The 72,089-nt window shown below is 32.7% G+C and overlaps 4 protein-coding genes across 4 annotated transcripts; all 4 read left to right on the top strand.

Moving 5' to 3' along the window:
• The first annotated feature begins 3,405 nt into the window (after nt 1–3,405).
• LOC131950616 (uncharacterized) lies at nt 3,406–5,235 on the top strand. The gene is made up of 4 exons (XM_059312820.1): nt 3,406–3,524; nt 4,437–4,565; nt 4,791–4,946; nt 5,145–5,235. The coding sequence occupies exons 1-4, from the start codon at nt 3,511–3,513 to the stop codon at nt 5,233–5,235; spliced, it is 390 nt and encodes a 129-aa protein (XP_059168803.1). The 5' UTR covers nt 3,406–3,510.
• Nucleotides 5,236–5,921: 686 nt separating this feature from the next.
• Nucleotides 5,922–9,146, top strand: LOC131950614 (salivary glue protein Sgs-3-like). Its single transcript, XM_059312819.1, has 6 exons — nt 5,922–6,008; nt 6,186–6,308; nt 7,438–7,560; nt 8,303–8,415; nt 8,676–8,885; nt 9,110–9,146. The coding sequence occupies exons 1-6, from the start codon at nt 5,922–5,924 to the stop codon at nt 9,138–9,140; spliced, it is 687 nt and encodes a 228-aa protein (XP_059168802.1). The 3' UTR covers nt 9,141–9,146.
• A 14,414-nt stretch (nt 9,147–23,560) lies between these two features.
• LOC131950613 (tenascin-like) lies at nt 23,561–33,012 on the top strand. The gene is made up of 5 exons (XM_059312818.1): nt 23,561–23,672; nt 26,200–26,705; nt 28,218–28,334; nt 29,247–29,366; nt 32,635–33,012. The coding sequence occupies exons 1-5, from the start codon at nt 23,618–23,620 to the stop codon at nt 33,010–33,012; spliced, it is 1,176 nt and encodes a 391-aa protein (XP_059168801.1). The 5' UTR covers nt 23,561–23,617.
• Nucleotides 33,013–44,352: 11,340 nt separating this feature from the next.
• Nucleotides 44,353–63,102, top strand: LOC131950612 (mucin-2-like). The gene is made up of 4 exons (XM_059312817.1): nt 44,353–44,686; nt 57,164–61,607; nt 62,154–62,443; nt 63,077–63,102. The coding sequence occupies exons 1-4, from the start codon at nt 44,353–44,355 to the stop codon at nt 63,100–63,102; spliced, it is 5,094 nt and encodes a 1,697-aa protein (XP_059168800.1).
• The last annotated feature ends 8,987 nt before the right edge of the window (nt 63,103–72,089 follow it).

Below are 72,089 nucleotides of genomic sequence, written 5' to 3'. Positions count from 1 at the left end.
TACACAAACTAGAATATATATATATATATATATATATTTATATATATATAGATATAAATATACAAAATAAAAAAATAAAAAAATAAATAAATAAATATATATATATATATATATATATATATATATATATATATATATATATATATATATATATATGTATATATATATATACATATATATATACATATATATATACATATATATATATATATATATATATATATATATATATATATATTTATATATATATATATATATATATATATATATATATATATATATATATATATATATATATATATATATATATATATATATATATGTATATATATTCTAGTTTGTGTAAATAAGTTTATATATATATATATATATATATATATATATATATATATATATATATATATATATATATATATATATATATATATATATAATGAATAAATAAAGTCAGTTTTTAACCACATGTATTTTTAAAACATTTACATTGATTGATAGTTGCGATCGATTTGTCTTCTAAAAGATGAAGATCCCTTGGACTCTTTAGATGAATCTTTTGGTCAAATAGGACGGCACAAGAGAGCAGTTACCCAACATAACATTGAGATCTTTTTTGTAGTAGACTACGCTGATTACACTAAGTAAAAACCTATTTTATAATTTTACTAAACTGTCGTTTATTAAGTAGTAAATAACAATGTGGATGAAACTTAGATTTGTTTTATAGTTTCAGCGCACATTAATTTAATCACAATAAAATCAATTAGAATATTTTAAGATTAGTAACTAATTTTTGTTTAATTAAAATAAATGTTAACATTTTAATAATATATATTTTTCAGCTTATGTTTGTGATTTTGTGTATTCTATGGTTGATATTATTTTTTTTTTGATCGTTCGAATGTTTACATATAAACAGAATAAAAACAAGTTTGATTGCCAAAGATATATAAATATTGGTTATTATTTAGTATTCCGTAAAAAAAGGAAAAACATAATTTGATATCAGGTACTTGATTGTGGTTGAGCAATTGCAAGCTAAACCAAGAATTTTTTTTATCAGTAATCCATTAACCCATTTAAGTATTGAATTTAGTATCCGTTTAGTAAACTGCAATATTTGAACGTCAATACCAATCACTGAAATTATAGTCATAAAAATCATAAGACAAATCAATTATACTAAAGCAATTAATGCAAGTTTGATATTCAACGTCGCTAGCCTTTGTTTAAACGACATTTATAGTTACTGATCAGGTTATTTTTGTAACTGCTGGGCTAAACGACAGCTACCAAAAAAACATGAGACAGTATGTCTGTTACCATTGATACTTATGGTTTTGTTGATAAAATAAATAATACGTTACTAACAAAATATTTTTATAAATTGACTTAGTTACATTATGAAATCTAACTAGCATTAATTTCAAACATATTTAATGTAATTTCATTTAACTCTCACGACTCCGTTTGTAAACTCGGAACATTAAACTAATTTGTTTCATGCGACAAAGATTGAAATTTTTAAATTGTATTTATTTGAGCTTGTTAAACATGGACCTGAAATAAAGAAATATGCAAGTATGTTCCAAAAAAAATTCTAAGAAAATAAAAACTCTAACAGTTAAAACCTCACACTTGCAAGAACTATTGGATTCGAACGAAAATTCCGTATATATTTTACACTGACATAGTATTATCACTCCAATCGTTAATCAGTCATAAATAATTATAATTGTATTATATTTTATGTTAAATTTTCATTTTAAATGTAATGTGTTTTTGTCTGCAACCTGTACCTGTTTAATTGTGTAATTTTTTCTGATGTTGTTCTTGAATCCTTAGAACATACATATTCAAATTGTTTCATTATACCTATAGGTGGGTCAGTTATTTCAATCAAAGAGCGTTGGCCAGGATGAGGCTTTGGTATACCTATGTAGCTGAATCTGTGAGTTCGTTGTTGTTTTTTTGTGGGGTTTTTTTCAATGCACAAGTAACGTTCAAATCAAAGAAAATATTCACCACTAATATAAATGTTTAGAAGTTATGTTATAAGTAAATTTTGGTTTAAAAAGGAAACGCTAAAATAAGTCAATTGACTTTCGTGAATTATAATTTTCAATGTAAATTGGAAAAAAAGTATTTCGTTAAATATATTTTTAATATACATTGGAAAACAATTATTTAAAAATATGTTCCAATGTAAATTGGCAAACATAATTTTAGTAAATAATAGTTTTCTTATTTTGCATATGTATATTGCGAAAAGTATTTAATAAATTATAGTTTTCTTATATAAATTGCAAAAAAACTATTTAGTAAATTCTATTTCTTATGTAAATTGGAAAAGTTATTCAATAATATTTTGGCAAAAAGTATTTATTAAATTATATTTCTTCTGAAAATTGAAAAAGCTATTCAATAATATTTTTGGGTAAACTGGCAAAAATTATTCAACTTATTGTAATTGTTATGTATGTCAGTTGTCAAAATTTATTTAGCAAATAATATTTCTGATGTTAATTGGAAATATTATTCAATATGTTTTTGGGCAAATTGTCAAAAATGTTTTAGCAAACTAAATTTATCTTTTGTTCATTGTCGAAAGTTATTTAGTAAAAAATATTCTTCTAATGTAAAATGGTCACAAATTATTTAGAAAAATATTTACCTTATTTAAATTGTAAAAAAATGAGTAAAAAATATTTTTCTAAGGTAAATTGTCACAAACTATAAAGTCAAAAAATATTTTTCTTTTAACCACTTGAACAGATCAGAATCCGATTCCAGTCTATTCAAGACTCGAACATTGCAATCAGCACTTCCGTGATTGGGCTGAAAATTTTAACGGTAAGTGACGTCATAACAGCTGTCGTTTTCGATTTATTTAAAATCTGTAAGTCAAGTATAAAAAAAAGTTTATAGTCGACCAAATGAGATACGCCTAGGTAGTCTAAAGCTTACAAAAATAACATCACTATACTTAAACAACACGAAATCGTTCAGCAAGGGGAAAGCAGACAGTTCAATACACGATATCTGCAAAGTGGTATCCATATACACATGTCAGTATATACATATATATATATATATATATATATATATATATATATATATATATATATATATATATATATATATATATATATTCTCTCATATAGATATGAATATAGTTATGTGTGTATTCAAAGGTATAGCATTATAAATACCTTCAAACGAATATATATATATATATATATATATATATATATATATATATATATATATATATATATATATATATATATGTGTGTGTGTGTGTGTGTGTGTGTGTGTGTTTATATATAGACTTGTATGTATGCATATATATATTGTAATGTATACTAATTTGTCAATGCTTTTAAGCGAGCCAATGATGACAAGTTCCTCAATGATATATCTACCAATAATGTATTTACCGCGAGCAATGGTCTGACGGCCTTTGTTAACTGGTATCAACGACAACGTGGGATAACTGCTAGCGATCACTACATGTTGTTCACTGGGTAAGAGACTATCCTGTGCTCATCTGGGTAGTTTGTATTGAGTTGAATATACGACACGATTCACGTTCAAGTTTACAACATAATTAGTTGATCATAAATGATATTAAAATATCCCAGTTATACTTTAGTAAATATAGACTTTTACATAAATATACACGATTTTTATGTTTTTAAAAAATTACTTTAAACGATTTGGGTTTGCATTGTTTGTTAACTTTGCTTAGTCAAAGTTTTTTTAATACATGACAAAACGTATAAAATATTGCGTTTAATTTTTTTTTAATGCATGATATAATTTTAGTTAACTGAACCTAGTTCATCTTTACTCATACATAATTCAACATCTGAACTTTGATATTCAGTCCATGAATTTATCCAAACATTATATTCAACATGAAACGTAGACAGGCCGAAAACTTAACCCAGTCAATGAACTTCTTTAACATTATATCAAATCCAAATCATAACCCTAGTCAATGTATTTCTCAGAAGTGATATCCAATCCACAACATAACCCCAGGCAATGTATTTCTTAGACACGATATCCAATCCATAACATAACCCCAGGAAATGTATTTCTCAGACACATTATCCAATCCATAACATAACCCCAGGAAATGTATTTCTCAGACACGATATCCAATCCACAACATAACCCCAGGAAATGTATTTCTCAGACACGATATCCAATCCACAACATAACCCCAGGAAATGTATTTCTCAGACACGATATCCAATCCACAACATAACCCCAGGAAATGTATTTCTCAGACACGATATCCAATCCACAACATAACCCCAGGAAATGTATTTCTCAGACACGATATCCAATCCACAACATAACCCCAGGAAATGTATTTCTCAGACACGATATCCAATCCACAACATAACCCTAGTCAATGTATTTCTCAGACACGATATCGCATCAGAAACGGCAGCAGGCAACCCATCAAGGACCTGCACCAAATATGGCGTCTCTATCATAGAAAATCAGTTCAGTGGAATGGTGGGGCTGGATGCTGCAAGACAGTTAGGTCGCAGGTACGATTTCAATCATTCATTAAACAAAGATCAATGAAATAAGTTGTGTGAAACCAATTTATTTTATAATATATAACTTTATTTATAAAATATATATTTTTAACTTTTGATCAATGTGAAGTTTTTAAAAATTTTACATTTTGTTAAAAATTTTAAGATATTAATTAAAATTATGTATGGATATTGTATATACAGAAAATTAAAATACTTCTCCCTTTAATTAAGTCTGTCTGCAGTATATGATAAGGATACAAGCTGTTCTGACGCCAAACAATTTGTAATGTCGTCTGCATTTGTCATCCCTGTGTCTGCTGTTAATGAGGGAAACCCGTGGAAGTTCTCGACTTGCTCAGTCAACAGCTTCAAAAGTTATCTGAGAACGTAAGTTTTAGGTTAGTTGGTGCACTTGCTGTCAGTGGTTTTATTCTTGCTGTCAGTGGTTTTATTCTTGCTGTCAGTGGTTTTATTCTTGCTGTCAGTGGTTTTACTAGCTGTCAGTGGTTTTATTCTTGCTTTCGTTGGTTTATTCTTGCTGTCAGTGGTTTTACTAGCTGTCAGTGGTTTTATTCTTGCTGTCAGTGGTTTTATTCTTGCTGTCAGTGGTTTTATTCTTGCTGTCAGCGGTTTTATTCTTGCTGTCAGCGGTTTTATTCTTGCTGTCAGTGTTTAATAACAGTGGTTTTACTAGCTGACAGTAGTTTTATTCTTGCTGTCAGTGTTTGTTGTCAGTGGTTTTACTAGCTGTCAGTGGCTTTATTCTTGCTGTCAGTATTTGTTGTCAGTGGTTTTACTAGCTGTCAGTGAATAACATGCTTTTGTTGTTAGTGTGTATTCTTGATATTTGTATATGACAGGCATGAGTTATTTGAATGTAATTATTTTTAAACCGCTGATATATACAATGCAAAGATAATACGACATCCACAACGTTTTTGAAAAAGAAATGATCGATTTGGCCACAAAAAGTCAAATCCCGTTTGAAGAAAATACTTTTTGTGATCCTTTAGAAAGTGGGGGGTCTAAGCCATGGTTGCTACACAAAAACATCCCTAGTTTAATCCCCCGGGCACATGAGATTAGATAGCTGGAGACAGCCACTCTTCTAGGAGACAACTCCGAAATCAAACAACTACTGCCTTGTAGTTTGTTCTTGGTTGGACAAAGGCTGTGGAAGCTAATCCAAAAAAGGTAAAGCAGGCTGAAATCGGAGTCAACGGCCTCAATGGCGCATAACAAGTTGACACGTATCCTTAATTGTATTTGAGGGAATCCCTTTTAACACTAAAATTAAGATCGAAGAATAAGAAGACTAGAGTGAAGATGTAGGATATGGTTTGGGATTCGGTTATCACTACGATGGCAGATGATTCGAATGAAGGTCTAGAGGTGGCTACAAATGTGGGTTTAAGATTAGCTAGAAAGTTTAAGATAGCTAGAATTGAGGTTTGAGACAGATAAAATGGCCATGTAATCTAGCAAGTAGTCTGTGATTTGTAAGAAAGCGATGATAAACGTCTAGGTTACCTTGTGTTTGCGTGCATGCCATATCTAGCACAAAGACGTCCCACCTAACTAGCAATCAACACCAAATTTTCCAGCGTTACTTGCACGTTGTCCCAGTCATCATCGAGCTCTTCAGAGTCCCTGTCAATGGAAGACGTGAGCTCAGGGGATGGGGAGATACTGGATTGGGACGAGCAGTGTCAACATTTCTTTGGATCAAGCTCCAGCACCTACTGTAGAGTAAGTCGTTCTAATAGCGCGTTTACACTTGCGACATGTATACTATACATGTCTAGAAAAAAAAACTTCGCAATAAGTGAGTAGGCTCCCCTATTACATTAGGCCCTAAAGCGAAGTTTTTTTTTCTAGACATGTATAGTATACATGTCGCAAGTGTAAACGCGGTATAAGGAATATTCTAAGACAGGGTTAGTTTTTAAATAAGGAAACTGGTCGGCATCGTCGAGTCGGTAAAAGTCTCGAGGTCGAACCCACGGGTAGATTAGGCTTGACAACTGGGGACAGCAACTCATCTAGGAGATAAACCTCCAAAATCAAACAACTGTTGCCTTGTAGTTGTTCTTGGTAGAACAAAGGCTATGGAAGCAAATCCAAAAACAAAATCGGAGTCAATTGCCTCAATGCATAACCAGTGTACACGTACAGGGGCGTAGCGAGGGGGGGGGGGGGCGGGGGGTGCGGACCGCACCGGGTGACACCATTTAGGGGGGTGACACCAAGGCAAAAAATGTCAAAATATAGAGAGAAAAACTTGAGGGGGGGGGGGTGCAAATCGAAAGTTTGAGGGGGGGGGGAGTGCAAATCGAAAACTTGAGGGGGGGGGGGTGCAAATCGAAAGTTTGAGGGAGTGTGTCCCCGGTAAGGGTCGCAACGCCTCTGGGGGGGGGGGGGGTGACACCATTAAGTGCCGCACCGGGTGACACCCGACCTCGCTACGCCACTGTACACGTATACTTAATTGTGTTGGAGTGGATCCCTTCTAACACTAAAATTAAGAATCCAGAAGAAGAAGAAAGAAGATAGCCAATTACAACACTTAAAACCACATAAAAACATCTTCGTTTTACATTTTAAAGTTGTCAGTGTTACTTCAATCTTCATTTTTTTACATAATCAAAAGGTAAAGTTTTAGCAAAAACTTTGGGGTGGGGGGAGGGTGCGGACACGGGTGAAAGTATATATATTTTCTATATAAATAATATTTCGATCCGGGGGCGTAGACGAGTAGACATATATTTTATGCATCAAAATTTCAATGCAAATTGTTTTTATTTTAAGCAAATATTTGTAAAGTTTAGAAGTGTAAAACATGAAGAGTGTAAATTGTAAATTGATTATTGATGAATAGACTCAACAGATATCACAAGGCGGAGAGCAGAATTTATGTGGCGGAATGTTTTGTAAACTTCCTGGAAGTTCGACATGTCAAGCGATGATTCCACAGGAGTTCACTCCCTGTGCTAGTAATAAGGTGAGATTTAGTAACAAACACAAAGGTCGTAGTTTCAATTGTGTCGCTGTGTTATTGCTGGTCTTTCCATTTTTTTTGCTCATTGTTCCGATCATGTTTTAGTTTTGTTGCTGAATATTTCAGATGATGTTTTCATATTGTTGTTCAGTGTTTTCAATGTTAAGCTGTTGGTTATTGTTGTCGGCTTAGATACTGTTGTTTTGGTTTTATTATGTTTGTTTTTTTATGACAAAATCGCTACATTCAAAACAAAAACACCCTGTGTGACTTTTCAGATAACAAAAAAGTGAAGTTCTAGATGTCACAAACATTAAAAACTAAATATCACAAACATAACAAAAAACCAATGTCGCAAACATTATAAACTAGATGTAACAAACATTAAAAACTAGATGTCACAAACATAAAAACTAGATATCAAAAATTAGATGTCACAAACATCACAAACTAGTTGTCACACACATTACAAACTAGATGTTACAAACTAGATGTCACAAACATTCCTACATAGATGTGATATACAATACAAACTAAAAGCTACAAACGTTTCAAATTAAATATCACAATCATAAAAAAAATACTAGTTGTCGCAAACATTACAAACTAGATATCACAAATATTACAAACTAGATAAAACAAAAAGTACAAACTAGATGTCACAAACATTACAAAACCAAGTATATAAACGACAGTCAGTTGGAGCTTCAATTTTTAATTTGGTTATTACTGATCCCACTTGTAGTGGTGTGTGGCTGGAAAATGTGTGGATAAAATTACGAGCAGGCCTACTACACCTCAAGATGATTGCGTCCAGTTTCTGAGAGTAGATATTATAAAATATAGGGCCTGCTTGTTGTAAGTTTCATTTCTATTTTGTGTTTTTTTTTTTAAATCTATGTTTAAATAACTTTCAATATCTATTGTAAATTATCATATTTTGTATATTGACACAAAGTTTAATTTCTATTTTGTGTTTTTTTTTAATCTATGTTTGAATAACTTTCAGGATCTATTGTAAATTATCACATTTTGTATATTGACACAGTTCATGTTTTAAAACAATACAATTAACCATCTGATTCTAATATAAACACAACTTGCTATATGTATTACAGACTAAAACAGACAACCACAGCAACTACCCAGCCAACAACTACAACAACCACCAGACCAACAACTGCAACAACAACTACGACAACCACGCGGCCAACAACTACATCAACAACAAGGTCAACTACGACGACAGCAACCACCAGGACCACTACACCTCTCAATTGCGTGCCATTGCTCAGAGTTAGCATGATTCGGTATATGGCGTGCAGATTGTAAGTAATATTTCCTTTTTCTTATACTTTAACTGCTGTTTTTGTTAGTAAGGTTAATATTTTCATTTACTTGAACTGATGCTAATAACTTTATTGTCTTTTACTTGAGCTGATATTAGTAACTTTAGTTTATTACTTGAGCTGATGCTAGAGACTTTGATTTTTATTTACTTTTTAACATTCATATACTTGCAGTTTAATTTAATTGTTCCTATTTTCCCCAGATTAATGTCAGCGAATAAAAATGTAGCATAAAGCGACGAACCAGCATGTGCCGACATGGAATTCTAAAATGCATTGCATCTTAATGAAAATCTTGTATTAAAAAAGCGGACTCTTTTTACTATATTTTAAAAATAAAAAAACCTACTGTTCAGCGAATTTACTAAATTATATGCAAATGGATTTAAAAAAAACGTTTGGAATATAATAAATTAAAATGTAAATATATTACATTAATAGTCTAATACATATCTCTGTTTACAATTTATTGTGATTCTAAAAATGTGTAGATATTTTTTTTATGAAAAACGTGTTTTAATAGAACATAGCATTGCTTACTGCAGTCTATGAATATTCTTGGGATAAAAATGGAAATGCTTTTAAAATTACTATTGTTGATAACATGAAAAATAAAACGGATATCAAAGTCAACGAAAATTTTGTAAATTTTCTTGTAAGCTTTATCTCAGTACCTTATTAGAGCAGATCGTATACTTTATGTTGACCATTAGTTTGCTTCAGTAGCGTAGCGGGGGGGGGGAGGGGACGGGGGGGACGGGGGGACATATGTCCCCGGGTGCTGACCTTAGGGGGAGCCAAAATGGGTTGGAAAAATAAATTGAAAGGTTGAGGGGGTGCAAATCGAAATCTTGAGGGGGGGGGGGGTGCAAATCGAAAGTTTGAGGAGGGGTGCAAATCGAAAAGTTTGTCCCCGAGCGCCGGGATGGGTCGCTAAGCCTCTGGTTTGCTCTTTCATGAACTTTCGTTTTGTTCGTCTGCTAAAATTACATTTTGTGAAATGTATGTCATAAGAGTTTATGACATTACTTACCATTAATATGTCTAGAACAAAATCGATAATTGATAAGTGTATATATATATATATATATATATATATATATATATATATATATATATATATATATATATATATATATATATATCATAATATATATACGTGTATAGATGTATTTATTTATTTTATTTATTTATTTTCTTATATATTTATATGAATAAGACCTTTTACGCATACTTTGAAATACACAAGCCAATTTCTGAAGAAAATCATTCCATTGTTAGTTTTATTGCACAACGTTGAAAAGTGCAAATCAACGTGCATGGAGATGTGCATGCTTTGTGTAATTTTAATTTCAGTTACTTACTGTACTAAGAAAAATTACAATTATAAAATAATTTTCGTTTCAAATAAAAGCTTTAAAGGTCATCCATTTAATTTATGACGTCCACAAAAATTACGGATTTTAGACCCACCATCCCTACGTCCATACGCGTCCACTTTTGATGACCCCCCCCCCCCCTTCCGCCCGACGCGGACGATCACATAAAGTACACTTTTCAAACCGTTCTGCTAATGATGAATATTAGCATTTATAAGATTAATAAGTCGCAAGGCCTCCTTGGCTTCATACCTCTATTTCTGTTTACTACATAGGTCGCTTACCGAAAAGGTACTATTTTTATTTAGGAGTCTTCCAAAAATGACGTCACACTCAAGAAGGTTAGGAGGAGGTTTCACAAAGTATGACGACACTTTTGCAATAATGTTAGGGTACAAATGAATACCGTGCTTTATTTACACGCTGGGATGTTTAAGAATGTAAGCCCTTCAATGTTAAATGTAACATGTGGACATCCACATAATCCAGAATCCCCTCCCTCAGTCCACATGTGTCAACAAAAGTATATTTTTTCGGACCCGCCTCCCCCCCCCTCCTTCCTCAGTGCGGGCGTCATAAATGGATGACCCCTTATGGTATTTCAAAGATCAAACATTGGTGATAAAAAAAATCCGAAGCACGTCTACCTCCCCCCCCCCACCCCTCACACACACCTACCTCCAAACAAAATAGAAATATATACTTTTACCAGTGTCCGCCTCCCCCACCCACCCTGTCTGAAATTTAATTACATCCACCCTCACTCCAAAAGTTTCATAAGCCAACCCCTTCCTCCGAAAAAAATTTCTAAAAGAAACGAAGTTCGTTTCTGGAAAACCGGGCCTTGTTCAACCACACTGTCTCTATATAAAAACGCGAAAATATGTTTTATAAAATTTTGAACATACTTTTAAGAGCCGAGTATTTTTTGTTTATTATAATTATTATTAACTTTGCATAGAGTTTTTTTTTTATTATCTAATGTGGGTCATGAACATAAATTTACTTTATGTAATAATAAATCTATGTACAGCTAATTTATTATACCTCATATTGGACTCAAATAAAGTCGGTTTTACAAATCATACCTATGTTTGTGGATGTTATAAAATTAGATGTTAACTATAGGCTTGTTAATTCTCTATAATAATTTTTTTTAAATATTATAAATGATTAGGTATAAACTTATCACGAATTAAAATCTATTCATTTTTAATACATTTCTCAAAGCTAGATTATACAAATAGCATGTACAATTCAACTGAAAAAAAAACATAAACAACAATGTATGCTTTATTCCGATAAACAATACAAAAGAAAAACAAAGAACAAAACAAAACTTCTATGAAATCTAATTCGGAAAAAAAGAAAAAAGCCAATAATCACATTTAAATAATAAAAATCTAATCTGAAATAAAACTAGAATTCAAATGATTTTCGTTCTTCAACTAACCAAAATCAGACTTAAATTTAAATTGAAAAATGAATAAAAATTTTCTCTTTAAAATGACATACTAACACTTAAAACAAGTTGTGTGCTAATGATTTTGTAGTAGCTTAAACTAAGTTTCCATATTACTCTCGTATTCGAAGTATAGAGAACGTCTTGTAATCGTGCACAAATCAAAATCGATTTTTTAAAAATCTCAACGTTTTACACCTCCATGAGTCGGAAAAAGTTAATATTTGCAATTTTATCCGTATGTCTGTGTGTCTTGAGTATCGTTTCAGTCATGTTGACGAAATTCTATATATAAGTATTATATCGAATTTGTAGTTCTATATTTTTCTAAAGAAACCTTCCCTGAAGTGTTCTAATCAACTCCCCAAAGTTTTATGGTAATTGAATGAACGCCGTGAAACCGCAATCAACTTTTATTTTTATATACCGTAAATGGAGAAATTCGCACCTACCTATAGCGCCGCCCTTGCAAGGGTGGCGCCACGGGAGGGTGTGATTTTTCTCTATGTACGGTATTTTAAAAAAAGTCGATTTTAATTTGACACCGTTCATCTGATAGGCATTAAACTTTAGGGAATTCATTATAACACTCTTGGAAAGGATTCTGTAAAAAAAATCATTTTTAATTTTGCAAGTGCGGCGCCACAGGAGGGTGCGATTTTTCTCTATGTACGGTAAATAAAAATAATAAAAGTGAATTGCAGTGACACCGTTCACACTATCGCCATGAAACTTCGGGAAGATGGTGAGAATATTTATGGGGAGGTTTTTGCGTAAAAACATTTTCAAATTCGCAGGGGTGGCGCCCCGGCAGCGCGCTATTTGTTTTCACTCAACATAAGGTATGTACAAATATAAGTCGATTGTGGTTTCACACCGTTCATCCGATAGCCATCAAACTTTTGGTAGTTGATTAGAACACTCCAGGGAAGGGTTCTGTAAAAAAATCATTTTTAATTTCGCATGGGCGGCGCCACAGGGTGGTTGGATTTTTCTTTATATACGGTATATAAAAATAAAAGACGATTGCGGTTCGACACATTTTATCCGGGTGCCATGGTCTTTCCCGTGAGAAAAATTGTGATAGACAATGGATAGGATGGAGCGTTAAAAATGCTCACTAAATTGAATCAGGCGTGTCCGTTGGCGCGCTGGTAGAGTGCGATTTGGCTGCAAATAAAATTTCTTTTTCGGCCCCCAAAATCTCACACGGGCCGCTGAGGGTCATATAATACGTTTCATTTTAATAATCAGAAAAATTAACAAAGGTTAGATTATTAACAGGGATGTTTCCTTTTGTTCGTAAAAAAAATCCAAACTGTTTCGTCACTTTGCGAATGATGTAATTAGCATCTGTTTTTATACATCCCAATCAGAAATTGAGATCGAGCATCTAAGAATAGACCATTAGTTACGCTAACATATTGCATCAGTCACAGTGATGTTTAAAACACGTCAAATAATGTGTTTACGTGTTAAAGAAAAAGTCCTGTTCATTTGTGTCACTTTAGGAAATGACGAAATCTGCATCATTGTTAACAGGATGCTATTTGGCACTCTGGGTTATTCTATGAGCACGATGGCGCCCGTTAGTTTTAAGGAGCCAGGGGCCGTACGCTGCGCCTATGCGGTAGTGTCATCGCAGGGGGGGAGGGGCTCCTGAGAGCGCCCTTCTACGATCCCTGACACACGGGTGGTTACCGAAGTGTGTTCTTCCTCATTTTTTCGATGAGTGATTAATGTACACTCAAGGTTTTCATGCTGTAGTGTAGGTAAACCCGTGTCCCGATATTTATGATCCAAGCGCAGGCATTGTTTACATTTAAATAACTTAGAAAACAAGGTCACGAGTCTAAGAATATAGGATTGGTAACGCATGGATGAAATCCTTCTTATATATTTAGTCGGACTTTCTTGTATTCCCGCGGCAACGGGAATATATATATATATATATATATATATATATATATATATATATATATATATATATACTAGCGTACCCGTCCCCGCGCGTTGCCGCGGGAATACAAGAAAGTCCGATTTATTTTAAAACTAAAATAAGCATATTCTTTTGAAATCTTTGCCAAGGGATATAATCACAATATTCTCAAAGCATGTGGATAATTTTAATTGTAGCCTCCCTTTCCATTCTGTAATCTCCAATGAGTAGGTTATACAATGTTTCTTTATTTCTTTTTATGTTTTCCAATTGTTATGCGTGTAAGATCGACTCAATGATAACCAAGTCTACTTGATGTCAGTGGCGTACCTAAGTAGTTAACGGGCGAGTGGGGTATTAGCTATTGGTGCTGACCTTAGGTGTGGGCGCTAAAAAAGATGGAACAAATTTAAAACAAATTCCAAACTGTAGTCTTTAGTAATACACAGTAAAAGTTAAGAATATAAACGGCGACCGGGCTTCACTAGCTGATTTAACTGTTTTCTACCTTATTTGTGTAACGGTACGATTTATACCCCATTATAGTAAGTGTCTGGTGAAAACCGCTCACCAACATTTACCAAGATTGGGTCTACGATCTCTCCAGTCAGTGTTATCGAGAAATGACAATATTCTTTGTAGTTAAAAATTTAGTTACTCTCAACTGCGTCGTGCGATAGAAGCTACATTCTAGGATAGATTGTATTTAAGAGAAATAAATATCAAGATTCTTGTATCGCGATTGGACTATATATCATAGGGTTAGAGTCGGTAGAATGGATACTTTTCAACCGAAATGTAAAGAATTTAAGAGAATTAAAAAAGGGCTCTGTATATTTAAAATTAAATATTACAATTTGTTAGTATAAAATCATACCTAAGTGTTCAGCGATTGACTGCTGGTTTCGTAATAACCTTCGGATACTGGAGCTACAGGCTTGCTGTGCAGAATTTCTGTTTTAAGAGAGCTAGTAAAAGCTATTGAACTGCACAATAGTTTTACACATTGTATTCTGCAAAGGCATGATTGCTAAAACTGACAGAAGTATTCAAATGTGAAGTATTTACGAGATATATAAAAAAGGCCATGAATTCGTAGTACTTCTGCATCATTCTAACGTTAGATGGTTATCACGTGGACATATGTTGAATTGTGTTTTTCAATGCATATGGGAGTAGCCATGTTATTGCTATAGCATCAGCATTGTCGTGCTTATTGCTTAAAAAATCTGAGTTTATTCTCGATGTAGCTTACATGACTCAGAACAGCAAACTTTCCCCTGATAGACGACTGTGTAAGTAAGACTAAAGATGTATGAGTAATAGGAGACAGTTCTGTATCCGTGCAACAGAAGAAAACCACTGCCACACACTTAGAATAGTTTGCAATTTATCTCTTCGGATACTTCACTACAATAGAGTCGGATCCAGTATGGATCAGCTAGCCGTTCACATTTAGTGTTGAGACCACAGATGACAATAAAAAAGTACCGCTATGAAATCATTGAAATTCAGCAGATCCAAGTTAAACAGCAGAAAAACCACACCCTCAAAGATTTTGGTGTCAACAAATAGTGATATACCCTGTCAGTGCTAAGACGCTTTAGATAATTTTTTACCATTTATTTTAACATATCTTTGTGAGCAATCATTTTCATATGAAGATGTGCATTTAAACGAAAAAAAAAAGAAACTAAACTATTGGGAATATGACATGTATAAGGAACTTTCCAAGATGAAGCCGCGCATTTCAACAGCAGAAGTTACAATGATAGCAGTAGAAATTTATTGTTATTTTGGTGTGTCATCATGTATTAAATACATAAGAAATAATCCTATTATTTTCAACTACACGGTTATCCAAAAAGCAAACAACAATGGCGTAAAAATCTTGTCTACATAAACCATCTCACTTGAATTTTATCCCCAAAGTCCTTTCCTTGTAAACAAAATTACTGTAGACCTGCGCAAACAAAATCTCCAAAAGAAACTCTTGTCTGCTTTATTTTTTTCTACATGACCAGACCCATGGCCTGGAGACATTCCCGGAGTTTCAGGTCAACTCGCGGCGAGTCAAACATAGACATTTAAATTAGATAATCACTATGTGACACTAATACAAAACTATACATGTATATATACATCAACAACACCATACGTGTGTACATTGTCATCGGGGGGGGGGGGGGGTTCGGGGCTGATACGCCAAAATCCCGATGTCCCACAGGTAACAATCTAGTTGGTGTAATAGTTCTATTAGTGTTTTTTTAAATTCCTGTGGCCCATAAAAGCGGTGGTGTGATGTGTTTCTATTTCTACTTTTAAACTTTCTAATAGCTTATACTTAGGCAAAGAATTGAGTGATTGCCTGAGACAAAATGCTCACAGAAAATTTCAATCTGATTTGGGAACCCTTGATAAAATTTCCCGGCCACCTTTGACAGATCCAATCCTTCGCTATTTGTCATAAGTTTTCGGTGGTTTATGTTGTGTACTTAACAAATTGTTTGACTGCATTGACTGTATTTTAATAAACTGTGCCAAGTTATTTAATATAAAGTGATATTTACTTTCTAAATACGCGAATAAAATAAATTAATACTTTAGCTTAGTCTAATAAAAAGAGACGTATACTTTAATTCACAAGAACCCAGTCTGACATAATCAACAAAAAGCCGCAGTCAGTGCTGGTAGTTTTAATCTGTCTCACACAGTCTAGACACACGTTTAAAAAAAATAATGGTATAAAATCGTAGTAATCGTGGTCACATTGCTCTCATCGCTTATAATGAGATGAGATGGAAGAAAAGCACGCTAAACAGTAGTCGCCGTCTGTTTCTTGTTAATTATATCTGCTGTATGTCACTCTAGTAAAGTAGAGACAGCTATGTGAGAAATTTTAAAACACATCCTTGATGTGATTACCTCTCGCTAGATTTTAGCCATAAATTCACGCAACTGCTGATATCAGTCTTGAGCTTACTTAAATTTACCAATAGGCTAAACTATTTATTTACACCAGGGGTCTCCAAACTTTTCAGTCCGGGGGCCGCATTAACTATCGAATTTCAGTTCGGGGGCCAGTTTCTTCCAGGCATGTTTTTGATTTATCTGGGCAAACTTCCTCAGCCGTCAACAACAAACGTCTTTTCCGTAGACAAAAAGATCTCCGCGGGCCGGATGAGAGGACTTCGCGGGCCGCATCCGGCTCGCGGGCCGTAGTTTGGAGACCCCTGATTTACACGATGGACTATTTATTTTAGCAATTGGCTCACCTAACTCTGCAACGTAGCCATCTTATCTATTCAGCCTTGGACTCACCTAACTGTTGAGCCATGAGCTTATCTATCTTTTGATTCTTGCATTGGGCTAATCTGTGTTTGATTTTTTTATTGAGATCACAAATAATTATCAACAGTACAACGTAACTGAATATTTCTCTTTACATTATTACAGTTATGTTTGTGATATGATTACTTAACCGTGTTTTAGTTATGGTAAACATTTGATTGAGTAATTATTTCATCTTACTTTTAATCTCATTCGAACGTATAATTGACATTGATTTTATCATCGTGCTTTACTACACATTCGATCTCGCCGTAATAGAGATACACTGTGTAAAGTGAAATATACACTAAATACACAAACACCAATATGATGAAAATATATTTCTATTTATTCAAATATTCAAAGCCTTATTTTTATTTTCTAAAAAAGAATTCATAAAAAAACAAATTTAGAACCCTTGCCCAAAAGACAAAATTTAAAAAAAAAATATATAAACCAACAATTTGCATGCAGACAACTTTTTACAGCATCATCGGTCAAACAGTTATAAAGCCAACGTGTGAACATGTTACGTGCCCCCACTTTGGCTTTCAACCTGAACATCAGTATTAGAACGTGGGAACCTACAATTTACAAACGTGACCCTGTTCTTGATATTTTTTTTTCATATTTCTTACGTGTGAGAAGGTCAAAACGACCTTTACAACTTTATCCAGATTTTCCCCTCAAATACATCTTTAAAGTAGGCCAAGGTAGGTCTGGCAAATGCATTTGAAAATTACAGTAAAAGTGCTGATACAAAGTAACTATGTGAGTTAGTAATGCATACTCTAATAAATAACTATTTTCTACAAAATATTATGTGCTTTTTAGAGAACATAATTTTCTGAATAAATAATGTTAAAACAAGAACGTTTCTAAATTTAAAATATTTAAAGGCGTATAAGGGGAATATTTAGTGATCTCGTGTTAACATTTGAGTCTGCTGAGGCTAATGTCATAGAGTAGACGTGTCACATAAGATGGGTTTGTTAGTCACGTGATGAGGATCTGGAATGTGGACTTGAGTCATACGATCACAGACTTGAAACATGAGGGTTAGGTCTCTGTCTATAATCTCGTTGTAGTGAGTCATGTGACCAACACCTAAAATTTAGGAGTGAATCATGTGACCAGCATGAAGGAGTGAATCATGTGACCAGCATGTAGGAGTGAATCATGTGACTAGCACCTGAGATGTAGGATTGAGTCATGTGACCAGCACCTGAGATGTAGGAGTGAATCATGTGACTAGCACCTGAGATGTAGGAGTGAATCATGTGACCAGCACCTGAGATGTAGGTGAATCATGTGACCAACACATGAGATGTAGGAGTGAGTCATGTGACCAGCATGTAGGAGTGAATCATGTGACTAGCACCTGAGATGTAGGATTGAGTCATGTGACCAGCACCTGAGATGTAGGAGTGAATCATGTGACCAGCACCTGAGATGTAGGAGTGAATCATGTGTCCAGCACCTGAGATGTAGGAGTGAATCATGTGACCAGCACCTGAGATGTAGGAGTGAATCATGTGACCAGTATGTAGGAGTGAATCATGTGACCAGAACCTGAGATGTAGGAGTTAAGCATGTGACCAGCACCTGAGATGTAGGGGTGAATCATGTGACCAGCACCTGAGATGTAGGAGTGAATCATGTGACCAGCACCTGAGATGTAGGAGTGAATCATGTGACCAGCATGTAGGAGTGAATCATGTGACCAGCACCTGAGATGTAGGAGTGAGTCATGTGACCAGCACCTGAGATGTAGGAGTGAATCATGTGACTAGCACCTGAGATGTAGGAGTGAGTCATGTGACCAGCATGTAGGAGTGAATCATGTGACCAGCACCTAAGATGTAGGAGTGAATCATGTGACCAGCACCAGAGATGTAGGAGTGAATCATGTGACCTGCACCTGAGATGTAGGAGTGAGTCATGTGACCAGCACCTGAGATATAGGAGTGAATCATGTGACCAGCATGTAGGAGTGAATCATGTGACCAGCATGTAGGAGTGAATCATGTGACCAGCACCTGAGATGTAGGAGTGAATCATGTGTCTAGCACATGAGATGTTCTATTGATTTCCAATGACAGTGCTGTAGCAATATATTGCCACTGATATGAGTACTCAGTGCTGAAACAGTGGTTACTGAGTATTGAAGCCATGTGTACTGAGTGCTGAAGCTGTGGGTACTCACTGTTGAATCTGTAGGTACTCAGTGTTACTTCAGTCGGTTCTTGGTGTCACTGCTGTGGGTACTGGAGCTTTTGGTAAGCGATAACGTTGATGTGGGTGGGTACTCAGCCTTAGCAGTGGGTACTCAGTATCACTGCTGTGCGTGCTTAGTGCTCAAACTGTGGTTGCAAAGTGTCACGAATGTTGGTACTCAGTGCTGAAGATGTGGGTACTCAATAACACTGCTGTCGGTACTAAATACCAGTATAATGCCACTAATGTGGGTATTCAATAGCACTGCAAAGGGTATGTTTGTCAGTACTCAACCTTACTGTATTTATAGTAGTACCACTACCATGTGAGGATACCACTACCATGTTAGGATACCACTACCATGTTTGGATACCACTATCCTGTGAGGATACCACTACCATGTGAGGATACAACTACCATGTGAGGATACCACTACCATGTGATGATATCACTATCCTGTGAGGATACCACTACCATGTGAGAAGACCACTACTATGTGAGGATACCACTACCATGTGAGGATACAAAGACCATGTGAGGATACCACTACCATGTGAGGATACCACTGCCATGTGAGGATACCACTACCATATTAGGTTACCACGACCAAATGTATCATTATGCCATTACACATCTCAACGATACAGGTGACAATTAAATCGACACAATGCATATGGTGTTTATCTTCCGATCTTTCTTCAGGTACTGGACTAATTGATTATGTTTGCAATTATCATCCATATAGACGTCTCACGAAATCACTCTCCCTGTTGAGTCACACAGATAATTTACATCTTTACTCTAAGACGATCAAGACAGACACACACAAACATGCAAAGCAACCCGTTTCTACCCAAAACGTCAATACGTTTCCCCCGCGTCATCATTCCATTCGTTCATTATATCTTTCACACCAACAATCGTTCGCACCAACATACCCTGAATAAATACACATTATAACACTACCCCCTCTGCCCCAAGCTAATATTATTTGCTTCAAATAATTAACTAAATCTCCACCTCCAACATTTTCAGGGTTGTATATTCTTTCATCTCACTTTCCGTTAATCACTGGCATTAATCCAACCCCTTACTGTGAGGGTGTCGGAATCTCAAAGAATGCACAACCAACACGATTGCGGCTAGATATCACAGTATCCTTTGTTTCTCTTCAAACGCGCCCCTAGTCCCACATCAACCTGTTTGCTTCCACTCCAACTTTCAACTGTCCTCCGCATTCATCCCTACACACCACCTTTCTCTCGCTCACAACACAGCCACTGTCACCCGACCAGTCGCTTCCCTTGTACCCTCGTTCACTCCGTACAACAACATACACGTCAACACACCCGGCCTCGCTTCTCACTACATGATACATACCCAACGCAGTGATCCGTTCCACGTATTCACCTTTCATACACATTACATTACCACACTTACCTCTTATCAGAACTTATAACTGTTGTAACTCAAGTTAGAACAGTCGGAGTGGCTAGAGTGGAAGGTGTTACTGTTCAATCGAAATATTAAAAACTTACGAAACTATGACAAGGCTTTGTATATTTAAAAATATATACATGTTTACATATAAAAACATTTTAAAACGTGTTTCTAAAGCACCACCAGTTATTCTATTGCTAAAACATTGTACTCCGCTACCAATCAAATTCACAATGGATAATCGAGCAACAAGTTATTTTCACCAGCGCGCGAAAATTACATTTCCTACTGGTATCGTCTTACATGAACCGAACAAAACAACACGTGCATAAAGATACGAATGTGGGTATCTACGTTCTAAACTCATAGCTTGTCCTTGAGATGTTGCAATTTTCTATTCCGGGAGTAGTTAAAAAAACAACATGTAGGCCTGTAACTGACTTTGCATTTCTTCCCGCAACAATTAGGACAGTTGATTTCTGGCGTGAGAACTTAAAAATTACGGTAAAACTGCTGATATAAAGTAGCTGATTTATGGAGCAATGCAATCAAGATTAAACTTTTGATATAAATTTAACATTTAAAAAGCATGTTGCTAACGAAATAGTTTATTTATTTTAGCTGATCACTAGCACAATCTGGATCTGAAATGAAGATGTGAGTCATGTGATTAGAATTTAAACGTAGGGGCTAGTCATGTGACCAGCACCTAACACGTGGGGGTGACTCATGTGACCAGCATATTATATATAGTGACGAGGTTTTTTTTACCAACATATGAGATAGGTCACAAGCATATATAAATTATATTAAAAATAAAATGAAAGCATAGCATACTACACAAAATCTATGTTGCTCAGCCTTCTAACATATGGGATGTGTTAATAACTGTATTATTTATAAGACATAGATTTCTGATGCCCCATATAGAGAAGATTAAAATATTTATTTTACTTTCTCAAATACAAGATACAAGCATAACCCTTTAGTCAAGTTGTATCTAATGTGTAGTACGTTTAATAAAATGTTCATAAAATTGACGAACTTTAAAAAAAAAATTTCTTTGTTTGTAAGCTTGTTGTAGTATCAATATAAAAAAACCCTGTAAGGTTTACTGCTATACATATTTACTTTGAACTAAATTTTGACATTTATTGGGTTATGGTACTATCCTCTAGTAAAGAAAGTATTAGTTAATATTAAGCGACGCATAGTTAATTTTGGTATGAAAAATGAATTTTAAAAATATACATTTTTATTTTCATGCAAATGCTAAGCTTACTCGTCCTTGTAAGATTTCTTTTGGTTTGGGTATAAACATTTGTTTTTTTATTTTGAGAACTACTTTTTTAAATCGTGGGAATGAAAGATTGACATACTTTCTTTCTGCAGGGTCACAGGTTGCCTTGACATGTACACACTCGTATGTCTGTTATGTAAAGGCCAAGTCTCCGGTGATATAATCTAGACAGCTGAGCTCTTATCTTGATGCTTGAGTTGTTTTTACTCCTTGCACGTCACGTGATATTGGTGTAAAGCTGAGTTCCCACACCCAGGCAGATTTTTAAAAATACGTCGGTTTATTCAAATCTAGTGATTCTCAAAATTGTATTGGTTTCCTTTGTATTTGTATATGTTTTTTTTTGTTGAATTACATAAAACCGTTGTGTGGTAATTCAGATTAAAACTAGTTCTTCTATTTGTGCGTCTGTTGCTTTTTAGGTGAGTTAAATATTTAGAGGCTAAATTTTGGTCCTAGGACCTTTGACCACAGGTGCTTTGACCATAGGGGGTTTGACCATAGGGGGTTTGACCATAGGGGGTTTGACCATAGGGGGTTTGACCATAGGTGCTTTGACCATAGGGGATTTGACCATAGGTGCTTTGACCATAGGGAGTTTGACCACAGGTGCTTTGACCATAGGGGGTTTGACCATAGGTGCTTTGACCATAGGGGGTTTGACCACAGGTGCTTTGACCATAGGGGGTTTGACCATAGGTGCTTTGACCATAGGGGGTTTGACCATAGGGGGTTTGACCATAGGGGGTTTGACCACAGCGGAGCTTTGACCATAGGGGGTTTGATCATAGGGTGTTTGACCATAGGTGCTTTGACTATTGGGGGTTTGACCATAGGTGCTATGACCATAGAGGGTTTGACCATAGGGGGTTTGACCATAGGGGGTTTGACCATAGGGGGTTTGACCACAGCGGAGCTTTGACCATAGGGGGTTTGATCATAGGGGGTTTGACCATAGGGGGTTTGACCACAGCGGGGCTTTGACCATAGCAGTGCTTTGACCATAGGGGGTTTGATCATAGGGGGTTTGACCATAGGGGGTTTGACCACAGGTGTTTTCTCAGCAGAGTCTTTGATCACAGTTCCGCGCACCAAAATTTTCTGCCTTATGGCTTGTTACCATTTAGTTGTATTTTAAAACAACCGATTTCATCGCCATGTTTTTTTTTAGTATCCACCTTTATAAAAAGATAGTTGACATACATGCCCCCTACATGTAAAATAAAAAAAAAAGTACAAATGATATTCAATAAAGTCTTAATGATAATTTATTTTTTCCTTTAAAATACTTTATCTGTATGCTAAATTAAATAAAATAGAAAAAAAAACAAGGTACACAAAAACCACTTCTAAAATAAAAAGTCGGGCTCTTAAAATGTAGTCATTTTTTAAAATGTGAGATCCATGAGCTTTATTGACGTTTCAGCATATTTTTTTAACGTGGGAAATTCGGTGAAGGCAGTATCACATACACTTTTATCAACTCGCCTTAACCCTAACGTTTTTTTTTTTTTTTTTTTTTTTTTTTTTTTGTTTCAACGCCATTTTTTGGTATAAATAGACGGCGATATCGTCACAAGTAAACAGAAGCAGCGGTTTAGAGAAGTCTCCAGTTCGTGTGATACAGAACTACACAACTCTACAATGTCAGCTGTTTTAGTGACGGCTCTGTTGGTTGTAAATATCATGTTCACCTGTGGTAAGTAAATTTGTATATAAATGCAACGCAAATGAGATGGAGATATTTATTTTTAATTATCTGTGATTTTTTTTAGGTAACAATTGTTTGTTTTTATTTCCACTTATACGAAGTATAGAGGAAGTATTGCAATCGTGCAAAAAATCGAAAAAGATATTTTCACAAATCTTGACGTTTTACTCCTCCTAAGTCGGAAAAACATAGTTTTGCAATTGTTTCCGTATGTATGTACGTATGTGTGTATGTGTGTATGTGTGTATGTGTGTATGAGTGTATGTATGTATGTGTGTATGTATGTATGTGTGTATGTGTGTATGTGGGTATGTGTGTATGTATGTATGTGTGTTTGTGTGTATTTGTGTATTTGTGTATTTGTGTATGTGTGTATGTGTGTATGTGTGTATGTGTGTATGTGTATATGTGTGTATGTGTGTATGTGTGTATGTGTGTATGTGTGTATGTGTGTATGTGTGTATGTGTGTATGTGTGTATGTGTGTATGTGTGTATGTGTGTATGTGTGTATGTGTGTATGTGTGTATGTGTGTATGTGTGTATGTGTGTATGTGTGTATGTGTGTATGTGTGTATGTGTGTATGTGTGTATGTGTGTATGTGTGTATGTGTGTATGTGTGTATGTGTGTATGTGTGTATGTGTGTATGTGTGTATGTGTGTATGTGTGTATGTGTGTATGTGTGTATGTGTGTATGTGTGTATGTGTGTATGTGTGTATGTGTGTATGTGTGTATGTGTGTATGTGTGTATGTGTGTATGTGTGTATGTGTGTATGTGTGTATGTGTGTATGTGTGTATGTGTGTATGTGTGTATGTGTGTATGTGTGTATGTGTGTATGTGTGTATGTGTGTATGTGTGTATGTGTGTATGTGTGTATGTGTGTATGTGTGTATGTGTGTATGTGTGTATGTGTGTATGTGTGTATGTGTGTATGTGTGTATGTGTGTATGTGTGTATGCGTGTATGTGTGTATGCGTGTATGTGTGTATGTGTGTATGTGTGTATGTGTGTATGTGTGTATGTGTGTATGTGTGTATGTGTGTATGTGTGTATGTGTGTATGTGTGTATGTGTGTATGTGTGTATGCGTGTATGCGTGTATGCGTGTATGCGTGTATGTGTGTATGTGTGTATGTGTGTATGTGTGTATGTGTGTATGTGTGTATGCGTGTATGCGTGTATGCGTGTATGCGTGTATGCGTGTATTCGTGTATGTGTGTATGTGTGTATGTGTGTATGTGTGTTTGTGTGTATGTGTGTATGTGTGTATGTGTGTATGTGTGTATGTGTGTATGTGTGTATGTGTGTATGTGTGTATGTGTGTATGTGTGTATGTGTGTATGTGTGTATGTGTGTATGTGCGTATGTGTGTATTTAGTGATTTCCGGTAACCAGAAGTTGAACTTATTCTACTTTCAATTTTTCAAAAGCCTATAACTTGATTACCGTTTTAGATAGATAAATAAAATTTCAAATGTAAGTAAAAGTTCACATTCTCTGCTTTTTGTCAAATTCTAAGTAATTTCTGATGTTTGGAAGTAGTAATTTACGCTTTTTCTAATTTCTCAATAAGAATTTATAAAGTATTAATATTCCGAACTATTATTCAGATATTTTTAGCCGTTCACTTGATGGGCAATTATTTTTTTACGAGATACTTTTTTATTTTTAAAAGTTTATGAAATTAAAAATGGTGTTGTCGTTCCCCGTAGTGTTATTTAATAATACTGGAGAAAGTTTAAGGGAGATCGCTCCCAATTTATTTCATTTATAAATTTGGTAATGATTTCGCTTAAAAAAACAATATTAATAATATTATCATCCATCATTTTTTTCTGGATAAGATTCGCTACACTTAACAAGGTAGAAGTTTATGGGGTTTTAGAGATGTTTGTTTTCCTATGATGCGCTGCTGTCTCTAGCTAATGTACTTCGTTAGACCAGTGACCGAGCTTGAAACTAGCTAATTGTAAATTACTTGTTTTAATCCAATTTCTATTTTTTTTTTAAAGCGTATACATTTAGAATTTAGGGTGCTGCCGTTTGTTTTACGTTTGAGAAACTATATTTAAACATTAAAAGGCATAACATAATTTCTTTTAATTAAATTTTTAAAAATTCTACCAGTGAACGCTTAAACCTAGTTTTGTATTTATTTGTGTATATGTTAATTTGTAAGTAGCGTGTTAACACAAACGTCGATAAAAAGACCTACCTTTTTTCAATTATTGGCTTTGTCCAAGTAATTTAAATAAACTAACACATATTGAATAATAATTTACCGATGATTACAATAATACCATTTGTTGTACATAATTTCAGTTTTATGTTTTAATTTTTTTTATTTTTTTTTTGCAATTAATAAATAGATTTCTTTGGAAATAATTTACAATGAAGAAATTGAAAAAGAAATGATTATTTGAAGGCTGTTGTGCTTGAAGTGTATTAAAAGAAAGTAATTCTTGATTAATTTAATTTTCCAAATTTTATTGGTTTATTTTAATATATTTCAGGACTTGACATTTCATTAGAAAGAGAATATTATATGGAGGGTAAAGATTTATTTTGTGGCAAGTTACATTGTGTGGAGAACACAAGAGAAGATAATGACATCTCAGCTCTTGTCAACATGTCAATCTATAAGATCAGTGAATTAGAGGGGAAAATTGTGTTGGCGTATTTTTCAGAGTCCGATTCAAGAGTTCGAGATTATAAAGTAGCTGGGTCGAAAGTTGATGGAAAGTTTTCAAAAGTGTTTGGAGAATTGACCGTATCATTTACAAAACCTTCTGATTGTTTTAGTACAGTGTTTGGATGTGATGTGTATTACACAAATAAAAGAGGTCTCACTGAGATGAAAGAAAATAAAACCAAGCCTGTTGACCAAGACAATTTTAAGCCACTGATGTTGATGACCTTAGAGGCTAAAACTCCAGAGTTTGATAAAACAATTGATAGAATGTCAGATTTTTTAAAAACATTTAAATATTCAGATAAGTTAAACAGAGCTGACTTGAAGGTGAATTTACAATTTTTAACAGACCACAAACGTTCTAACATTAGTTATCATAAAACAAATATAACAAAGGAGAAGGGTGATGAATCTCTGGTTAACCTTACTAATGCGATGGAAAGTAGATTAAATAGCTTGTTATCTGCCCAAGGATCTACAATTCAGAGACTTGAAAATCAAATGAACAACGTTGTTAACAGATTGAACACCTTAAATAACACAAATCAAGAGCTCACGCATTTTAAATAAAACTTCACTGAAAGCTTTCTAAAGACAATTCAACAGATACAAGCAAACAATAACACACTTGAAAAACAAAATAGGTCGGTACAAAATGTAACAAATCTATACATTGTTTTACAAAAACAACTGGAGAAACTGAATAATAGTGTGGTTAATGTATCACTCGATGCTCAAACTTTGTCTCAAAGGTTAAATAAAAGTGAAATTTTAACAAAAACCATGCAAGATTTCAAAAAAGATTTACAAAATTTAACTAATGAAATGTTAAAAAATAGCACAGCGATAATTGAAAGTCAACATATAAGCATTCAACAATTGTGGAAAAGCTACAAAAACCTGTCAGAGACACAGTCAAAGTCAGTGAAGGATTTAAAATCAGCTGTATCACTACTAAACAATACTGACATCGATATACACGCCCATACGGAAAAGATGAACAATACCATTCAAAACCTGATTACTAAATCAGATCAAATTATTTTTCTAGTCAGTAGAGTTCATGGATTTAATGGCCGTATGCTCATCGAAAGCGAATACGTAAGTTAAATATAATTTGTATAGGATCAAAATCTGCTATGTCCCGATTTGAAATTTTCCAGTTCCGCCATAAAATTTGGCAATGCTCCCAAGTAGTTAAAAGTTAAAGTTTTTACTTAGGCATAGCATGTTTTCGAATTAGCCTTACATTAATACCTTTCTTAGTTGCGCCAAAAGTAGAAAAACAAAAATGTTTTTAAATATTTTTAATATTCAGATAATATTCTGGCCAATGTTAGCGGGTTATTATTTATTTTAAAAGAAAATTGCAAAATCAATACATATTTATAAAAGTATGATTTAGTCGAATGTCTTTAAAATAATAATTTCACCACTTTTTACTTCTGCTACTGCTGTACCAGGAGCTTACGTTTACAGAAATTAGTTCCTTGTCTCGACAATGTTTAGAAAGTAAACAATATATTAATTTGGCTATCTTTGTGAAATAGATTTAACACATACTAACAATAGTTCTGCGAATATAATTATACTTATACCTATACATATACAAACACGCACAAACAGATATAAATATATGAATACATTCATACATGTGTATGTATGTATTCTTCGTAATTGTGTGGTATGTGGCGATAATGTTGATATAGTTAATACAATATAATTATTTATAAAGTAAAGATAAATGTTTAGCTGTCTGAATAGACGTATATATTTTAATTTCATTCCGTTTCAACTAATAATAATAAATAAAAATATTGGAAATGAATTTGATTCCAGTTAAAATGCGCCATTATGAACGATCGTGTTTTAACGGACATGACAAAGGTTGGAGTAGATGTCAAAAGAACATTGTGTGATAACAAGACAGACGGTGGAGGATGGATTATTATTCAGGTTTATTTGTCATTTTTCTTAGCCATTCACCATTTTCCCGATATATTTTCTAACTGTTTTGATATATTTATTCTATTGGAAACAGATGTATAATACACAATGATAGACACTTAGCTACACATTAAAAAATATATAATAGTTTAATACGTAGTGTTTATATAATATATTTTATCTATTTGAAATTACGATGACTCTAAAATGTTTTATCTACATAAAAAGACATTAGCTCTTGTTGTTTTATAGTTCAGGTAAACTGCAGATTAATATTCTTATTGGTTTACCCGAAGTCAGGTGACCAGTCCACAACAGAATTGTTAATATATCTCATCGTTTTGGGGAGAAAAGCTGAATCTAATAGTCTTGTTTATTTTGTTGATCTGAATAAAATTTAGGATATTAAAATAAAATAGACAAAATCAGATTATGTGATAAACTACAATAGTGTTTAGTGCATTTTTTAAGACTATGTATTTGTAAAATATCCTTTCTGTTGTATGTATAAAATTGGGGATTTATTTGGTTTCGAGTTTGAACAGAAGCAAACGTCAAAGTTTATCTCGTGATAGTTGTAACTGTCTAATACACAAAGTATTGGAAATATTTTAGAGAGTTAATGTGAAGTATATTAGGTCTTATAAAGTAATGACTGTTTTGATTTTATGTAAATTGTTTATTGTATGATATAACTAGAATCCGAATATATTTCAAAGATATTTAAGCCTTAGAATAAATCAAATCAACTCACATAACCGTAGTTTTATAAATGCTATTATTTCGTAGAGAAGCGTTTTGATTATTTAAAACGTTTAAAATGTTATCTCGAGCGTAATTTGAAGCATAATTAATCTTTGGAATCAATTATATCAACTTGCTATGACTTTATTGTAGCGGTGCCATTTATTTTTCTTACAGAGACGTATCAAAGGTGATGTGAACTTTACAAGAACTTGGAACGATTATAAAAACGGATTTGGTTCAACATCTGGAGACTTTTGGATCGGAAATGACGTAATTTCTCACTTGACAGATTCGGTAAGGAAATAATGGCTACTTAAAAAATATGGACGGAAACTGAATTTTGTACTACACAATGTACATGGCATCACTTAATTTCTTATTCTTAAAAAAATCACTTTATTCGATACATGTATACTCTAGCTTGTTAGTTTGCCTTATGTGATAACTGTTTCCCAAAACACGGGGTCGTTTCAACATCAATTTTTCACTTTGATCATAATTTCTTCTACGTGATTTTCAACAAAGTATCTACTTTAAAATTTAGTACTTGCATTGGCGATTAAATACGTTGTAGTAACTAATATGACACGGGTAATTACGTACAAAACTCGCTTTTTTGGATGAGTGATTTATATATTTTACTAAAATAAAATATTATCTGACAAACTATAATACATTATCTCAATTGACACAACTTGCACGTATACAACTGTTAAAGGTAGTCTTTTAAAGGAAAAAAAAACATTTTATCTTACTATCGGTAAACAAAAGTCTTGTCCAATTCATTGCAAGATATCATATTATTTATATTATTATATGATCTCTGATTTGTAGATGAGATACACTTATTTATTTTTTAATATCTCCTCTAGTAATAATGTTTTGATTTTAACTTCGTGGGTCAAGGAAACCCGAGGATAGAATATTACAAATCTCGCCTTCCCACCTTCTTAAATTATCCTCAAGTCATTACCCCTATATCATTTCCTCAGATTAACTACCCCTGTCAATTACTCCCACTCAACAAACAAAATGCAATAGGACACTGACCCATTTTATTATTCAACGGACACCAGTACATAGAGAAATGGATAAAATGGTTAGCGATATGTAAAGCTTAGGGTTATGAATAGGAGATGGATAGGAATGGTAACATGTTGAAATTTAAAGGAGAGGACAGTAAATACAGAACTAGAGTAATACATTTTAGGGAAGAGGGTATTATTGACTAGCAGTGAATACCTGATTAGGTAGGTGAAGGACGTTGTACTACAATTGGGATTCATACGTTCGTTTAATCTAGATATTTCTTGGAAGAAAATATATTGATGTGTTATTATCATTGCGGAACCAGAAAAAAAAAGTTTTTGTAGCCTCCTTCAATTAATTTTTAATCATCTATTTCCTGAGTAATTAAAAAAATTACATTGAAATGTGTAACTATACTGAGATAACAAACCAGATACTATAATGTCCAAACTAATTTTGGGCCTAATGTAATCGTGTTTTATAATTTTAAAGCAAATACTGTAACATAACATGCCGTTTAGGGGGATATTTACAAGGTAGTTAGAGTGGTGCATATGGTATAATAAATAAATAGATAAATAAGTAAATAAATACATAAAATACATTGGGTTTAAAGCATGTTGGTTAAATAAAAGTGGTCAAAGGCTGGTTTAGAACATTTTATTAATAAACGAGGGTGAAAATTATAACATATAGTAGAATAGTCGAAAATAAAGTAGGTTTACGTGGATTTCATCCCATTTTGTACCCAAAAACACACGTTTACAATCGTAGAGCCCGGTCGAATTATTTACGGCTATTAGGGGCAGATAATCTAGGTTTTAAACTATGTAAAAATAAGGGGAAGTAATAACAAGCTCTGCTTGATCTTTTCAAATCAAAGCTGATGTTCTGGTGGGTGGGGGTATGGTGAGGTCGTTGGGGGGGGGTCTGAAAAGGTTGGTGTGCTAGAGATTGAGTGGGAGGGGATAAAGTGTGGTGCTTCAGTGTCGATGTACATAGTCGTAGCTAAGATTATTTGACCGCTGAGTACCGACATGTTTTGGGTGGGTAGGCGTGAAGCTATAATGATGAGTGGGGATACGTTGGAGTTTTAAAGGTCAAAAATTAGATAGCAATGTTCTCATGAAAGAATTTGAAGCTGTAGACCAATGGGCAGTAGATATAAATTACTATTAAATTAGTGTTAAAACATCATTACAATGTTTGTTTGAATGTTATGTAAATAAAACCGATTAAAAATAAGCAATAGAAACCATATTTATACAGAATAAATAGTACGAAAAGAGATGGGGCACGAGGGTTGTAGGGGTGGGGTCATGGGGCCAAAACATCAGAAAGGTGAGGGATTTTTGAGATACCAGAGGCGGTGATGCGTATCTAAGGTGTTGTGATCAAGAAACTCGGAAGCTGAGAGTTAAATATAAATTACCCAACCGTAAACCTTATACATTCGAGGTTGTAAACGAGTTTAGTATAAAGCCGCCGTAGAGGTTGTATACTGATGGAGAAAAAAAATACGATGCTCTTTTAGACACGCTCTGCATTGCTACCATAATGTAGGCTACAACTTGACCAAGATGAATTGCTGAGGTGGAGATAAAATAAATAAAATACAAGAATTGAACGATGAAGACATATGAAAAATATGAGCGGAAGAATGTATTGAATCTGGCTAAAACTGTTAATGGGCAGTTGAAAAAGGGGATAAATAGATGGATGGATAATATAAGCTGCAATTGTGGAGATACACAGTGAATGCAAAGTCTTTAAATTTCTGCTATTAATATAGCATACAATTGTTTACAATTACTAATACATTCATGTTGATACTTTTATTTAATCTTCATATCGATTGGACTGTGCGTCTGGTGTACACATGTCACTGAAATGCACATTTAAATCATCAGTCATGGCATTGAATATTTAAAATACATTTAAATGGACCTAGATTAAGTAACGTGCTATTTTAATGGCGAATGCATAGTAATGTATTTCGTTGAGTTTTTAAATTTAGCTTTAGAATTAGGGCTATTGAGCTTATCAAAAGAAGGAAAAGTACATAAGTAATATATATTGTAAGGGAGATGGGTTTACTAACTGCTAGCGTGTTACAACGACAGGCAGTGTAAGGTGATTAATGAAAAGGAGGGAGTTCTAGAAAAGCCATACGTAAATTGAATATAAATAGTATTTCTTGTATGGGAATATATTTCTAAGTTGTAATGTAAGCAGGCAATAGATAATGTAATATTTCCTTTCTCAACAGACGTCTTTTGTTTTAATGATGGGGTAGATACAGGAACTATCAAAATAAGTTTATTCAATATTTTCTTTTTACAAAGAAAGTTTTCAAGCAGTGTGTGTATTATTGTAATAATGTGTTTTGGAAAATTGTGTATATTGTTTATAGATTTTCGTTACGTTTTTTAATCAATATGTATAATTATCATATAGTATAGAGGGATCAATACTTACAATATTTAAAACACAATGCAATATCTAAATATTTCTAATTTTTTGTCTTATACAGGGTTATAATGAACTCAGATTTGACATGAAGTATGAAGGTAGAAACTACTACGCTGTGTACAGAGGTTTTAAGGTAGAAAATGAAACAGCAAAGTATAAGATGAGCTTAACGTCATTCAGTGGTGGGAATGTTGAAGACAAGTTTAGTTATCATAAGGGCTATATGTTTACAACCATTGACTCTGAAAACGATATACACTCAGGTGTAAACTGTGCTGTAGACTGGAGTAGAGGTGGTTGGTGGTATAGGGATTGTCACAGGGTTAACGTCAACGGTGAATGGGCGAGTCGTGTTTATGATAAAGGAATGCATTGGTATAGCATTACAGGCTGGTCTGACTCTCTAGACTTTGTGGAGATGAAACTTCGTCGAATGTAAACAACCCGAAAACAATGCTGTGGTATCACAATGGATATACAGTAATCAAATTATTTATATAATCTTCAGGAACATAAGCAACATTACATATATTAAAATAAATAGATGTAAACATTTAACTAAGGCAATATTTTCTTGATGGTGAGTATACATAAGTAGTTTAAAATTAACATACATTAAACCAAAATTTTTATTTAAAAAAAATGATTTTAAAAACTACAACAGAGTTTGTTTTGCTATTATGATGTAATAAAGCCATGTATACACTCATCTAGAATTAAAAATCCTCATACATTGACCGTGTGTGTGTGTTAGCCATTAAAACATGAAAAAAAACCCGACTATGATGGTGTCATTTATTTCTTGCATATTCAAAACTAGACTAGTAGTGTAGTTGTAATCTACCACTATATCTTTAATTAGACATTCACTCGGATCGTGTGAAGTTCAACTCTAATAACGTGTGTAATGTTTGTGCAATTTTTTCAATAATATTTTTTCGCATAGTTTTTCGAAAGATATATATGCTATCCAACATTACATAAAGTAGAAAGTAACTGTTAATTTGGGATCTGTAAAGCTTTGTATTATAATTGTATTTGTTTAGTATGTTTACATGGACACAATTTTTGGAAAGCAACTATATGCATTTATATACACCTTTATTATAACGTCCACTTAATTTTTATATCAAGCCTCCCTTTGTGTAGTTTAAGGAATTGTTTGGTTTATATATTTACAAATACATCCGTTTATACAACTTATGGTTAATGTGTTAATGCATTGTTTTTTTTTTTTTTTTCGTTTGTTTTTTGAACACATAATAAAATCTTCGGAATTATCAAACATATAATAACTGTCGTTATTTTTTAATGTGATGAAGGCAATAATGACCAAGGCTAATTGTAGTGCGTAAATGAGTCCACACAGCTACGATTATGGAACATTGACTACGTTTTTCCTACTCATGTCGAGATTACAGAAACATCTTAACTCTATATAATTGTACTGTTTTTAGTTTGTTATCCTAGTATGAATCAATAACTTTATTAACTTAATGTTTCCATTTCTATCAGTATTTCGTCATGCGAGATACAACTGCTGATGTGGTCTGTAAATCCTGTAAGCTTGTCAGTTCCTCTAACGTGAATGTTTTCAATACAGGTCAGACCTTCCGACACCAGACCACTGCTGACAAGATTTTACCTTAATGTTATTTTTGGTATTAGCTCGAGTATTAGCTTTATTTTTTTGTATCTCTGGTCCTAGCTAAAAGTTGATTTTAGCATCGTGCTTTATTACTTTTCAGAATTCCCGTTAACAAGTTAGATGGTGTATAATGAGCCTAAAACGGTAATGTTCGTGTGTTAGAAATGAGAGATTGGCTTGTATTCTGAAGACGTGTGTATGTATGTATTCCCGGAGTATTGCTGCCATCAAAGACATTTGCAGGCTGTCACGGTAGGGGGAGCGTGACTGGGTAAAATGGGATACGAAGGTTCTATACGGCGTCAAACGTACAGACAAGGGGGCTACTGGGGAAATATTTGTGGCACAGCCTGTAAAGCACTCAAGGCGATAGCTTCCTGGTCTAGATCTTTCGAGTTTACCTGTTCTAGAAGTTGAGCGCTCGAGTAGAAATTGTACCGCTGGATATCCAGTGTTTTTCTAACTAATCTAAGATGGATTTAAAAATGGATTTATTAAACCTTACACATGAGAATATAAAAAATTTGCTGAAATTTAAAATAAAAGTATGAAAAAGGTGGAAGAAAAGAGCAAGTACAATATGAAGCACACATAAAATCAATGAGGAATTTGATAAAGAAAGCATTAGAGCTGAACTATTCAGACACTAATGGTATCGATGTTTTAGTAAAAAAATTGCTAGGAACTAAGATATCTATCCTAAACAAAAGAGACCAAGTAAGTTTTAATTATTATCAAATGATATCTTCAAGATTCCACGTAAGTAAATTGAACTTTTAATTTTTACTGTTTTTTTTACTACACGCACGATTAAACGGAGAAAGCATTTGGATTAAAGAAAAATCCTTTACTAAACTGTTTTCAAGTAGGTGTGATATTAATGGGGATATGACTGCGTCTATAATTTGAACTTAATTTCCCCAGTTTTTTTTTTAATTCACAAAAAATTACAAACACAATAACAACATGTGGATAAAAGGGGAAAAAAGTATTTAAAATTGATTCAAATTATATATATATATATATATATATATATATATATATATATATATATATATATATATATATGCCGATTTGCCGTCCCCCGTAGTGTTACATAATTTACGCTTTAATTTTAGCGTAGCACGATGTAAAGCTCTCGAATTTGTCTTAAAATATTCTGTAAACGAACATGCGTATGTTTTTTTTTTAAACATTTCCGTTTCGCCATGGCTATAATATAAATGATTGGAGCAAAGTCTATAAAAGTAAAAGAAATTTTTCCGTAAACCAGAAAAAGCATATGTTTATTAAAAACCTCTAGATTGATTCTCGAAGAATATTGAATATCATATAATTTGTAATGCACAGAAGAAATACTATATAACTTAATATGGTGGTCTAGCGGTAGAGAGCTGGACTGCTAACCCGTTAGTCTCGAGTTTGAATCCGAGTTCAAGTTAGTAGACCGTCCCTGAGTCCACCCAACTCTGATGGGTACCTAACTCCTGTTAGGGAAAGTAAAGGCGGCTGGGCATAGTGCTTACCACACTATCTCTTCATATGCCGAGGTCACAGAAACAAGTGAACTCTACTTCATTTGCCCCATAGACCGTCAGGTTTGAAAGGGAAACTTTACTTTTTTTTGTTTTGTTAATATGACATAAAATAAAATATATTTTATTCAACTTATCTGACTACATATAAGAGTTTTTTTAATCAATAAAGCGTTAAGTAAATCAGTCATTAAAACCTGACACTAAAAACTTCATTAAAACGACTTAAAAACAAGTTCTCATGTACTAAAGAGCAAGAAAAACGTATGCATAAATTATCAAAACCAAAGGCTGATTATGCGTGTTAAAATTTGCTTATATTTGTGTGAACAACTAGAATATATTACATATTTACCAAAATAAAGTGCATTTTATTGGTGTATATTCATAATTAGTCGCATGTTTACTCTATCACCGTTATTATTAACGTATGTGGCATGTAATAGTAATCGTATATTTGTAACTCTTACTTGGATATCAAAAGTTGGATGCTTTTTATGAACGAAAAATGGCATCCACTGGCCGTAGACTATCTTTAATAATAGGTTTCTAGGAGACTGAGAGATTGAAACTGAATCAGAATTAACTGAAGAAAGATGGCGCTGAATGTACCATATATTAAGGATGAGACCAGACAAAGTTACAACAATGGCGCTCGATTGTCAACCTGAAAGTGGACCTTAAAGGTTGAGGGAGACTTAGATACAGACAACAGAAAACTAAGTAGACTGTGAAGGTTGAGGGAGACTTAGATACAGACAACAGAAAACTAAGTGGACTGTGAAGGTTGAGGGAGACTTAGATACAGACAACAGAAAACTAAGTGGACTGTGAAGGTTGAGGGAGACTTAGATACAGACAACAGAAAACTAAGTGGACTGTGAAGGTTGAGGGAGACTTAGATACAGACAACAGAAAACTAAGTGGACTGTGAAGGTTGAGGGAGACTTAGATACAGACAACAGAAAACTAAGTGGACTGTGAAGGTTGAGGGAGACTTAGATACAGACAACAGAAAACTAAGTGGACTGTGAAGGTTGAGGGAGACTTAGATACAGACAACAGAAAACTAAGTGGACTGTGAAGGTTGAGGGAGACTTAGATACAGACAACAGAAAACTAAGTGGACTGTGAAGGTTAAGGGAGACTTAGATACAGACAACAGAAAACTACTGACAAGAGCAGAGAAAGTTGCGAAAGACTGGCTTTCTCCGGCGGCCCCATTTACCCTGGGTATCGACAGTAAAGGGTGATGATGATAAAAATAATGCAAAAATAATTTTTTTTTAACATTTTTTTCTGTAAACCAAAAACCAAAGTTGGCCGCCTTTGAATTAACATTTCGTTTTAATTGCAATAAAACTTAATAATTTTTCGAAACACCTTGAAATTACTTATTAAATGGAAAATCGAGATCAGTCAATATAAAATGTACGTCTTTATATTGATTATAAAATTCTGAATACATTTAAGAACTGCTGGAATTCATTTCCTAATTTTAATATCTGTCTCAGTTTTAATAGTTGTGTATTTTTACAAGCTTTTATTTAACTTGCTTACTATGTCTGTATGGGTTTAAACGGACGAGCCCCTTGGGACGGTTATTAGATAATCCACCCACTTACTTATCATTTGGATCCGCCTATAATTATCAAGCTTACATAAAAAGATATAAAGATACGTATCATTTATCGACCTGTTCAACCTTTGTAATACTTGCTCTAGTTCGAAATTTTCCAGCTGTGGTAATTTTAATTAAGTGCTCAGTAGTTTAATAAAATGTGTGGGTTAATTGCAGAACGTTATAAACAATATTATATCATATATTCCTTGTTACACAGAATATTTATTAAGTGTAATTTGCAAGTGACGAAGTGGACGGCCATTTTATGTAGATTATGATGTGACGTAGTGGACGGCCATTATAGCCAGGTTCAATGGTGACGTAGTAGACGGCCGTCATTGCTAGTTTTCACAGTGACGTAGTAGACGGCTAAAATTTCTAGTTTAAAACGTGCCGTAATGGACGGTCTTTGCAACTAAGTTCACTGTAATATTAGTGAACAGCTATTATAGCTACTCCAAAAAGTGGATGGCCGTTATAGCTATACTAACAAATGCCGTAATATATGACTATTTTACAAAAAACCGTAATGGACTGCCGTTACAACTAGGTTCACTGTAGGATTAGCGGACAGCTCTTATAGCTACTTAAAAATGCCGTAATAAATGACTCCTATACGCAGGTTATCAAGAAAATAAAGACCAACCCATCTAAGAATTGATTGCATCAGTTTCGTCCAGATCTCCAAGGATTGTATAGGTTAGGTTTATACTAGTTTTTAGCAACTGTATCTTAGTTTACCAGCTTGTGTATTTTGTGTTTAGTCTAGACTGTGTTAGGTGTAGATATTGTATATACTATTAAATTCTTTTAGTTTTCAACGAGCCTTTTTTTTGTTTCTTATGTATTTTTTGGCTCGTTTGGGCAGGTGTAACAATTATAAATAAATACAATCCACAACGAGAATCTGTTTCAAGGGTGCATAATTATCATCAATCACAAGAACACATGACAGGTAGAAAAACTGACGAGAAGGTACACGATGTTGACCACACACCACTTTGCTTCACAGTGGCGTAGCGAGGTCGGGTGTCACCCGGTGCGGCACTTAATGGTGTCACCCCCCCCCCCAGAGGCATAGAGACCCTTCCCAGGGACAAACTTTCAAATTTTCGATTTGCACCCCCCCCCTCAAGTTTTCGATTTGCACCCCCCACCTCAAACTTTCGATTTGCACCCCCCCTCGAGTTTTTCTCTATATATTTTGCTATTTTTTGCCTTGGTGTCACCCCCTAAATGGTGTCACCCGGTGCGGTCCGCATCCCCCGCCCCCCCCCCCCTCGCTACGCCCCTGTTGCTTCACACACTGCCTCGTTCACAGACTTTTACGACACACTCTTGCAGTAATGTTAGGGTAGAAATGAATACCGTGTTTTATTTACACCATGTGATGGTGTAAAAAAATCCGAAGCACGTCTACCCCCCCCCACACACACACACAAATCTACCTCCAAACAAAATAGAAATTTATACTTTAACCTGCCCACACTTCCCCCCCCCCCACATCTCCCTGTCTGAAATTTAATTACATCCACCCTCGCTCAAAAAGTTTCATTAGCCACCCCCTTCCACACAAACAAGTTATCTGAAAGAAACGGTGTCCGCTTCTTGAAAAACCATGCCTGTTAAACCAAACCGTCTCTATATAAAAACGCGAATATAAAATTTTATAAACTTTAAACATACTTTAAAGAGCCGGGTATTTTTTGTTTAATAATTTTAACTTGGCGTAGAGTTTTTGTAATTTTTATTTTTTATCTAATGTGGGTCATGAATATAAATTTACTGTATGTAATAATAAATCTATGTATAGCTCATTTATTATACCTCATTATTGGACTCAAATAAAGTCGGTTTTACAAATCGTACCTATGTTTGTGGATGTTATAAAAAATTAGAAGTTAACTATAGGCATGTTAATTATCTATAATACAGGTTTTTTTTAAATATTATAAATGATTAGGCATAATCGCTTGCATTATTGTGATGTATAGCATTTATTTTCTACTTTTTAGTTCAATCAGAAAACGTGGGTTTTAAAAATAAATTTAATGATAATTATTTTTTACTTTTTAGTCTTTGTCTGTTTGTTTGCATTCAAATCTTGCTATCGATTTTATCTTCTCGCATTCACTTTTTTGCTTCATGCCTTTCTTTGTCTTGACGAGCAATAGCATGACGCTTTCTTCTTTTGCTTGGCGAGAGATCCTTTCTTCTTCGGTCTCAATCGAAAGTGCAGCATCAGTTCTTTCTTTCTGCTTAGCAAGACGAGAGACCCTTTCTTGTTCTGTCTCAATCGCAAGTGCAGCATCAGTTCGTTCTTTCTGCTAAGCAAGACGAGAGACCCTTTCTTGTTCTGTCTCAATCGCAAGTGCAGCATCAGTTCGTTCTTTCTGCTTAGCAAGACGAGAGACCCTTTCTTGTTCTGTCTCAATCGCAAGTGCAGCATCAGTTCGTTCTTTCTGTTTAGCAAGACGAGAGACCCTTTCTTGTTCTGTCTCAATCGCACGAGCAGTAGCATGACGCACTCTATCTTTTGCTTTACGAGAGACACTTTGTTCTTCTGTCTCCATCGCTAAAGCAGCAGATTTTCGGTTTCGAACTTTTTCGAGCTTCTTTTGATACTCACCTTCTTCCATAATTTTTGGTCGTTTAGGAGGATTTTACAATCTGTATCCTGCATTGCGCTTCTCCTGACACTTCTGGTGTGCCTTTTCCAATCGACGTTTCTTCTGTGTTGCCGTTTCTTTCACCATTTTGCCCTCGCGTGCAAACCATTCGACCATCAACATTCTAGTTCCGGATCAGTCAGATTTGCATAGTTTTGTACACAAACACCGCGCGACCACTACTCAGCCAATCGCGTGCTCGCTCCTTCATAATTTTTCATTTGTTTTTCAGTAAGCCAGAAGAGGGAAAGTACCGAACCTTGTTTTTATCAAATTACAATTACTAGGTTATGTCCCTTTTTTGTACAAATCAGTAGGAGTCTAAAATGATCAATAAAATTTTTCCATGGATCAATTTAGTAATAATAATAATTGAATATTATATTGTCATCGGAAACAAAGCTTCCCTGAAAATTTCAGCGCGCTAGCTAACTAGGAACTCCCCGAAATTTCGATCGCTAGATTTGATGGAAAGACAAACAAACAAACAAACAGACGCGAAAGCAAGTTAAAGAAAACGTGGGAAAAATGTAATATAAGAGAAAGTTTAGGGGAGATAACTCTTGCTTTATTTTTGTTTTTAAATATATTTATTATTTTTCTTCCTCTAAAACAAATAGCTCTATTAACTAGGAACGAATTACATTGACACACTTTATTGATTCTGCAAAAGCTTGCTGCATCTTATCTTTGTTAATTTACTATGCTTATCAGATTTTTTTGTTTTATTAAACTCAACACAAGGACAAAGAAAACAAATCCGTTGACAATTTTGCAATCTTGACCTAAAATCGAAGCCATCAAAACCATAAGCTGATTTCAATGTTGGTTAAGTAAGTGTTTTTATATATGGTCAGTTGGAATCGCCGTGATGTCTCCACCCATCTTCCCTTCAACTGATGCTGTGGGTTAACTGTACAGTCTGGGTCTAGCAGGTCCCAATACACGCCGGGTCTAAAATCCATTATTACATTGAACGAGTCTAAAGCCTCTGACTGCTAAACTAGGACGGAGTCTAAGTCATGTGACATTGTTGACGGACATTCAAGTCCAGTCTGTTGACCTTCTCGCCGTTAAGATGGTGCATGTCCTCTTTATTGATTAGAATTATTGGTCGAACCACATTGAACCAGATATTACAGATTATTTAAACAAAAACATCATCACTCATTGTATTTGATAATTTCACAAGAAAATAATTAGATTGGAATACCCAAGGGAAGAGGAAAGTAGGCCGGTCAAAAAAGGACAGATGATGAGGCAAGGGGTAAACAAATAAAGAGCGATGCTCAGAATCGAGCCGGATGGAGAGGTGTGACTGCAGCCCTTTCCTCCCCAGGTAAATGAATAGGTCAGGTGAAGCTGTAAAATGACTCAATTATAGACCATCTTTCATACAAATATCTGCATCAGTTTTACGTTTCAAAACTGTTTTAATTATGATTACAAAATATCTATGTGGCCCCCAAACTTATTGTAAACTTTATGCCTTATTCACTTCCAAGTCTCGAGTTCGAATCGGGGTTAAAGTCAGTAGACCGTCCCTCAGTCCACCCAACTCTGATGGGTACCTAACTCATGCTAGGGATAGTAAAGGCGGCTGGGCATAGTGCTGACCACACTATCTCTTCATATGCCGTGGTCACAGAAACAAGTGAACTCTACTTCACTTGACCGTCAGGTTTGAAAGGAAAACTTTACTTTACTGCCATAACAAATTATCTCAGGACAAAATATCTCATGATTATTAAATCGATTATTATAGAATACATAAAAACTTTCTTAGATACAGTTTTAGTAAACCAAGAATATCTGTATACACTATTACCTCATGAACCGATGTCTCTGAATCATATATATATATATATATATTGATAGATATAGATGTGTGTGCTAGTATACGTATATCCTCTTAGTGTCTATACATTCGTTGTCCTTGTAATTGTGTCGCTGTAAAGCTGTGTAGATGTGAAATATAACTCCATTTTTATCGCTACATATTAATACATAGTCCACTAACAATCCTCGTCGGTAGAGACAGTTACCCAGACTAAAACCACAAGTAAACCTTTAAATTATAAGCATTATTTTTAACAAGGTTGTTTTTTCTTTACTTTTTTTTCTCTACTATAATAAACAATAGCATCGTAACGTTATCATTTGTGAAGTCATTTGTCATCCACTAGCCACGTGATACAAATGGTCTTGAGCTTAACATCGCTTTATCTATCAACCAGTAGTTAAAACGTCACGCTGTAGTGGATATCCAGGCTACATCCTGAACACAATATAATCGATATCAAGCTAAGAAAACATTAAAAAGTAAATTTCTAACAGTCGTTTTTTATTGTTGAAACTTGTGGCACAAACATTTTTTTTTTACTTTTACAGACTTATTTTAAATTACAAAATCATTTATAAAATCAAAATAAAAAAATCACCCATTTTAAATTTTCAAAACTGTAATTTTTTATAAGGCTACAAATTGTCAATACAAGCGATGTTGAAACGCGAGAATTACAGCATCTATGATTAGTAATTAGCAGTAATTACTCTAATACTCAAATAAAAAAAATATACAAAATTGATGCATAACATAAAGTGAAATGAATGAAAAGCTAACATCTCAACAGTATCTGTCCATCAGTAATGATGTTCAAACAATCTTCAGGTTTGGCTTAGTAAGCCAACTTCTTGTTTAAATTCTGTTGAGCCCAAACCATCTCACTGCATGATGTACAAGTCAGTCACGGGGCAGTTGAAGTAGAGTTCGCCAGCGTCTGTGACATAAACATAGGAAGGGATAGTGTGGCCCACCGCCTATATATTCTCTAACGAAAGTCAACTAGGCCTACTCATCATAGCTATAGGTGGGCACATGAGTGTCGTACAGACTCGAACCCGTGATTAAAATTGGGACCAATTTTACACTCAACAACCTCACCTAACAGTCCCATTTAATTGAAAGAAAAAAATTATATATATATATATATATATATATATATATATATATATATATATATAAATATATATATATATATATATATATATATATATATATATATATATATATATATATACATATATATGTATATATATATAAATTGTTGTTGTTTATCAATTTAATTGATTTTTTTTTCGTTAACTGCATCAAAAACTACGTGTATTGTAATGCAGTCTAACTGTTAGTCAGCCTCAATTAGTCTTGAGTTGTTTTAGGGGACCCCATCCGCTATCTATTCAAATTGTCCTATTGATTGATTTTTTTTTTATCCTACCCGTCATAAAATGTCTAAATAAAAGTAATCCATCGTTATACACTCCTCTACTTGGGTTGAGCAGGATAGAGGTAAACATTTCCACTCCATTGTCGCGATCCTTGACTGGTTGACAAGTATTCCGTAGGACAGGAAGAAGTATTTTTATTCATTTAGTTACTAGTTATCATTGTTTTTTTGTAGCTGATATTCTGAGTAGTTAAAGTATGATGAAGATGTATATAGATATATTTATAGAGAATATATATATATATATATATATATATATATATATATATATATATATATATATATATATATATATATATATATATATATATATATATATTTATATATATATATATATATATATATATATGTATATATAATAGATACATATATGTACATGTATCTATCCTTACGTTGAATAGTTTTTCTTTCATGACATCATTAAAAAAAAGATTGTTAGTTTTTTGCATGTATGTATTCTCTCGAAAAAGATCGATTTCTGTCTCAAACTCATCAACCTTTTCTACAGTCCGACTCTACTGGAAGCGACATCCTAACATAAAGTGTTATATAAGAATAAATCAACGTTTTGGCGGTGCTACTTCAGAGATATTTCTACCGTTTTCAAGTAACGTTTGTTATAGGTATATCAAAGAAAGTTAGATATAAAATACAAAACAAACACACGTTGCTGACAGAATTGTAATTGTAATCATTTTGCTATTGATTGTTTTATTGATTATCATTTAGACTAAACTTCTGTTTAAACCTAAAGGGATTTTTTCCCCATTTTCTGATTTTTTATATTTCTAAGCACTGTTTCACTAGTATGTTTTTAATTTTTCACACGCGCAGTGCCTTAGCTAGTAGAAAACAGCTTCAAATAAAACGTTATTATTCCCTCAAGTGAATCTAAGAAAGAAATGAGATCCAAAAAAAATTATTAAATGCACGTAAGAAAACAAACTAACGATTTATGTTTCTGGCATTAAGCGATCGCAAGACATTAATGTAATAATTCAACTATTTACTCAGGCATGGATATCACAACTGTGCTCGCTCTAGTTGTTGCTCTGATGTCAATAAGAACTACAGTTACAGCACCACCAACAACCAGAAGGATAATTACTACTATGCCAACAACCACAACTACAACCCGCGCAACCACATCTACAACACCAACAACCACAACTACAACCCGCACAACCACATCTAAAACTCCAACAACCACAACTACAGCAACCGCAACTACATCCCAAACTACTACAACTACTACAGCCCCAACAACCACAACTACAATCCGCACAACCAAATCTACAACACCAACAACCACAACTCCAACAACCACAACTAGAACCACAACAACTACAAGTACTACAACCATAACAACCCCAATCTCAACAACCACAACTACAACCCCAACTACTACAACTACTACAACCCCAACAACCAAAATCACAACCCCAACAACCACAACTACAACCCCAACTACTACAACTACCACATCTCCAACAACAACAACTGATACTCCAACAACCACAACAACCACAACCACAACTGCTACAACTACCACATCCCCAACTACAAGTACTGATACCCCAACAACCAGACCTACAACCCGCACAACCACAACAACAACACCAACAACCACAACTACAACCCCAACTACTACAAATACCACATCCCCAACTACAACAACTAATACCCCAACAACCACAACCACAACCTCAACAACCACAACTACAACCCCAACTACTACAAATACCACATCCCCAACTACAACAACTGATACCCCAACAATCACAACCACAACCCCAACAACCACAACTACCACCCCAACTACTACAACTACCACATCCCCAACTACAATTACTGATACCCCAACAACCACGACAACCCCAACAACCACAACCACAACTACAACACCAACAACCACAACTACACCATCAACTACAACACTAACTACAACTACTACAACCCCAACTACTACAACCCCAACTACTACAACCCCAACAACCACAATTACAACCCCAATTACTACAACTACCACATCCCCAATTACAACTACTGAAACCCCAACAACCACAACTACAACACCAACTACAACTACTACAACACCAACAACTACAACTACAACCCCAAAAGCCACAACTACAACCCCAAAAACCACAACACCAACACCAACAGCTACAACTACTACAACCCCAACTCCTACTTCTACTACGCCAACAACCAGAACAACAACTGTTACCACTCGTACGACAGTAAAAACGACATACAATTGCCTTCAGGTCCCAAAATTGGATATCGTACACTATATGGCGTGCAAATTGTAAGTAATGTTCCTGTTTTACTAAACTTTAATTTTATCAATATCTATTAAACCGTTTCGCCGCGTCTCTTTCTGCAGCTACAAATTGTCACTTCAAAATTTTAATTAAGAATAAATTTTAATTTTTCCTCTATTTTTACAGGTTAAAATCTGCAAGTAAAATATGAAACTCTAAAGCGAACAACCTACAATTGTCTTTGTCGTTGTCTACAATTTGTCTTTGTCTTCCAGAAGACTGAAAACCTCAAACATCTTAGTTCACATAGCTAAAAGACAAAATTTTGCATGTAAATTTCTAATGTTTTTGGGTCTTCTACTTTTATGCACTTTTTAAATTTTTAAAATATATTTAAAAAATTGACATAAATTGATATAAACATTCTTTCTTAAATGTAACGCATTTCGTTTTTAACTTTTTGTTATTCAATACACTGGAATAGTTTTACTGATCATAGTTTTACTAATTATGTTATATTTTTGGGACCGCATTAATTATTTTAAAAAATTTCTTTATATATATATATATATATATTAGTGCTAATCAGGAGCCATCAATATCATAGAAAGGTAATAAATGTTTTTTGTCATTTTCTTGTTAAATAGTTTAAAAATCTAGTTGAATAATCACCCATGCTATTATTACAATAGGCTCTTTAAAAATGTTTTCATGTTTTGTAAAACTGCTTTTAACTACTCTTTTTAAAAACAGAAACATAATAATATCTACTTTAAAATACTAAGAAGAGAGTTAGTTATGTAGGCCTGTATTATTTTAAGTTTTTTTAGTACTGCTGAGATTTCTTCTTATGTAATATTGATTTTTATAAGGGAAGTAACTTTTGGTAAAATTATGTACACTTGTTTACATGCAATTACTTATATTTGATCGTTGGATTCAAATAAAGTTGATTTCAAACATACGTTTCTGATTGTGAAATTTATTTTTAAAAATTCACCTCCTGATTGGGGGGTCATTCAAAAATAACGTCATGCTTTTTAAACGACTTACAAAACGATAGAAATTCACCGCTATATGATGTCATTTATTAATTGTAATTGATTATAAGCAATGTTCACTTGATTCATTTACTACTGAGTAACCTTTTCTAAATTATATAAAAAATAACCAGACCTTCTTTGTTTTGTGAATTAATCAAATACTTTGCAAGTAAATCAAAATCTGCTGACTAGTGTCTGCGTGGTCTGGCGGCTTTGTAGTTCTGCCCCTGTTCACATTTTGGAAACAAAGCGTGGAAGATATAAAAATAATACATTCATACATCAAAAGAAAAGAGTAGACAGTTGTTTAAAATAAAATAAAAAGCAATAACCATTTATGAATTGAATTAATTTCAAACTAAAAATGCTGTGCTTACACAATTATTTAAATCAACTGAGTTTGCACTATGCTGTATAAATAATGGCCATTCAGTATATATATATATATATATATATATATATATATATATATATATATATATATATATATATATATATATATATATATATACATATATATACACATATACACATATTATTATTTATATATTATTATATATATATATATAAATATATAAATATATATATATATATATATATATATATATATATATATATATATATATATATATATATATATATATATATATATATATATATATATATATATATATATATATAGGTAGGCCTATATATATATATATATATTTATATATATATATATATATATATATATATATATATATATATATATATATATATATATATATATATATATATCGATATATAATTGATCTGTGTGTATCTGTGCAAGAAAAGGTTTAGTGACCCGTGTATTCCCTTTTACGTACTAGGACGGAAGATCTACGTCATGCATATGACCACAGGGATGTTATTACAACATCATACAACATTTTATCGCCTCGTATAATCCAACTCTGTAACAATCGCCCACGCAATTTTCGCTTTATCCTAGTCCAAAATGTAGACTAGACTTCTTGAGACTTATTGATTTTTTACTTACAACGTGAAACGTCTTAAAATGTGTTAGATCTTTTGTCTCATGTGTTGAGGAGAATGAACAAATAAATTACGCTAGGTTAGTAGAAGGTAGTTAAAACGCACCTAGTCAACAAAAAATGTATTTTTCTTTTATTTTAATCACTAATTATAGTGTTTTTGTTTTTTTTTATTTTTCTGTTCATGAATTGCTTTATTTACCAGCCCCCCCCCCCCCCCCCCCTGCAGCGTTAATTATACTGTATTCGTTTTTTTGTTATCATTTTTAGTGTGATTAAAATATAATCACTTTTAGCTTAATTGTACGTGCAAAATGTCAGGATTTATTCTCAAACATTATTGATATCGTTAGGCTTAATATTAATTAATCTATTTTTTAAATTGTGTATTCCAACGTTCTTTAAATATGATAATTGGTATAAGCCTAATATTTGTTTTTAAACATTTTTATCAACAAGACGAAATCCCATTGATCGAGCTATCAATGAACTACTCTATTTTATGTTTGCACGACAGATGTTTTTATAAAATCTTAAGTGAAGTATCTGATCGAATTGATCTTTTATTTTGTTTCTCTTATGTTTCCTTTATCAAATGTGTTGATACAAATGAAACTTAATAAAAATAACTTGAAGCAATAGAGATGTGGCCCATAAAGGGAAAAAAAATGCCATTCATAAATTGGAGAGAACTTTAAAGAATGGTTAATATTTAGACGGCCTACTTTGTTCGTCGTTTTAATTTCCAAAGTTGAAGGAAAACGTAAAAAAAAGTTATTTAATTTAAAACTGAAAATTGCTTCGCAATAATTAATAAAAGTATATATATATATATATATATATATATATATATATATATATATATATATATATATATATATATATATATATATATATATATATATATAAATGTATATATATATATATATATATATATATATATATATATATATATATATATATATATATATATATATATATATACATTTATATATATATATAAAATTTGTAATTAAACTATCATTTATTAGAATTAAATAGCGTAAGGTAGGTATTTATCACATTGAAACATTTTATAGAGTTTATTAATGATTAAAAATAAATATTTACATAATGAATATTTAATCGATGTGTCACAAACTGAGAAAACTCTTCATGTCAAATAATTTTATTTATTTTTATTGCAGAGATTAAAGTAATTTTTTATCGAAAATAACATTTATTAAACTTAAACACAAATCCCATTTAAAGACTTTTTTGGATCCAAGCATATATTATCATTAAAGTATGGTAGTCAATCATTTTTTATTTTAACATCGTTTAATAAAACTAATAATCAAAGTATTTGTTTGTTACTTAATTAATTCAATCATTAATATCAAAATACAAATCGCGTTTAATTTTAAATTATTATATTAATTATTATATAACCTGTTTTAGTAATTTATTTTTATTAAGTCATTAATTAAATTTAAAATGCTAATTCCGTTTCCATGACAAAGTTAGATTAAATCTTTTATTTAAATAAAAAGTGTTGTCTTTCTTTACACGATACAAAACTTATATCCCGAAGTTTTGTGTTTGGAGCACGGACTCGCGCTTGTATGATGCCCCCAACTCTACTAATGGGTACCTAACGGTAGGGAACGTAAAATATACTTTAATGGGCCGAAGTCACTGGCAGATATAAACTCAAATGTTGTTTTAAAACTTCCTGAACACAAATAGTGTAATATTCTAGTTACCAGTTTTGTGTGATGAAGGAATGAAAACTCACACGAGATGTCAAATTTTCTCTTTTAAATATAGCGCACTCACTCACACATATAGACACACATACACACACTCACACACTCACACACAGGCAAACACACTCACTAACACATCCACTCACACACTCCCATTCACACAAACACTCACACACACACGCAAACACACTCACTCATACACACACACTCGCACACCCCAACTCGTACACACACACACACACACTCGCACACACCCACTCGTTCACACCCACTCACACACAGGCAAACACACCCACTCACACCCCAAATGGGACGAACGGAGATGTTCACTACCCTATAGATAAACATCGCCCAACACACGTGTCTATTGCAGATGTCTTTTTACTACAATATAATTTTCACATGTGTTGCACTGGTTTTTATCCGGCTTACCAACTGCGATATTTTACAGAAAAATACACGAAATAATTTTACTGCAGAACGCCATTTAAATGCCTTTTGCGTTCAAATTTTCTAATAACAATTAGTAAATATACATGATTAATTATTTGCAGGATAAATATACCATAGGCCAGCTATTGTATTTCACAAACAAGAAGAGAAAGATGGAAATGATTTTTAATCTTATTTTTGTACCCTAGATAGATAAGAGTACTAGGGTACGATTGTGTGCGCAGCTGATATTGAATTTTTAGTCTATAAAGTAATAGATGAATGTCATGAAATCTTCAAAAATATAATTTGGATGTTTATGTTAATTAAAACGTAATTTATTTTTTTTATTCATTGGTGCATGGATATTTAGCACTTTAATTAAAGCATTTATATTTTTGTTCAGATTTTTAAATAGGGACACAATGCAAGCAAGTTTTACCATAATTTACTTTCAAGGCAGATCGATAAAAATACGTCAGCAAAATCTTTCTAAAAATATGTTGCTTTAAAGATTTATAATCAAACTGTCATTAAATGTTTCTAATTTTTTAACTAAAACGATTTTTCGACTGTTCACTTACATAGATCTAAACATCTATTCAAACAGGCGTAGTATTATCTATTAATAGATAAGTATGTGCGCGCGTGTGTGTGTGGGTGGAGTGTGGGCGCGGTACTTAAAGTTTACACAAAGAAAGATTGTTTATCTCTATGCCTTGTAAGCTAAGATTGTTTATAGACTGAGTCTAATAAAATGTATCTGATTTAATTTAATAAGACGCATTGAATATTTCCACTTGATCATTTCCTTATAGCAATTTAACTGCGTGTTTTAACCTCCTGCTCTTTCTACTTAAAAGAGTTGTTCGCTGGTCAAAATAAGGTAAAAATAAACATTTCATCTTTTAAATTTAAAAAAATCAACTTCTTTACATTTCGCTTTCAAAAGTTTTTTGTTTTTTTTTAAACAAAATCAAAATTATCTGTTAACGTGTAAAAACTTAGATTAATAATACAAAATTCATGCCTTAAAATTATTTTTTAAATTATCGGTTTCCGTAAACAAACGATTAAATTGATGCAAATACGTATTAGTATGTTTGAGAATTTTTTTTTTAAATTTCGTATTGCTAATGAAAGTTTAAAATACAGAGGTTCTATCACCCCTGAGATCGACCTAAGCTAAACACCCAAAATGAATGTTATCTACAGTTAATTTTCAAGTTTCATTTACCTCCACAGACACACACATGCTCAAGCTTCAGTGATCATAACAATGATCGAGTTTTGTTTCTTTTTGTACATTTCTAATCACCTTTTCTACTTTTCTTTTAAGTATCATCTCGATTCCAAGCTAATGACTTATTCTTATGCAATTTCCCCTTTGCGTGCACTTTTCCTTTATCGAAAACTGCATGATACACATCACGTATTACATTGTCACGTGCTTTTTTGCGAACGGTGGTAGAGGCACTTTCAATGTACCGAAAAAGGAAATATAACAGAAAATGTGTTACATTTTAGTTTTTACAATCTAAGTTTTAAATAAACTTCCTGTTAATTGTTTTTTACTCTGGGAAATTAAAAATATTTTATTTATTGTTGTGTTTAATGAGTTCTTGATTTAATGATAAATGAATTTACATACAAGCATTCAACCAAGCTAATAAGTTTCTATTTCTGACTTCACTAGCTTAAATGAAGCTGTGGTTTCACTTTGTTTTATTCTCTGACGACTAAAGTAGAAATTCGCCAGATTAAAGAAACACGCCTCTTCATTCATTCTTCGATATTGTTGATCAGTTTAATGGTTGGTGTGTAGCTCTTCATTCATACTTCAATATTGTTGATCAGTTTAATGGTTGGTGTGTAGACAACAGGGAGGGTAGAGCTCACGAATAGAGCTGGGCTCAAAACGAATCGATTCAACCGAGCATCATTTGTCTTTATCATGATTGATTCACCTACTACCCAGTGATAAACACGTTCCTCTCCAATGGACATTCAGAGCACAACACAAGATGAGAGACATATTGAGAAAATTTTACGGTGTTTCACTACAGGAACATATGGTTAGGATTAAAAGAAAAACAATCAATATTTGTAGCCTATATTTATAAATATTGAGAACAACTTAATATTTTCCTTTTCTTTTATTTAAGCACTTTCTTATTTTTATTTTTACTCTTCTGTTTCTTCTTCTTCTTCTTCTTTTATACTCAATTTTAAGTTCAAGGGGATATTTTCCAACACATAACGTGTTTACTTGTTATACGACTTTTGAATCGTTTACCCCGATGTATACCTTTTTTTTTCTTTCTTTATTGTCTTCCATAGTTTTTGTTCAACTAAGAAAAAATAAAAAGCAGAACTTGTTCTTAGCTTTTGATCTATCAACCTTGAGCTTTAACGCCCTGTCAACAACGAATTTACATTTGTAAAATTGCAACAATAGGCTGTGTTCATTCCGAAAACAACTTCATCAGCCCTAAAAGTAGTTCAATAAAAACAAATTGCTGAACAGAAAGGGCATAAAAGGATCATAACCTTGGTAATTCATGAAACACATCTGAGGCTTAAGACGTCATAACTCAGGTTAGATTTTTTCCAATAAAAAGCTTTCACTGTTCATTAACATTTTGTCAAAGGACGCGTCTCACATAGTACGTGTGCATGTTCTGATCAAAAGGATAAATCTTCAACGTTACACATTATGACTTCAAAGTGTACATAGAAGAAGTAAAAGTAAGTCTTTTTTATAAATACTCTTTCTCTTTCTCTATGTCTCTCTCTCTCTCTCTCTCTCTCTCTCTCTCTCTCTCTCTCTCTTTAGAGTGATAAATTTTTAAAACTTTACATTATGTAATGTTATGTGTTACTTGTTGAGTCTTTGGTTAAAGCTAGCAATGGCTCTTAAAAAAGTTTTAAATTAAAAAAGCAGAACTGTTTTTCGTCTAAAAATTTAAAGACTAAAGTCTTGTAAGTCAGAAATTCTAGATATAAAAACAATTATAAACATTCCATAAGAATATGGCAGAATCGATTGACATAAAAACAATAATGAACATTAAATAAATAATATATTTGAAACATTGTTATAAAAACAATAATGAACATTAAATAAATAATATATTAGAAACATTGATATAAAAACAATAATGAACATTAAGTAAGTAATATATTATAAACATTGATATAAAAACAATAATGAACATTAAATAAATAATATATTTTAAACATTGATAAAAAACAATAATGGGCATTTAGTAAATAATATATTAGAAACATTGATATAAAAACAATAATGAACATTTAGTAAATAATATATTATAAACATTGATATAAAAACAACAATGAACATTAAATAAATAATTTATTATAAACATTGATATAAAAACAATAATGAACATTAAATAAATAATACATTAGAAACATTGATATAAAAACAATAATGAACATTTAATAAATAATATATTAGAAACACTGATATAAAAACAATATTGAAAGTTCCATAAATAATGTAACACACGATGGATATATGATCAGTAATAGGAAATTAAATAAATAATATACCACAGAAACAATTAATATAAAAAACTAGTGAAGATTCAATAATAAGTATATCAGAAACAATGCGTATGAAATCAATTAATTAATTATTTTATTTTAAAAATCTCGATTCAACCGAGCATCATTTGTCTTTATCATGATTGATTCACCTACCACCCAGTGGTAAACACGTTCCACTCCAGTGAGCATTCAGAACACAACACGAGATAAGAGACATTTTGAGAAAATTTTACGGTGTTTCACTACAGGAACATATGGTTAGGATTAAAAGAAAAACAATCAATATTTGTAGCCTATATTTATAAATATTGAGAACAATTTGATATTTTCCTGTTCTTTTATTTTAAGTATTTTTTTTCTTCTTCTTCTTCTTCCTTTTCTCTTTCTTCCCTTTCCGCTTTTTCTTTTTCTCTTTGCACTTCTCTTATTCTTCTTCTTTTTCGTACAAATTTTAAAGGGGATATTTTCCAACATACAGCGTGTTTTCTTGTTATACAACTTTTGAATCGTTTACTCCCATTTATACCTGTTTTTCTTTCTTTATTTGCTTCCATAATTTTTGTTCAGCTAAGATCAAATAAAATGCAGAACTTGCTCGGAGCTTTCGATCTAACAACCTTGAGCTTTAACGCCCTGTCAACAACGAATTAACATTTGTAAAATTGCAACAATAGGCTGTGTTCATTCCGAAAACAACTTCATCAGCCCTAAAAGTAGTTCAATAAAAACAAATTGCTGAACAGAAAGGGCATAAAAGGATCATAACCTTGGTAATTCATGAAACACATCTGAGGCTTAAGACGTCATAACTCAGGTTAGATTTTTTTTCCAATAAAAAGCTTTCACTGTTCATTAACATTTTGTCAAAGGACGCGTGTCACATAGTACGTGTGCATGTTCTGATTAAAAGGATAAATCTTCAACGTTACACATTATGACTTCAAAGTGTACTTTGAAGAAGAAGTAAAAGTAAGTCTTTTTTATAAATAAATCTCTTTCTCTATGTGTGTGTCTCTCTCTCTTTAGAGTGATAAATTTTTAAAACATTACATTATGTAATGTTATGTGTTACTTATTGAGTCTTTGGTTAAAGCTAGCAATGGCTCTTAAATAAGTTTTAAATTTTAAAAAAAGCAGAACTGTTTTTCGCCTAAAAATTTAAAGACTAAAGTTTTGTAAGTCAGAAATTCTAGATATAAAAACAATTATAAACATTCCATAAGAATATGGCAGAATCGATTGACAAAAACAATAAGAATGAACATTAAATAAATAATATATTAGAAACATTGATATAAAAACAATAATGAACATTTAGTAAATAATATATTATAAAAATTGATATAAAAACAATAATGAACATTAAATAAATAATATATTTTAAACATTGATATGAAAAAAATATAATGTAACACACGATGGATATATAATCAGTAATTGGAAATTAAATAAATAATATAACACAGAAACAATGAATATAAAAAACTAGTGAAGATTAAATAAATAGTATATCAGAAACAATGCGTATGAAATCAATACTTATTATTGATTTAATTATATAATTTTAAAAAACTTCGGATATATAGACAAGAGTGAACATTTAATGAATTAGTCAGAAACATTGGATATAAAAAGAATAGTGAACAGTAAATAAATAGTATAACTCAGAAATATTATACATAAAATCAATGATAAACCTTCAATGTAACTCAGAAACACTGGATATAAAACCAAATGATAACAATAATTAAATAATATAAGTTAAAAACAATGGATATAAAACAATAATGAACATTTTATAAATAATATAACTCGGAAACTTTGGATTTAAAAACAGTATTAAACATTCAATTAAAACATATCAGAAAAGTTGGATATGAAAACAATGATGAACAAGCAATAAATTATATGCCAGAAGCTTTGGACATTAAAATAATAGTGAACACGCAATAAATACTATGATTTGAGAAATGTGGATACAAAAACAATAGTGAATATTCAACAAATAATCCAATTGTGTTGCAGTTAATTGTCATAAAACGAAATTAAAGTACAATATTGTATGGTCCAGTTTTCGGCCATTTAATGAATCGCCGCTACCTTTTTGGTCAGCATTTCGGAGTTTGCGGGACACTGAAAAGCTAGAAAAAAATTTGCCATTGTAGTCATGTAACGCTTGCTATCGTATGTCATGAATGTTTGCAATAATGTGGAAAAAAATTCTTCTCCATAATGGAACGTAATTTGCAGTCACATGCAAGAAACAAGAAAAGATTGTTATCAAATGCAAAAAAAGCTTACTTTATTAACATCCAAAAAAAGCTTGCCATAACATTTTAAAAAATCCTTGCAATTACATCTAAAAAACTTGCTAATGCATCCAAAAAGCTTGATATAACATCAAAAAATGCTTTTTATTTATATATCAATAAACATAGAATACTTTTACCTAATCTAATCAGTATTATTATCTATTGGTTAGTTTCAATGCAAAAAACCTATAGGCGTACAATCTACTACCTCATTTATAAAAACAGTATACATGAAATTTAAAACTTTAATTTTGCAAATTATAAGGCAGAATAGAATAACATTAATGTATTCATAGATTTTACTGAAACTATTCACACTGTTTTGTATTTAAGGAACCGAAGAGTGAGCTGTAGAAGAGATGAGTACCCTCTTGTTTTACGCATTGCTCGCCCTTACCACAGTAGTCGTTGTTAATGGTGAGTTAACCTGATGGTTTTTAATAATACGTTTTTTTTTATATTTCGACATGGTTTTTGAAATATTTTAGTGTAAAGTGTGTAAAACAAAATAGAAAGTACACTTAGATTAGTGCTTTGTGGATTAGATGTTCAATTCATGAATTGCAAATATTAATTGTAGACATTTTAAAAATGTAAATAATTGTAGACACATTGTAAACTGCAAAGAATAGACAGATTTATCTAACCATTTTTTAAACCTTTGTTTAAATACTAGAAATATAGATTAGTATAATCTTATTCAAAATAATTTTGTTTTACATAAAATCCCAGGGAAAGGATAGTGAAAGAATAGGAATAGGATTTTTTTAAAAGTTAAACTAAAGTAATCTACGCTTTTCTATTCAGTGGTTTAATGTTCTATTTAACAAGAAAATAATTTATTTTCTACTTTTTAGTAAATGATTATATAAGTTCTTCTTATTTAAACGTTTTCTATTAAAGGTTTTGATACATTGAAACTTCAATTTCTGGCATTAATTTTATTTATTAAAATCAACAATATAAATTTATACATTTATTTTTTGTCGAAATCATAATTAAACTATGTTATTTTGAAGGCTGTTGTATACTGACAAAACCTACTATTCAAAAAATATTGAATTTAATGGGGGATAGCATTGCAAAAAATTAATATACATTTACTGCTATTGTTTTGGGGAATTTTACTGTTAACTTAACGTATTTTCTGTTATTGTTGTTGGGGTTATTTATAGGTTTACTGTATACGTTTTACTCCGTCGGTTTATTAAAAAAGTACGATTCCTCAAGTGGTGACGTTTTGTGCAGGATATTTTATTTGTATTCTGTATAAATAATCCATTATTATGAGTCATTTACACAAATAAAATTGTATTGCAACAAACATAATTCAATATTTAATCTTATCACTTCATTAAAATTTAATTAATTAATCTAAATTAATTAAAAATTAATGTAATTAAATTACAAGTGTTTATACATTTTGCTTACAGCTAATCCAACTCCAGCAAACGATGGTACAAACACATTATTTAAACAAATTACTAACGACATATCTTCAACAACTGAAGAATGTACAGATGCAACAACCACAACTACTGCATCTTCAATTACTGAAGAATGTAAAGACGACACCACCACGACAACCGAAGAATGTATAGATGACACCACCACGACAACTAAAGAATGTAAAGATGAAACAACCACAACAACTGAAGAATGTAAAGACGACACAACCACAACAACTGAAGAATGTAAAGATGACACAACCACAACAACTGAAGAATGTAAAGATGACACAACCACAACAACTGCATCTTCAACAACTGAAGTATGTATAGATGACACAACCACAACAACTGAAGAATGTAAAGATGACACAACCACGACAACAGAAGAATGTAAAGATGACACAACGACAACAACAGAAGAATGTATAGACGACACAACCACAACAACTGAAGAATGTAAAGATGACACAACCTCAACAACTGAAGAATGTAAAGATGACACAACCACAACAACTGCATCTTCAACAACTAAAGTATGTATAGATGACACAACCACAACAACTGAAGAATGTAAAGACGACACAACCACAACAACTGAAGAACGTATAGATGACACAACCACAACAACTGAAGAATGTAAAGATGACACAACCACAACAACTGCATCTTCAACAACTGAAGAATATAAAGATGACACAACCACGGCAACAGAAGAATGTAAAGATGACACAACGACAACAACAGAAGAATGTAAAGATGACACAACCACAACAACTGCATCTTCAACAACTGAAGAATGTATAGATGACACAACCACAACAACTGAAGAATGTAAAGATGACACAACCACGACAACAGAAGAATGTAAAGATGACACAACGACAACAACAGAAGAATGTAAAGATGACACAACCACAACTACTGCATCTTCAACAACTGAAGAATGTATAGATGACACAACCATAACAACTGAAGAATGCATAGATGACACAACCACAACAATTGAAGAATGTAAAGACGACACGACCACAACAACTGAAGAATGTAAAGACGACACGACCACAACAACTGAAGAATGTAAAGACGACACAACCACAACAACTGCATCTTCAACAAATGAAGAATGTATAGATGACACAACCACAACAACTGAAGAATGTATAGATGACACAACCACAACAACTGAAGAATGTAAAGATGACACAACCACAACAACTGAAGAATGTAAAGATGACACAACCACAACAACTGAAGAATGTAAAGATGACACAACCACAACAACTGAAGAATGTAAAGATGACACAACCACAACAACTGAAGAATGTAAAGATGACACAACCACAACAACTGAAGAGTGTATAGATGACACAACCACAACAACTGAAGAATGTAAAGATGACACAACCACAACAACTGAAGAATGTAAAGACGACACAACCACAACAACTGAAGAATGTATAGACGACACAACCACAACAACTGAAGAATGTAAAGATGACACAACCACAACAACTGAAGAATGTATAGATGACACAACCACAACAACTGAAGAATGTAAAGATGACACAACCAAAACAACAGAAGAATGTAAAGACGACACAACCACAACAACTGAAGAATGTAAAGATGACACAACCACAACAACTGAAGAATGTAAAGACGACACAACCACAACAACTGAAGAGTGTAAAGATGACACAACCACAACAACTGAAGAATGTAAAGATGACACAACCACAACAACTGAAGAATGTAAAGATGACACAAACACAACAACTGAAGAATGTAAAGACGACACAATCACAACAACTGAAGAATGTAAAGACGATACAACCTCAACAACTGACGAATATAAAGACGACTCAACCTCAACAACTGAAGAATGTAAAGATGACACAACCTCAACAACTGAAGAATGTAAAAACGACAAAACCTCAACAACTGAAGAATGTAAAGACAACACAACGACAACAACTGAAGAATGTAAAGATGACACAACCTCAACAGCTGCATCTTTAACATCTGAAGAATGTAAAGATGACACAACCTCAACAACTGAAGAATGTAAAGACGACACAACCACAACAACTGAAGAATGTAAAGATGACACAACCACAACAACTGAAGAATGTAAAGATGACACAACCACAACAACTAAATCTTCAACAACTGAAGAATGTATATATGACACCACCACGACAACTGAAGAATGTAAAGATGACACAACCACAACAACTGCTCCATCAACTACCACAGAATGTGAACATAGCACAACCACTACAATGACACCTCCATCAACTACCACAGAATGTGAAAATGGCACAACAACAACAACTACACCTTCAACAACCACAGAATGTGAAAATACCACAACCACAACAACTGCACCATCAACAACCACAGAATGTGAAAATGACACAACCACAGCAACTGCACTATCAACAACCACAGAATGTGAAAATGGCACAACAACAACAACTGCACCTTCAACTTCTACAGAATGTGAAAATAGCCCAACCACAACAACTGCTCCATCAACTACCACAGAATGTGAACATAGCACAACCACTACAATGACACCTTCATCAACTACCACAGAATGTGAAAATGGCACAACAACAACAACTACACCTTCAACAACCACAGAATGTGATAATACCACAACCACAACAACTGCACCATCAACAAACACAGAATGTGAAAATGACACAACCACAACAACTGCACCTTCAACAACCACAGAATGTGAAAATGGCACAACCACAACAACTGCACCTTTAACAACAACAGAATGTGAAACTAGCACATTAACTACCACAGAATGTGAAAATGGCACAACAACAACAACTACACCTTCAACAACCACAGAATGTGAAAATGGCACAAACACAACAACTGCACCTTCAACAACCACAGAATGTGAAAATACCACAACCACAACAACTGCACCTTCAACTACTACAGAATGGGAAAATGACACAACCACAACAACTGCACCATCAACAACCACAGAATGTGAAAATGGCACAACAACAACAACTGCACCTTCAACTTCTACAGAATGTGAAAATAGCCCAACCACAACAACTGCTCCATCAAGTACCACAGGATGTGAAAATAGCACAACCACAACAACTGCACCTCCAACAACCACAGAATGTGAAAATAGCACAACCACAACAACTGCACCTTTAACAACAACAGAATGTGAAACTAGCACATCAACTACCACAGAATGTGAAAATGCCACGACCACAACAACTGCTTCATCAACTACCACAGAATGTGAAAATAGCACAACCACAACAACTGCTCCATCAACTACCACAGAATGTGAACATAGCACAACCACTACAATGACACCTTCATCAACTACCACAGAATGTGAAAATAGCACAACCACAACAACTGCACCATCAACAACCACAGAATGTGAAAATGGCACAACAACAACAACTGCACCTTCAGCAACCACAGAATGTGAAAATGGCACAACCACAACAACTGCACCTTTAACAACAACAGAATGTGAAACTAGCACATCAATTACCACAGAATGTGAAAATGGCACAACAACAACAACTACACCTTCAACAACCACAGAATGTGAAAATGGCACAAACACAACAACTGCACCTTCAACAACCACAGAATGTGAAAATACCACAACCACAACAACTGCATCTTCAACAACCACAGAATGTGAAAATGGCACAAACACAACAACTGCACCTTCAACAACCACAAAATGTGAAAATACCACAACCACAACAACTGCATCTTTAACAACCACTGAATGTGAAAATGCCACAACCACAAAAACTGCTCCATCAACTACCACAGAATGTGAAAATGCCACAATCACAACTTCTCTATCAACTACCACAGAATGTGAAAATAGCACAACCACAAAAACTGCTCCATCAACTACCACAGATTTTGAAAACGGCACAAGTACAACACATACAGCAACTACAGAACCGGCAGACAACACAACCATAACAACTATAGCTTCAACAACTAAAGAATTTATAAATGACACATCCACAACAGCGGCATTTTTAAGCACTACAGAAGCTAGTAATGACTCAACCGTAGCAACTACACCTTCACCAAGTGAAACAAACACAACAACTGCAGCTGTAACAACTACAGAATTTATGAATGAAACAACCACTATTGTGATCACCAACACAACATTTAAAGAGACGGTAACACCAACTGTATCTACAGAAACAACACCAACATTAACAGATACAACAACACTAAGCCTACCAACAATCACAACTACGCCAATATCCACCACGACAATAACTCCTACGCCTACTGCAACACCTGTATCGACCAACTCCACAACGAATGTGTCTGACGATTGCGAACACTTCTTAAAAGATTTAGACCTAAACAAGTATACGGCCTGCATGTTGTGAGTAATTTTCTTTTCCTTTTTTCGTGTTATAGTAGCTGTTACCATTGCTGATGGTTCTGTTGTTACTGAAACTAGCTAAAGTCTAACAAATACAACACCTACATCAATGCTCTTTATGAAAACTTCTGAATTATATAACGTTTATCTTGTTTTGTTTAATCAGTAATTTTGAACAAGTAACAACTTTCAATTTTAAAAGAAGCATAAGCCGAAACAAAATACAATATTGTCTCAAATGTACTATGATTTAACATTTTTGGACAACATTTAACAAATAATGAACTAATATATATGTAATATGTTATATGAATGGTGTTATTGAGAGAATGCTGGAGAGATGGGGTAGTTTATTTAATGTGATATTTTCCTAAATCCAAATATACCAGCTAAATAGTATAAATCCAAATATACCAGCTAAATAGTATTATTAGTATTAGTTTTAACGTTCCAATCGTTATAAAACAGAAAGTTAACTTTATTATGATGATTTATAAGTCTATAAATAACCAAAATATTGTTGTTGTTTTTTTATTTCATCCTTAGGAATAAGTCAACTTCTTCAACAACATCGTCAAATAACACCACAACAACAACTATACCACCTACAACATCATCCACAACTGAATCAACAACCACAATAAATTATACAACCACAACTACATCTATACCAACTGCAACTACAACAACTTTACCAACTACTACTACAACAACTATACCAACTACAGCCACTACAACAACTTTACCAGTTTCAACTACATCCAAAACTGAAACAACAATCACAACAAATACTACAACCACAACTACATCGATACCAACTACAACTACAACAACAAGTTTACCAACTACAACTACTACAACAACTATACCAACTACAACTACTACAACAACTATACCAACTACAACCACTACAACAACTATACCAACTACAACTACTACAACGACAACACCAACAACAACCACTACAACAATTACACCAACTACAACTACTACAACAAATATACCAACTACAACGACAACACCAACAACAACTACTACAATAACTGTACCAACTACAACCACTACAACGACAACACCTACAACAACTACTTCAACAACTATACCAACAACAACAACAACGATTTCAACAACAACCAAACCAACAACAACAACTACAACAACAACACCAACTACAACAACTGTATTAACAACAACCAAACCGACAACAACTACAACTACAATCATACCAACAACAACTACAACAACAGCTAAACCAACCACAACTACTGTTAAAACCACAACTCTTCTAGATTGTAACGCGCTTATAAAAGTGGATATGCAGCTTTACAAGGATTGCATACAGTAAGTTCAATGCCATTTTTCAAATTAAATCAATACTTTTTTTTTATATTTGTATTGTAAACTAAACTGAAGGCAAAATTTTTTTTATATTTTTATGTTCTCATGCTCCGTGTTTGTTTGATTTACAGGTCGAGGAATAAATTACAACAGCTGACACGTCAAAATGCGCGTCTAAATTTAATGGACTCGCAATCAGCTGACAAATCAAAGACGAAGCAGAAAAATAGTTAAATTAATGGGAAGAGAATCAATAACAGTTTTAGAACATTTGTTTTATATAATTTAATACATTAAGTTTTCTTCATTTCTAAAAGTAAAAGTTGTTATCTAATTATAACCCTTAATTTGAGTTTTAATTTTACGTATAAATGGTACGATGTTTATCAAATACCATCAACTAGATATTCATCTTTATGATAAGTATCTTTCAAATTTTTTTTTATTTTTATTTCTTCTATATTATTCCGTATTTTTGTACACATAGATATAAATGTTTTCTAAATTTATAATATATTTGCATAAAATATCACTTTAAATAAATAGTTTTGTTTTAAAAAATAATTGTTTCCTATAAACTTCTCATTTGATTAATTCATATTGGGTCTAAATTTTACAAAACAAATAATGTTAATTCAAGAATTATATAATCTATAGTCAACCTTGGAAAATATAAAATTAAAATATTTAGAATTTCAGCACTGGTCGTTCTCCTATCGTAATTAAAACTTACTCAACGACGTATATAAAAAAAAGTCAGCTTATGTTTTCCGTATAATAAACGTTTGTAAGACTTCATGTTTTGCAATAGGTGTTCCTTGTTTATGTTGTTTTCCTTTCCTATTGGGCTTTTACTTTTTAAAAAAAAATGTTATTTGAGTTTTTATTGAAACGTTGTTAAGTATATATATATATATATATATATATATATATATATATATATATATATATATATATATATATATATATATATATTTACATATATATTATTTTATTATTATAAAAAATATATATATATATATATATATATATATATATATATATATATATATATATATATATATATATATTTATATATATATATATATATATATATATATATATATATATATATATATATATATATATATACATATATATATATATATATATATATGTAAATATATATATATATATATATATATATATATATATATATATATATATATATATATATATGTATATATATATATATATATATATATATATATATATATATATATATATATATATATATATATTTTTTTTTTTATAATAATAAAATAATATATATGTAAATATATATATATATATATATATATATATATATATATATATATATATATATATATGTATGTATGTATATATATGTATATATATGTATATATATATATATATAAAGTAAGAAAATAATGTATATATTATATATATATATATATATATATATATATATATATATATATATATATATATATATATATATATATATATATATATATATATATATATATATATATATATATATATATATATATATATACATTATTTTCTTAATTCTTGATATTTTTTATTCCCTATTTAATCTATTCTTTAACGTAATGATATATAATGGGCTCAAAACGATACAGGTGCTGATTTGATATTTTATATTTTAACTGGGAATGGGAAAATTGGAAATACAACGGCTTGGAGTTTTCGGATATTTATTTGATTGTTGTTTTTTCTACTATTGAATATCCTGTTGTTGATACACGTTGATACTGAATTTAAGAAATTAAAACTGATTATGAATCGTAAGGGTACACTTTATTAACAAGCTTGTAGGAGTAGGGCTTACATCGTTTGGATTCTCGATTTACAAACGAGTCACCACAAATTCCGTAAATATAAAACGCTCCTAATAAAATTGATATAGCCTTAATTATTTTTAGCTTTCGATTTGTGTGCAATGATTGCTACATGTAACCCACATAATACAATAGCAGAGTACACGGAAGTACTTTGTAAATAATTCGTAATATTTTTAATTGAGTTGTGTTGTTATGGTAATAGTTCGTACTTTTTTTGCTAATTGTGAAAATGTTATATTTGTTAAATTTAAGGATACATTCAATTGACTAAAAACAACTTTTCTCATTCAAGTATACTGTCGTTATTCCTGCTATGAGTTATGATTTATAATAATTAAAAGCATATAATAATGCAATCTATAAAATAAAGATAAACTTTGTTCGTATATTTTGGGGAAAAATGATAAGCATTGTAATCAACTAATGTGACCACTTGATTTGTGTTTGGTTTGTACAATTGAGCACGTTGTGAAATATGATATGTGTTAGCATTTATTCGAGGTACGGTAATTTTTTTTTTTAATTTAGTTGAAACACCACAGTGAATCTTGTTTATGTAGCCTGCAGTGATCAGACATTAATTACACATTGATAGGAAAACAATTAAAAAGTATAAATCATTTGATGTAAAGTTTTCTCCACGAGAAAGCAATAAATATGTAGTTAATCAGAGGCAACAACAACTTTGTGACAACTACCATTTTGTGACAACATACACGTTTTTGGTACCATAATTGTGGCAAAATTTGTTAGGTACAAGCTTTGTATTGTTGTGGCGTCATCATAGTGACGTCAGTATCAATTTATTTAGAAATGAACACTGTGACAACATTGTAAAATTGTTATGAGAACATCAGTGTGACAACGATAATGTGTTGATTGTTATGTACCATTGTTGTGTTTGGCTTTATCTAGCGCTTGAAATTCGGGCAGGGGTTGCAGCGGTCTTGAGACCCCGCCGTGAAATTCTTTACATTGTCTTGCGATGCTTCAGGCCTTTTCTCCTCTCCGTGTTTCATCGACATCCTGGTCGTGTCCATAACACATGGGGCAGGTGAAGTAGAGTTCATGTGTTTCTTCTTTCTTCTAAATCTTCGTTATTTATTCTAGCGTTGGTAAGGATTCACTCCAATAAAGTATTACGTGTCAACTTGCTATGTGTAATATGACCCGTTGACTCCCGAGTTACCCTGCTTTTCTTTTTGGATTTGCTTCCATAGCCTTTGTCTAACAAAGAACAATATACAAGCAGCAGTTGTTTGATTTTGGAGTTGTCTCCCCTAGAAGAGTTGATTATTTTTTCCAGGAATTCTTCTGGGGCTCGAAATTTTTTATTAAACAACCACGAGCTTTTCCGACTCGACCACACCGATCTTCAAATAGAATCTACTAATGCGTTGTAAAAACTGATTTATGATAAGTCACGTTTTTTTTTTCTTCATCGATCACTCGGTATACATCTGGTGGCCTCAAAATCCACTGGAGCGGAACGTTTTGCCATTTTAAGATAACTTCATTGATTGTGTATGTCCAATAATAATGTCAAAAATGATGACGTTCGTGTGACGTAACGTCTTGTGTTGTGATGATGACTTGCCTATTTACGATTACATGGGGGAAGGAATCAAGAGAAAATTATAAATGGTTGCCGGCCAATTTATAGCATGAAAAGAAGCTGTTGAGAAAATATATGTGGTTGACTGTCCATAAATATTTGTGGATGACTGTCCATAAATATTTGTGGATGACTGTCCGTAAACATCGGTGGTTGAGGGCCCAACAGAAGTATTTCTTTAAGACATTTTTTCGTCATCATGTGTGACGTCATTGTCATCCTTTAGCCTCGTGTGTGGATGTAATAATGGCCTTGACATTTAAATCAATTCAGCCATCATCTAAGTGGCGAAGACGTTTCGCTACAGTGAATATTCAGGTCCCATCATCTAAATGGCAAAGATGTTTCGCTACAGTGAATATTCAGGTCCCATCTTGAATACGGATCGGTCGATAAAAGAAAAACAAAACTTGTTCATGTGACTTATTTAAGACCATTTTAAACACGCGTTGTTTATTGTTAAATATTTTTTCTCAATAGCTCACCTTAATTTTTTTTCCGCTGTTTAATGGTCTGTAAAACACCCAACACCCCAATCCCCTCTCATAATACAATACAGCAGGCATGTCTCACACCAGCTTCTGTAGTTTTAACATCAATAATATTCAGGGGCAATAACCAAATATTAGCAATAATATTCAGGGGCAATAACCACATATTAGCAATAATATTCAGAGGCAATAACTAAATATTAGCAATAATATTCAGGGACGATAACAGAATATTAGCAATAATATTCAGGGACAATAACCAAATATTAGTTAAAATACATGTAGCTTGGGATTTAGTGTTCTTTTTTTTCTTTTTTTAAATACGTTGGAAAATCAACTGGAGGGATGATTCAGTGAATGAAGTGAAATAAATTATATAATTTCATTTTGACTATTGTGCCTATAAACATTGATGCTATTTCATATTTACAAATAACAATTATATTTAACAGACGAAAAAAAAGAATTGCAAAAATAATTTATTTTTTTATGAATTTTGAATGTTTAATAAATTCAAGTTTTAAGTTATAAAACATAGCAAAAACAATAAGAAAATGAAAAAAAAAACAACAGAATTTATATTTTATTGCCGGCTTTCAGCGAAACAGACCAATAATTCAATTATCATAATAATTTTAAGATACAATAAATTAATAAATATGTATTAACTATAAATCATTTTATTGCAAATACATATATAATTCATTGAAAATAAGTGTAGTCATATCTATGTATTAAAGAAATATGAAATATTTTTATGGAACGCATTTTTAATAATTTATAAACAAAACAGTTCAGAGTTTGAGTAAAGTAAATGTATTCCATAGTACACATTTTTTTTAGAAAGTTAGGTTCGCTGGTATGTTCGCAGTATATAAGTCAAGAAGGAAAAATTACAGACTTTTGTTTTCTTAAATGAAAGTTTTGGTTGATAAAATAAGTAAAATATCTCATGAGCGACCAACACTTTTTACTAAAGAAAGCAAATTAGTTTTATTTTCTTGTTTTAAGACGTAGATTAAAAAATTAGATGGAGAGTAGGGTAACTAACCCTGTCGGTGTTTGAGTTTTAAAAAATGTGAAATTACATCATTTCTCATGTGAAAAAGTCTACCTGTGCTGATTGATGTGTGTTTTCTCTGATTAAAATTAAGATGGTGATATCATCATCATCACGGGGTAGAAGATGTAGAGTTAATCTGTTTCAGAGACCTCTGCATATGAGGAGATTATGTGGTCAGCACTATGTTCAGCCGCCAATGCTTTCAGAGCTGGGTGGACTCAGCGACGTGCTACGGACTTGAACCCGAGAATTTCGGATTAGCAATTTAGCGCTCTACCGCTAGGCCACACAGTTCCATAAAGACAGTGATAGTTAAGTTCCAATTAAGCAGTGATTGAAGTAAGGATAATGATGTTCACTTTATTGCTGCTGTTTACCATACAGCTATGCTGCAGGACAATGTTTTATTACTTATTACAGTAACATGGAAACAGAAAAAAAAAATTCACATGTTATAGTCATCAGCTACCATGATGGTAAGCTTAGACTTTACATAACACTGAAACAGATGGGGGAAAAACGAAAAAAAAAAAGAGTTTTAATGATACTTAAAATGTCCCGTTTTATGTTCGACAGCATGGTTCTAAATTAAATAGTACGGCACTTTTTAACGCAAGACATTAAATGTGTGAGTACTAAGTTAACAAATTATTATATTGCATTATTTAAATGCTTAAGAACTTACAAATAAGATATATCTTATGGACATACATATAAATAGGTTGTACTAGAATACCCGTCATCCGTTGGATAACTGTGGGTTTCGGGGGTCATCCATAAAAAAACATCACGTCTGTCACTCAGAGGCATAGCGAGCCTTCCCGGCGCCCGGGGACAAACATTTCGATTTTAACCCCCCCCCCCCCCCAAGATTTCGATTTTCAACCCCCCCCCCCCTCAAACTTTTGATGTGCACCCCCCCCCCCACTCAAACTTTCGATTTGAACCCCCCCTCAACCTTTCAATTTATTTTTCGAAACCATTTTGGCGCCCCAACATATGTCCCCCCGCCCCCCCCTTCCCCCCTCCACCTCCCCCGCCTCCCCTCCCCCCCCCGCCCCCCCCCCCCCCCCCCTTCTCGCTACGCTACTGCAGTGTCACTTATCGTCACAAAAAACAGACCCCACATTCAAAAATATGTTTCTTATCTTTTAAAAACACCGAAAACACCGATTTCGGACTATCCCTTCATATACTGACGTCACATGTGACCTACTCAACTCTACTTCACCTGCCCAGTGTCCCGCCAAGTCTCAGACAACATGTTTTTATCGTTTAAAAACGATTCCAGCCGATCATGTCTCTGACCACACTATCCTTTTATATGCTTAGGACAAAGAAACAGATGAACTCTACTTCACCTGCCCTGTATCCTGGCAAGTTCAGATAGGCAACTTTATCATTCACATCTAAAAAAAAAAAAAATTGAAAAAAAAATATCATTGACATATTGGTCTAGAACCTGTGCCACCCACATGAGAGCGGGCTACGCTACCAACTTAGCTATTTACTCGTGACGTCACAAATGAATTTTTATACTATACTTTTGAGTCTCCGCGCATAGATCTTGATATTAGGCTAGTAGTAGTAACTTTCAAATTAAATTTAATCTTAAATTAGCCAAACAAAGATTTATATAAAATAAAGAAGTTCTGAAATTAGCTAGATCTAGATAATTCTATCTAGATCTATATTCTACGACTCGCTTGCTTAGGTCTTATTAAGTTTAGTTTTTCTTGCTAGATCTAGATCTAGATCTAGATCTAGATCTAATCATTAGCTACGCTGATAGGCCCGGAGCGAGCATTTCAAAATTACCATATTCCAAACAAAGATTTATATAAAATAATAAAGGTCTAAGATAGTTTAGTATATAGAAAATCATTATTATCTAAATCTAGATAGAATTATCTATATTTTAGATCTACGACTGAGCTATATTTAGAATTTACGTTTATAATTTAGCAAAATTCCGGTATAGAAGCAGCGTATGAATCTTAAGCTGCGCAAATACGCCCTGGAGCCTGCACTTCAAAATTTGCATAGTCGAAACAAAGGTTTATACAAAATAATAAAGGTCTAAAATATTTTAGTATATAGAAACTCATTATTATCTAAATCTAGATAGAATTATCTATATTCTAGATCTACGACTGGTTTGCTTAAGTCTCGTTTCTTTTTTGGTTTGTATTAAGATCTATAACTAATAAATTTTTGATTTGACCTAGATTTAGATTCTAGATCTAGATCTATAAATAAATAACTTTCTTGGACAGATTGTAGATCTAGAGAAATTTATTGTAAAACTAAATGAAAAAAGACAGTTGAAAATTGATATAAGTGTTGGAACGTAATAAATACAGCAAACGGACGTATTGTTAAAGTTATGACCGACAGAAAATTAGATTTGATTTGACCTAGATTCTAGATCTAGATCTAGATGATAGATCTATAAATAACTTTCCTTCGACAGCTGATCTTTAGATCTAGAGAAATTTATTGTAAAACTAAATGAAAAAAGACAATTTAAAATTGATATAAGTGTTGGAACGTAATAAATACAGCAAACGGACGTATTGTTTAAGTTATAGCCGGCAGAAAATTAGCTTTGTAACGCGTTAAACTTTTGAATGGGCCACAAAGTCTATGATGGAGTCCGCCATTTTTATTGAACCAAAAAGTAAACACATCAAGGGACGTCACTATCCCCACAAAGTTTATTCAAAGTATTAACATTTAAAAAAAAATACGGTTAATTTAACTATGAATAAATCAATAAATTAATTATAGTCTTTAAATAAATTTGTGATTAACAGTCTGTCTGCATTAAAAAATTATTCTCTACCTACATACTATTTTACAGCTCTACAGATAGAGTCGAACATATCGCAATAGTCGATCAGGCAAACAAACAAACAAACAAAAAAACAAAAAAATAAATATTCAAACTTTACAGCTCTACAGATAGAGTCGAACATATCGCAATAGTCGATCAGGCAAACAAACAAACAAACAAAAAAACAAAAAAATAAATATTCAAACATGTAAACAAACTTGACTTTTAGTAGTATATAGATATGTTTTAAACAGAGTTAAAAAAAAACCTATGCATATAATTCTTCATTGCAGAAATGCTTATACGTTTTTCATTTAAACAACACGATTTAGAAAGTTTCAAACAGATAAGTTGTTAATTATAGATCAACAATCTATATGATGCAGATACAATAAAAAATGATTGATAGACATAAACTTTAAATTTTTAGGGTTATGTTTGACAATAACTTTTAAAACTTAACGCATCTTTATAAAAATATGTTTTACTGGTGTATGCGAGTATTAATATAACCATCAGTAATGATGATTATACATATTTTTGGCGAAGCCGGGGTCAAGAGGGGGGGGTGGACTAGGCGAGGAAAGCCGCTGAGAATATTTCACAACAGCCGCGTTTTTTTTTTTGGGGGGGGGGGTGTATTTTGTTTTTGGATTACAAATGTAATATAAGCACCAACGGCCGAAATAAAGTGGAGTCTAATCAATAATGACGACGTTGGAACAGAAGGTGGGCGGGAGAGGACGGTGTGTGGAGATATATCTTTTTTTTTATCTCACCTCTTCTCCAACCTGCCACGTTGTTTTTAGAGCTGATGGAATTTCCAAAAGTCGCCAAGCGGTAAAACGTCACTATTTTGATAGGTTGTTTTGGTACTTTTGTCAACTTTACTTAATTGTGTTAGTATTTTTGTCAATTTTACTGCTTGATGGGTTGTGTTGGTAATTTTGTCGTTTGATGGTTAACTGTAAACATAATCACGATGGCTTCTAATACACCACCTAACGTAATAATAAACAATCTACATGAATTACTAAGTAATTATGATACACTGTATAAGAGAAAATTAGTAACACAGAACATGTGTTATGATGTAAAAAGAAAATTAAATACTTGATATTAAGGAAATTTCCTTTTTTATTTGACATTGTAAAGAGTATGTTCATATATAAACACTTATGTAAGGTTAATTTTTATTTAATTGTGTTATGAATTCGCGGCTGTTATTAAAAGTAGAATTTAATGTAAAAACAGAACTGGGTTGCTCCGCG

Source organism: Physella acuta, unplaced genomic scaffold (genome assembly GCF_028476545.2).
Source record: "Physella acuta isolate Inbredline_101_S28 unplaced genomic scaffold, ASM2847654v3 ptg000774l, whole genome shotgun sequence".
In the NCBI taxonomy this organism is placed as follows: domain Eukaryota; kingdom Metazoa; phylum Mollusca; class Gastropoda; family Physidae; genus Physella; species Physella acuta.
The sequence above is the reverse complement of the archived record's forward strand: the minus strand, read 5'-3'. Positions and strand labels throughout refer to the sequence as shown.

Coding starts and splice junctions, on each gene's coding strand:
- LOC131950616 (XM_059312820.1), top strand. Junction 4,566..4,790: donor GCAAGACAGTTAGGTCGCAG/GTACGATTTCAA, acceptor CCTTTAATTAAG/TCTGTCTGCAGTATATGATA. Junction 4,947..5,144: donor TTCAAAAGTTATCTGAGAAC/GTAAGTTTTAGG, acceptor TCTTGCTGTCAG/TGGTTTTATTCTTGCTGTCA.
- LOC131950614 (XM_059312819.1), top strand. CDS start 5,922: ATGGCAGATGATTCGAATGAAGGTCTAGAGGTGGCTACAAATGTGGGT. Junction 6,009..6,185: donor TTAAGATAGCTAGAATTGAG/GTTTGAGACAGA, acceptor ACGTTGTCCCAG/TCATCATCGAGCTCTTCAGA. Junction 8,416..8,675: donor AAATATAGGGCCTGCTTGTT/GTAAGTTTCATT, acceptor TATGTATTACAG/ACTAAAACAGACAACCACAG.
- LOC131950613 (XM_059312818.1), top strand. CDS start 23,618: ATGTCAGCTGTTTTAGTGACGGCTCTGTTGGTTGTAAATATCATGTTC. Junction 26,706..28,217: donor TAAACAGAGCTGACTTGAAG/GTGAATTTACAA, acceptor ATTTGATTCCAG/TTAAAATGCGCCATTATGAA. Junction 28,335..29,246: donor GAGGATGGATTATTATTCAG/GTTTATTTGTCA, acceptor TTTTTCTTACAG/AGACGTATCAAAGGTGATGT.
- LOC131950612 (XM_059312817.1), top strand. CDS start 44,353: ATGGATATCACAACTGTGCTCGCTCTAGTTGTTGCTCTGATGTCAATA. Junction 44,687..57,163: donor TAGAACCACAACAACTACAA/GTACTACAACCA, acceptor TTTTGCTTACAG/CTAATCCAACTCCAGCAAAC. Junction 61,608..62,153: donor AAGTATACGGCCTGCATGTT/GTGAGTAATTTT, acceptor TTTCATCCTTAG/GAATAAGTCAACTTCTTCAA.